This window comes from Cajanus cajan, chromosome 3, assembly GCF_000230855.2.
Source record: "Cajanus cajan strain Asha chromosome 3, NIPB_CcT2T_4, whole genome shotgun sequence".
NCBI classification, from domain to species: domain Eukaryota; kingdom Viridiplantae; phylum Streptophyta; class Magnoliopsida; order Fabales; family Fabaceae; genus Cajanus; species Cajanus cajan.
The window spans coordinates 46,396,795-46,468,883 of NC_138519.1; the positions used below are offsets into that span (position 1 = coordinate 46,396,795).

The following is a 72,089-nucleotide window of genomic DNA, read 5'->3' on the forward strand; positions in this document are numbered from 1 at the left end:
CCCATTTAGTGACAGATTAATTTTAACAAATAATAGTGAAAATTACTTCATTACCCCTCGCTTGTATGATAATATGTTTTATCTACTTGGCTTTAAATAACTGTTGTATGTTTAAATTTTCGCAATTGTTTGGAATACAAATTGCACACAAACCTTTGCACACAACAGTTCCCTCTATACCCGGGGGCATGAGTGGAAAGCCATAGGGAGTGGATGTTAGTACGGCCGGTTGTCGAATGGGTCTATAGGTGCCCGCAGACCGTTGTCGGAAAACATCACTCAAGGTGATAACCATGAACTTAAGTCCGACAGTGCGGTGGAATTTTCCATCGACTTACGACAAGAGGAATTGGGTCCCTATAATGGGGGCACCTTGGGGGCCTCAGACCGGTGAGAACAGTTAGAACCACCTTGAATATGCACTTTTCTGCAGGATACCCCTACCTCGTGATTCGCTCGTGACTGCTCATGGATGAGTGAATTGTTTGTGCATTGATTATGTGAAATTGTTTGAGCATACATTGCATTTCTTTAAACATACAACATTCCTTTTTTAAAAAAAAATAAAATAAATAGGAATAAGAATCTTCCATTGCATGGTGTTAACATCTACCTTCATCACATTCATATAGGTAGTTTCCCTTTTCACCCAAAAAAATACAAAAAAAAAAAAAAAAAAAAAACAAAATACCCAAAAAAAAAAAAAAAAAAAGGGGTTATTTATCCAAACCAAGCAATATCATGCATCATTTTAGGAATATCCCGAAAACATGATAATGCTTAGTTCAATAAACACAATGCATGCATATTCAACATCATCATCTCATATCATGCATTCTTATCAAAAGTCATGGAGGGATCTAGATTTGCATTTCATACATCCCTCCTAGTAATTCATTAATAAACATTAATAAAAAGAAAGGATTAATCGATGCGTATGTTCAAAGAATGGATCGCACGCCGTTCGTTATCAAGAGTAAGCCAACAACCGCGCCAAGCGAACACACGTCAACTCCGTTGTTGGTAATCAAGACGAACAAAGGGGAAGGTCCAACACCGTTAAGGATCATCGCTCCAAGGCCTTTTCCCTACGAATCGAATAAGGCTGTGCCATGGATATACGACATCCATTCTTCTGCCGACAGCGATATTTCCAACATCGCTGGACTTGGGGGCATGACTAGGAGTGGCAGGATCTACACTCCCAAAGATCTTCATGATAAAACCCCCAAGAATAAAGAAAAAGAAGAAAAGAAAACCGAGGAAAAAGAATCCGAGGAGGAGACAGACGAGCTGTTAAAGTTTATCCGACAGAGCGAGTACTCCATCGTGGATCAACTTCATAGGACGCCAGCAAAGATTACGCTGTTGTCGTTGATCCTAAGCTCCGAACCGCATCGGCAAGCTCTGTTGAAAGTCTTGAACGAGGCATATGTGTCGCACACTATCTCCCAAGACAAGTTTGAGGGGATTGTTAGTCACATCACGGCTAATGATCACCTCACTTTCACTGATGAAGAGATCCCCGCCGAGGGACCAAATCACAACAAGCCCTTGCACATCTCTGTAAAGTGCAAGGAATATCACATCGCAAAAGTCTTGGTGGATAATGGATCTTCCTTGAATGTGATGCCTAAAAGAACTCTCGATCAAGTGGCAATCAAGGGAGTCCAAATGCGCCCGAGCAACATGATCGTTCGAGCCTTCGACGGTTCTAAGAGAGGAGTGGTGGGAGAGATCAATCTTCCAATCCAAATTGGACCCACTATCTTTAATGTCGAATTCCAAGTGATGGACATTACTCCGGCATACAGCTGTCTCCTTGGCCGACCTTGGATTCATGATGCAAAAGCTGTACCCTCTACGCTCCACCAGAAAGTCAAGTTCATAATGGGTGACAAGCTGGTGACCGTGCAAGCTGAAGATGACATACTCATCAGCAAGCCATCCACCATACCTTACGTGGATGCAGCAGAGGAAGCTTTGGAAACCGCCTTCCAAGCATTGGAAATTGCCAATGTTGAAACGTTTCCCCGAGAAATGAAGAAGGTAGCTCATATGCTCACAAAGAACGGATACTTGCCAGGACAAGGATTAGGCAAGGACTCCCAAGGAATCCCGGAGCTACCCATTATCAAGGATAATCTGGGGAAACAAGGGTTAGGATACAACCCTGTTAAAGATCAAAGAACAAAGAGGAACCAAGATCCTTCTCGACGTTCTTTAAGCCAGATCTTTAGAAAGGCCGGTTCACAAGCATCAAGGCCGGTCGTCGTCATCAAATGTTCTTCTCCTTCTGATAGGGATGTATAGACCCGATGACTATTAAAGATTACTCCTCGGGGATAGCCCAACCCCCGAACCTCAATAGGGCACATGTTTCCGCTATGATTATGATAAAATCATTCTTCATTGCTTCTTTTCTTGCTTATAATAAAATTCTAAACCACATTATTTTTAACCCTGTTTGAATAAACATGAATGAGGTTAAAATCATCTTAATGATAATAAACCCACATCATTTTTATGTGGAGGTGTGTGTGACAACTTGGAGCACCTTCCCTTGGCCTCGACAAGTGCCATCATGGGTAAAAAGAAATCTTTCAAAATAAAAGAAGCTCGGCAGGAAACCCAAAAAGGGGACTGCGCAAAAATAAGAGCAAAAGACCCGCTAGGAATCCCACGAAAGGGTGACCTAGGCAAAAGTTAGGGTTACAAAAATAAACAAAAACAAAGGTCCGCTAAAACGCCACAAAAGGGTGTTTTAGGCAAAAATAAGGACAATCAAAAAACAAAAGAAATCCATGATGGTACCATGAACCAAATTCAAAAAGAAAGGTTCAAGGGAAGCTATCCAAGTTGTCGAATCACAACACGATTTTTTAACTTCATAAGTGTTTAATCAAACAAGCCTAAACACTTAAGCCTACCATTGGCCAAGCCATTCTTACAAAATTCATTTTTCAAAAAATAAAATAATCCCCTCTAAAACACAAACTTTTGAAAAATATACCCTTTCCTTCTTTTCTCTCTTGTCCCAACGATTTTTGAATAATCTAGTGGAAACATGGAGATATAGTGGTCAATAGGAGGGTTGACACATCTTCTAAAAAAGGGAAGGATCATTTGGTTGATGACACCAAATCTCAAACACAATATGCATCATTTCTCGGTTATAGAAGTCGGCAGCACACAGTCTGTCTTGAGGAATGTCAAGATCCAAACCCAAAAACGCATCGGTTAATTCTTTTGAAAAAAGAATCAAATAGAATTAGGTGCATCATACTGCATACATGCATACAGATGATAGGTGTACTGGAAGATCACTTATTTTCTGTTTATTGAAAAAAAAAAAAAAACAAAAAAAAACAAAAAAAAAAAAACAAAAAAAAAACAAAAAAAAAAAAAAAAAACAAAACAAAACAAAACAAAAAATATAAATTTCAGAAAAAACAATGCGCCCGTACCATGTTCAGTACACCCGTACTAAAATTGGGGTTATGAACAAATTTTCAATTCAATACGGGCATACTGAAATGGATACGGCCGTATTGGCCATAAAGAAATTTTCAAAGACCTCGTCATGAGGCAATTGCATAAAATAGAAAAAATAGAAAAAAATTGCTTGTGTATGACAGCAGCAAACAAAATGCAAAGATTCAGAAAATCAACAGCGTCATACAGAATAACTGAGCCTGGAGAGGCTTGCCGAAAGAATACTCTCAGAATAACTGAGCCTGGAGAGGCTTGCCGAAATAATACTCTCTCAGAATAATTGAGCCTGGAGAGGCTCGCCGAAATAATACTCTCTCATAATAACTGAGACATTTCTGTACAGAAAAAGCCGAAAAACAACAGAAAAGGCAAAAATACAGAAAAAGCCAAAAAATGACAAAAAAGGCAAAAATATAGAAAAAGCCAAAAAATGACAAAAAAGGCAAACATACAGAAAAAGTCAAAAGTCGACAAAAAAAGACAAAGATTTCACATCTTTCAGAATAATTGAGCCTGGAGAGGCTCGCCGAAATAATACTCTCAGAATAATTGAGCCTGGAGAGGCTTGCTGAAATAATACTCTTTCAGAATAATTGAGCCTGGAGAGGCTCGCAGAAATAATACTCCCCAGAGAAACCTCAACTCATGCTCTTGGATTCAAAATCCCCAGCAAGAGCTATCAAAGCAAGATCGACAAAATTCCCAATGGAAGTATGATCTCCCAAGCAGAATATCCAAGTCAAAGGACTTAAACTTCCTCAGTGAAGATAGCTCTCCAACTCAAGTGTTGAGTGAGGCTAAGCCTGCAGAGGCTTCCTAAATAATACTCTGGGATACATAAGATCCCTCATTCCCCAATCGCCTACTCAGAGGCATCCCTACAAAAGGAGAAAAATCAAAAAACATCAATAACCATTCCCCAAGCGGAATTTGGCACTCAGCCGAACACTGAACTCTAAATCCCCAGTCGCCTACTCAAGAGGCACCCCTTCAAAAGGAGAAAAAATCAAAAAGATCAATAACCATTCCCCAAGCGGAATGCGGCATCCAGCCAAGCACTGAACATCAAGCCGATACGCCTAACAGAAGAGGCTAATCAAAATCAAATTCCCTAGTGGATAACAGCCTCCACAGAGGCTACAAAATCAAAAAAATTGAAAAGAGTCACCCGAATAAGGATAACCGGGATACTCCACCAACGTCAAAGGACGTCAGCCAAACATAAGGCATCGCTCAACTCAAAGAGAGAGCATCTGTGTCCACACCCCAAGGATTCAGAAATTCCCCATGGGTACCAACAATGCAATGCAAGTTGGGGCACAGGAACCTATGAATGACTGCACATCCCCTAGACGGATCCCTGCGTTATCCAGCCCTCAGCGGCACAAAAATCAAAAACAATCGTCGAAGCAGCATCGTGGACTGTGGAGACAAAATCAACATCCAGAATCCCCAGCGGATAACAGCCTACACAGAGGCAGCAAAAATCAGAAAATCAAAAAGAGATACCCGAATAAGGACGACCGGGATACTCCACCAACGTCAAAGGACGTCAGCCAAACATAAGGCATCGCTCAACTCAAAGAGAGAGCATCTGTGTCCACACCCCAAGGATTCAGAAATTTCCCATGGGTACCAACAATGCAATGCAAGTTGGGGCACAGGAACCTATGAATGACTGCACATCCCCTAGACGGATCCCTGCGTTATCCAGCCCTCAGTGGCACAAAAATCAAAAACAAATCGTCGAAGCAGCATCGTGGACTGTGGAGACAAAACCATCACAGATCCCTGGAGAGGGTAAAACTCGCATTGCCAAAGTGATCAGAAGACACGGACGCAAACCCTGGAGAGGGCAAACTCAGTTGCCTAAGTCGTCAGAGACAACCGAAGCAAAGTCTGGAGAGACGGTACTCAAAGTCTGGAGAGACGGTACTCAAAGTCTGGAGAGACGGTACTCAAAGTCTGGAGAGACGGTACTCAAAGTCTGGAGAGACAGTACTCAAACAAAGTCTGGAGAGACGGTACTCAAACAAAGTCTGGAGAGACGGTACTCACCTGCCTCATGTTGAGAGGCAAAGTCTGGAGAGACGGTACTCACCTGCCACATGTTGAGTGGCAAAGTCTGGAGAGACGGTACTCACCTGCCACATGTTGAGTGGCAAAGTCTGGAGAGACGGTACTCACCTGCCACATGTTGAGTGGCAAAGTCTGGAGAGACGGTACTCACCTGCCTCATGTTGAGAGGCAAAGTCTGGAGAGACGGTACTCACCTGCCACATGTTGAGTGGCAAAGTCTGGAGAGACGGTACTCACCTGCCTCATGTTGAGAGGCAAAGTCTGGAGAGACGGTACTCAAACAAAGTCTGGAGAGACGGTACTCAAACAAAGTCTGGAGAGACGGTACTCACCTGCCACATGTTGAGAGGCAAAGTCTGGAGAGACGGTACTCACCTGCCTCATGTTGAGAGGCAAAGTCTGGAGAGACGGTACTCAATCATCGGTGATGTTAACACTGGTGTCTAGCTTCCGGCTCGGGCGTCGAGTGAGGCTAGGTCTGGAGAGACGGTACTCAACCATCAGCGTCATCAGAGGTGCGTTGGTGTCCAACTTCCGGCTCGGGCGGCGAGTGAGGTTGGGCCTGGAGAGGCAATACTTAATCATCAGTGTGATGTTAACACATTGGTGTCTAGCTTCCGGCTCGGGCGTCGAGTGAGGCTAGGTCTGGAGAGACGGTACTCAATCACCAGCGTCGCCAGAGGCACGTCAGTGTTCAACTTCCGGCTCGGGCGTCGAGTGAAGTTGACCCTGGAGAGGGTAAACTCAGCTACCGAGGATGTCAGAAGCGCCGAGGTATGCACTCACCTGGAGAGGCTACTCAACAATTTTCCACCGGAAGACATTACAAGTCAGAAGGTCGGCACATCACCCGGACAATTGGGTCAACTCCTTTACTTGTCAGCCGGTATACCAAAAGGCCGTCCGACTAAGTAAAGGGGGGGCAGCTGTAGACCCCTAAAATTGTCCGGGTCAGAAATAAGACTCGAAGACTCTCAAAGATCAAAGGAAAGTCAGCCAGAAGGACTCCCAGAAGACCATAGGATGACTATCTGTAGGTTTAGAGGTCTTAGAGTAGCAAAAAATAAGAAAGTGGGAGGTTTAGAGCTCAATACGGCCTCCTTGGAGTTCAGTACGGCCGTACTGCACATTTTGTACTACAATACGGCCGTACTGCAACCAATACGGCCCGTACTGCAACCAATACGGCCCGTACTGAAACCAATACGGCCGTATTGCATGTTTTGCACTACAATACGGGCTGTATTGAATCAATACGGCCGCATTGAAGTGTCGGCAAGTGTCGGTGCTTCAATACGGCCGTACTGAATTCAATACGGGCCGTATTGAAGTGCAAAAATGCAATACGGACCGTATTGAACCCAGGGGCCGTACTGAGCCCCATTCCTATAAATAGGAGGCCATTTGGACGTCCTACCACACTTCTACACACGGTTTTGACTCCCTCCTTGAGTATTCTGGGGTTTTTGAGCAGTGTTCTGCCCTAGAAATCTCTCTGGGAGTCGATCCGACGAAGTTCTGGAATTCCGAGCATTTAGCTTGGAGATTCGAACTTAGTAGAAGGGAAATCCTCCGGATTTCCATATTTAAAATTTTCTAGGAGGGAGCGAGCAGGCTTGTAGAGCGAGGGAACGCCAAAAAGCTTCCCAGTTTTACTTGAATATAAAAGCACGCTTCAAAGGTTTCTTCTTAAGTCCTTCCTTTTACTGCTTTCTGTGTGTATATTTAACTGTCATCATGTAGATAGTTAAGTTATACTTGTTTAGAATAAATAGGGGTAATTTAGTAATTTCGCACTATTATTTTTAGAAATAATCTGTCATAGGGAACCCGAAAGGGGCGCTGTGGGGTGCTAACACCTTCCCCACGCGTAACCGACTCCCTTACCCGACTCTGGTTGTCATGGCCGAAGTCGATTTTTGAATCGATTGCCTTAAACCTCTTTTTCTAATGTTTTGAGTAAAACATTGGTGGCGACTCCATGAACCCTTCTTTTTTATGAAAACCGCTAATCCATGGAGGGTCCCGCTTGGGAAAAACATGGATTGGTGAGCATTTTAATAAAATTGCTCGTTTGACAAGGTCTCAGTTCGAGAATAAGTCATTCTAGCAATCCATATTTTTAAAACAAATAAAAGAATCCAACCATCCTTCGCGAATGCCGAAAGCCCCGTTTCGGGCCGGTGGCGACAATTATGGGTCTCTTTTACTCATGTCAAGAGGTATTGGTGAACCTAGAATGCATGGTTTATGAGGATGCATGATAACTTATTGGTAATGATGCACATGCTCCTCACTTTTATTATATTTTCGCACATGGCCTTTCCTCTCATGTCATGGTTTTTTCATACATGGGGATTATTCTTTAGACCTTATCACGAGGTTATTTATTAATGCACAAACAATTGCACATAAGCATTTACACAAACAATTCACTCATCCACGAACAGTCACGAGCGAATCACGAGGTAGGGGTATCCTGCAGAAAAGTGCATATTCAAGGTGGTTCTAACTGTTCTCACCGGTCTGAGGCCCCCAAGGTGCCCCCATTATAGGGACCCAATTCCTCTCGTCGTAAGCCGATGGAAAGCTCCAACGCACTGTCGGACTCGAGTTCATGGTTATCACCTTGAGTGATGCTTTCCGACAACAGTCTACGGGCACCTATAGACCCATTCGACAACCGGCCGTACTAACATCCACTCCCTATGGCTTACCACTCATGCCCCCGGGTATAGAGGGAACTGTTGTGTGCAAAGGTTCGTGTGCAGTTTGTATTTCAAACAATTGCGGAAAATTAAACAAACAACAGTTATTAAAGCCAAATAAATAAAGCACGTTATCATACAAACAAGGGGTAATGAAGTAATTTTAACTATTATTTGTTAAAAATAATCTGTCACTAAATGGGACTGACTCTCGAAGCTTCCCCAGTGGAGTCGCCATCTGTCGCCACCGGCCCGGAACGGGCTTTCGGCATTCGCGAAGGATGGTTGGACTCTTTTATTTGTTTAAAAATATGGATTGCTAGAATGACTTATTCTCAAACTGAGACCTTGTCAAACGAGCAATTTTATTAAAAGGTTCACCAACCCATGTTAATCCCAAGCGGGACCCTCCATGGATTAGCGGTTTTCTAAAAAGGAAGGGTTCATGGAGTCGCCACCAATGTTTTACTCAAAACATTGGAAAAAGATGTTTAAGGCAATCGATTCAAAAATCGACTTCGGCCATGACAACCAGAGTCGGGTAAGGGAGTCGGTTACGCGTGGGGAAGGTGTTAGCACCCCACAGCGCCCCTTTCGGGTTCCCTATGACAGATTATTAAAAATAATAGTGCGAAATTACTAAATTACCCCTATTTATTCTAAACAATTATAAATTAACTATCTACATGATGACAGTTTAAATATGTACACACAGAAAGCGGTAAAAGAAGGGACTTTAAAGAGATAAACCTTTGAAGCGTGCTTTCTTATATATCTTGACAGAAATTGGGAAGCGTTTTGGCGTTCCCTCCCTCTACAAGACCGCTCGCTCCCTCCTATAAAATTTTAACTATGGAAATCCGGAGGATTTCCCTTCGACTAGGTTCGAGACTCAAGCAAATGGCTCGTGACTCAAGAACTTCGTCGGATCAACTCTCCGAGTGATTTCTAGGCAGAGCACTGCTCAAAAAAACCCAGAATACTCAAGAAGAGGGTTAAAACTCAGTCTGAAAGTCTAGAATGACGTCCAATTGACGTCATATTTATAGGGATGAGGCGCAATACGGCCTCTGGGGGTCAATACGGTCCGTATTGAAGTTTTGAACTACAATACGGCTGTATTGAATTCAATACGGCCGTATTGAAGTTCAAAAAACCTCAATACGGCCGTATTGAAGTTCAGTGCAGCCGTATTGAAGTTCAGTGCAGCCGTATTGAATTCAATGCAGCCGTATTGAAGTTCAGAAACTTCAATACGGCCGTATTGAGTTCAGTGCGGCCGTATTGTAGTTTAAAATGTTCAATACGGCCGTACTGAACTTTTGGGAGGCCGTATTGGGCTTCATTCCCTCCACTTTCTTATTTTTTGCTACTCTAAGACCTCTAAACCTACGAATAATCATCCTAGGGTCTTCCAGGGTCTTCCAGGAGTCCTTCCGGCTAACTTTCCTTTGGTCTTCGAGAGTCTTCGAGTCTTATTTCCGACCCGGACAATTTTAGGGGTCTACACCCCATACTTCTTGAGCAAAGCCTGCATGGATCTGTTACAAAAATGGGTGCCCTGATCACTAACAATAGCTCTGGGTACTCCAAACCTGCAAAATATGTTAGATCTGACAAAATCCACAACAACCCGAGCATCATTAGTTCTAGTGGCTTTGGCTTCCACCCATTTTGAAACATAATCAACAGCTAAGAGAATGTAAGAGAAACCAAAAGAAACAGGAAAGGGACCCATGAAATCAATACCCCAGACATCAAACACCTCACAAAATAGCATGGGTTGCTGAGGCATCTGCTATCTCCAAGAAAGGGCTCCTCCTGCTCTCTGACACTGGTCACAAGTGCTGCAAATCTTCCACGCATCCTTGAAGATGGTGGGCCAGTAAAAACCACAGTCAAGCACCTTGCGAGCTGTCCTCTGAATGCCAAGATGACCACCAGATGCAGAAGAATGATAGAACTGCAGGACGGAGTCAATCTCATGGTCCGGCAAGCATCTCCTGATTACCTGATCACTACAAAACTTCCACAAATAGGGGTCATCCCAAACATAATGTTTAGCATCACTCTTAAGTTTATCAATCTGAGCTCTAGATGCTAAAGGAGGAAAAACAGAAGCAACTAAATAATTAACAATATTCGCAAACCAAGGGGTGGGGGAAGGAACAGAAACAGAAGAAATAATTAACAAATTTTCATCAGGAAAGTTATCCTGGATAGGCAAGACATTAGCATTATCCTCCGCTCTCTCAATCCTACTGAGATGGTCTACCACTAAGTTTTGTGCTCCGCTCCTGTAACGGATGTCCAAGTCAAACTCTTGAAGCCAGAGCATCCATCTGATCAGCCTAGGCTTTGAGTCAGCCTTCTTCAACAGGTACTTTAGAGCTGCATGATCTGTAAAAACAACGACACGAGAACCAAGCAAATATGATCGAAATTTATCAAGTGCAAAAACAATAGTTAAAAGTTCCTTTTCCGTGGTTGTGTAATTTGCTTGAGCAGCATCTAATGTCCTGGAAGCATTGTATATCACCCTAGGTGATCTGTCAACCCTCTGTGCTAGGACAGCCCCTAGTGCATAATTTGAAGCATCACACATCAGCTCAAAGGGAACTGTCCAGTCTGGTGCCTGTATGATAGGAGTGGTGGTCAAGGCTGTCTTGAGGCAATCAAACGCTTCCTTGCACCTGTCATCAAAATCAAATTCAATATCCTTCTGAAGCAAGCTGGATAATGGAAGGGCTTTCTTGCTGAAGTCTTTAATGAAACGCCTGTAGAAACCTGCATGGCCAAGAAAAGATCGCACCTCTCGCACGCAAGAGGGGTAAGGCAATTGTGCAATGACAGATATCTTTGCAGGGTCAACCTGAATGCCCTTACTAGAAATGATATGCCCCAAAACTATACCCTGCTCAACCATGAAATGACATTTCTCAAAATTAAGAACAAGGTTAGTCTCAATGCATCTATTCAGAACTCTATCCAAACTATCCAAACATGCATCAAAAGAGGATCCATAAACAGTGAAATCATCCATAAACACCTCTATGCAATTTTCAAGAAAATCACTAAAAATGCTGAGCATGCACGCTGGAATGTGCCAGGGGCATTGCATAGGCCAAAAGGCATCCTCCTATAGGCAAAAGTACCAAAAGGGCAGGTGAATGTGGTCTTTTCCTGATCCTCAGGAGCGATATGAATCTGAAAATAGCCAGAGAACCCATCAAGAAAACAGTAATGAGATTTACCTGCCAGACGCTCAAGCATCTGATCAATGAAGGGCAGAGGAAAATGATCCTTCCTTGTTGCTTGGTTGAGCCTCCGGTAGTTAATACAGACCCTCCAACTGTTTTGCACTCTAGTGGGGATGAGCTCATCCCTCTCATTCTTAACAACAGTGAGGCCTGTCTTCTTGGGGACTACCTGGACCGGACTCACCCACTGACTGTCTGAAATGGGATAGATGATCCCAGCTTGTAGAAGCTTGGTCACCTCTTTCTTCACAACTTCCAAAATGACAGGGTTGAGTCGCCTCTGGGGCTGTCTCACTGGTTTAGCTCCATCCTCCAATAATATCCTATGCATGCATGTGGATGGACTAATGCCAGGAATGTCTGCCAGGGTCCAACCAATTGCTTTCTTATGCTTTTTTAGAACTTGCAACAATTTCTCCTCTTGAACAGCATCAAGGGAGGTGGAAATGATCACTGGCAGCTGTCGCCACCCGCCGAAACGGACCTTGGCATTCGCGACGATGGTCGGACTCTTTTTTTTTTAGTTTTGAAAAAGTGGTGGATTGCTAGAACGACTTATTCTCAAACTGAGACCTTGTCGAACTAACAATTTTATTAAAATGATTCACCAATCCATGTTAATCCCAAACGGGACCCTCCATGGATTAGTAGTTTTCGCAAAAGGTAGGGTTCTTGGAGTCGCCACCAACGTTTTACTCAAAACATTGGAAAAAGGGATAAGGCAATTGATTTCATAAATCAACCTTGGTCATTACAACCAGAGTCGGGTAAGGGAGTCGGTTACGTGCGGGGAAGGTGTTAGCACCCCCACAACGCCCCATTAGGGTTCCCTATGACGGATTATTTATTAAATAATAGCGTAAAATTACTAAATTACCCCTATTTATTATAAGCGATTATATTAAATATCTACATGATGACGAATTTAAATATGCAACAATCAGAAAGCGGTAAAAGAAGGGATTTTTAGAGAAGAAACCTCTTGAAGCGTGCTTGTAGACCCCTAAAATTGTCCGGGTCGGAAATAAAGCTTGAAGACTCTCGAAGACTGAAGGAAGATCAGCCAGAAGGACTCCTGGAAGGCCCTAGGAGGGTTCTCTGTAGGTCTAGAGGTCTTAGAATAGCTTAAAATAAGGGAGTGGAGGGAATGAAGCCCAATACGGCCGTACTGAACTTAATACGGCCGTATTGAAGCTTCAATACGGCCGTAGTGAACTCAATACGGCCGTATTGAAGTTTCTGAACTTCAATACGGCCGTACTGAAATCAATACGGCCGTATTGAAGCTTCAATACAGCCGCAGTGAACTCAATACGGCCGTATTGAAATTTCTGAGCTTCAATACGGCCGTATTGAACTCAATACGGCCGTATTGAAGTTCAAAAATTTCAATACGGCCGTATTGATTCTGTAGCCCGTATTGGGCCTGTTCCCTATAAATATGACGTCAATTGGACGTCATTCGACACTTGGACACACAGTTTTAACCCTCTTCTTGAGTATTCTGGGTTTTTTTGAGCAGTGCTCTGCCTAGAAATCACTCGGAGAGTTGATCCGACGAAGTTCTTGAGCCCCGAGCCATTTTGCTTGAGGATCGAACCTAGTCGAAGGGAAATCCTCCGGATTTCCATAGTTAAAATTTTATAGGAGGGAGCGAGCGGGCTTGTAGAGCGAGGGAATGCCAAAAAGCTTCCCAGTTTTACTCGAAATATATAAAAGCACGCTTCAAAGGTTTCTTCTTAAATCCTTCCTTTTACTGCTTTCTGTGTGCATATTAAAAATTGTCATCATGTAGATATCTAAAGTATAATCGCTTATAATAAATAGGGGTAATTTAGTAATTTTATATTGTTATTTTAGAAATAATCTGTCATAGGGAACCCGAAAGGGGCGCTGTGGGGTGCTAACACCTTCCCCACGCGTAACCGACTCCCTTACCCGACTCTGGTTGTAATGGCCGAAGTCGATTTTTGAATCGATTGCCTTATCCCTTTTTCCAATGTTTTGAGTAAAACATTGGTGGCGACTCCACGAACCCTTTTACTACGAAAACCACTAATCCATGGAGGGTCCCGCTTGGGATTAACATGGATTGGTGAGACTTTTAATAAATAAATTGGATAAGATCGGTAAGGTCTCAGTTTGAGAACAAGTCGTTCTAATAATCCAATACATTTTAAAAACTAAAATAAAAGCGAGCTCGACCGTCTTCGCGACCGCCGAGGCCCGTTTGGGCCGGTGGCGACAGATGGCGACTCCACTGGGGACGCCTCGAGAGTCAATCCCATTTAGTGACAGATTATTTTTAACAAATAAAAGTTAAAATTACTTCATTACCCCTTGCTTGTATGATAACATGATTTATTATATGGCTTTAAATAACTGTTGTATGTTTAAATTCCGCAATTGTTTGAAATACAAACTGTACACAAACCTTTGCACACAACAGTTCCCTCTATACCCGGGGGCATGAGTGATTAACCATAGGGAGTGGATGTTAGTACGGCCGGTTGTCGAATGGGTCTATAGGTGCCCGTAGACCGTTGTCGGAAAACATCACTCAAGGTGATAACCATGAACTTGAGTCCGACGGTGCGTTGGAGCTTTCCATCGACCTACGATGAGAGGAATTGGGTCCCTATAATGGGGGCACCTTGGGGGCCTTGGACTGGTGAGAACAGTTAGAACCACCTTGAATATGCACCATTTCTACAGGATACCCCTACCTCGTGATTCGCTCGTGACTGTTCGTGGATAGTGAATTGTGTGTGCATTTTTTATGTGACATTGTATGAGCATATATTTGCACCTTTTAAACATACAACATTCTTGTTTACAATAAAAAATAAGAATAAATAGAAATAAAGATTTTCTAGTACATGGTGTTAACATCTGCCTCCATTGCATTCATATAGGTAGTTTCCCTTTTCACCCAAAATATACAAAAATACAAAATACTCAAAAAGAAAAAATACGTATTTATCCAAACCAAGCAATATCATGCATCATCTTAGGAATATCCCGAAAACATGATAATGCTTAGTTGAATAAACACTATGCATGCATATTCATCGCCATCATCTCATATCATGCATTGTATTGTAGATTATGGAGAGGTCTAGGGAGGTGCAAAGGCCATTAAAGAAAGTGGACTTCCTATTATACCGTGCTGAGAGGTTGGATCACCTCTGTACCTTGATGTCAAGAGAGGCTCGCATCGAGTTTGAGAAATCTTATGGGCGAGTTCTCGATTTGATGAGGATTTGTGTGGATCCAGCTTTTCTGAGGGCATTGGTTCACTTTTGGAGTCCCGATCTGCACTGTTTTGAGTTCCCCCAGTTTGACCTGGTTCCTACTCTAGAGGAGTACGAGCTCATGTTACGGTGGCCTAAATCAGCTGGGGTCTACCTTTTTCAGGGGAACCATGTGGCCGTAGAGAGAGTAGCCACTCAGGTCAAACTACCACTACGATCAGCTGCCTTAGTAGGGAACGGCAGTATCAAGGGTTGGAAGCTTGCTATGATCGAAGACCACCTTTCTTCCTTGGCTGGTGAGGGAGATTGGTTAGCTTTCAACAAGACTCTTGCGTTAGCCGTGTTTGGGACGATCCTATTCCCCTTTCACGCTAACACAGTGGACCATGCTGCGATGGACGCTTTCTTTGCTTGGGACGTGCATATGAAGAGTCCCGTGCCCGCTATTCTTGCCGACACCTTGCTGTCTGTTCATCTATCTCAACAGAAGCAAGGGAAGATCATCCGATGCTGCACCTCCTTGTTATATGTGTGGGGCATCACACATTTCTACGCCTCTAGTCACATGGGGACTTTGCCCGATCCGTTGAGAAGCTTCTCAAAGATCCCCGTCTGCCGCCGATATGCTTCCGAGTGGAAGGATGAGATGGAACAGTGGAGTATCGAGCACTTCACGTGGGTTTGCCCTTGGTTCCGTCCGAGCCATGTATTGACAAGATGCGGCAGTTATTCGAGCATACCGTTGATGGGCCTCAGAGGTTGCATAACCTACTCACCTAAATTGGTTATGAGGCAACTAATGAGGACCCAAATCATTCCTACCATAGAGGAGCTGGGAGGGTTGTGTTTCTCTTTCGATCCCGAGCATCAGAGAGATATGCACGCTGTTATAAGAGCGTGGGAGAGACCAACCTATGAGGGAGATCTCGAGCTTGAAAAGCCTCGGGTGTCCGTTTCCATTGATTACGAGAAATGGAGGAATGAGAGGGGGGTGTCACAACCATCCACCTCTTGTGCAACCACGACTACAAGGAGGGTGTTGCAAGAACAGGTCGACGCCTTGACCAAGAAACTGGAAATCATGGGAGCTCAGATGAGAGTTCTTGAAGAGAAAAACGAAGAATCCAGTTTCACCATTGATGGTCTTCAAAGGCAATGCAAGAAGAAGGACCATGAGATAGAGCGGCTCAAGGATGAGTGTGCTAACCTCAACGAGGAGACTACTCGGGCATCCAAAATGCCAAAGGTTGAACCGAGTAGTCAACTCCAAGAAGTCAATGTGAAGATAGCACGCCTTGAAGCCGAGCATGCAAAGCAGGCACAGTTGATCAAGGACATGCAAGATGATTTGTTTCTGACTCGATCCGACGCACAGCAATGGCGGGAAGTCGCTCAACGACAAGCCGCAAACCTTTCCGATTTCCGCAGAAAGGAAAGGGAAGGATTGGCACAAATGGCCAAACTCCAAGAGGAGAAGGATCGAGCCGAAGACGAGCTTAATGAGCTACAGGCCATGATCAACTACTATACTCAGAAAGCGAAGGAGGCTCAGAAAATCAGTGACGATATGAGCCAAGCGGTCCATACGCAGATTGAAGCAATGGGTCGTCATGTCGAGGAAGCCGAAGATGAATGGCAAAGAAATATGAACCCGCCTGTGGGTTTTTACCGGCTTTTCTCTTATTGTAAAAAATTGCTTCAAAGCATTGTATAAAAGTTGTACACTTTCTTTAATGAATAAAATCGTATTTTTGAGATTTATTGCCTTTGCATCTCATTAGTCATTCATTTTGCATTTATCTCTCCTGGTAATTAATAATAAAGATTAATAAAAAGAAAGAATTAATCGATGCGTATGTTCAGAATGGATCGCACGCCATTTGTGATAAAATGCAAACCAACAACTGCGCAAAGCGAACACACGACGACGCCGATGTTGGTAATCAAGACAGAAAAAGGGGAAGGTCCCACGCCGTTAAGGATTGTCGCTCCAAGACCTTTCCCTTACGAATCGAATAAGGCTGTGCCATGGATATACGATATCCATACTTCTGCCGACAGTGATATCTCCAATATCGCTGGACTTGGGGGCATGACTAGGAGTGGCAGGATCTACACTCCCGAAGATCTTCATGATAAAGCTCCCAAGAATAATGAAAAAGGAAAAGATAAAACCGAGGAAAAAGAATCCGAGGAGGAGACTGATGAGCTGTTAAAATTCATCAGACAGAGCGAGTACTCCATTGTGGATCAACTTCACAAGACACCAGCGAAGATCACTTTGTTGTCGTTGATCCTAAGCTCCGAACCGCATCGGCAAGCTCTGTTGAAAGTCTTGAACGAGGCGTATGTATCACACACCATATCCCAAGACAAATTTGAGGGGATTGTTAGTCACATCACGGCTAGTGATCACCTCACCTTCACAGATGAAGAGATCCCCACCGAGGGACCGCACCATAACAAGCCCTTGCACATCTCTGTAAAGTGCAAGGAGTATCACATCGCGAAGGTCTTGGTGGATAATGGATCTTCCTTGAACGTGATGCCAAAAAGAACGTTCGATCAAATGGCAATCAAGGGAGTCCAAATGCGCCCAAGAAACATGATCGTTCGAGCTTTCGACGGCTCTAAAAGAGAAGTGGTGGGAGAAGTCAGTCTTCCAATCCAAATCGGACCCACTATCTTTAACGTCGAATTTCAAATAATGGACATTACTCCTGCATACAGCTGTCTCCTCGGCCGACCTTGGATTCATGATGCGAAAGCTGTACCCTCTACGCTCCACCAGAAAGTCAAGTTCATCGTGGGTGACAAACTGGTGACCGTGCAAGCTGAAGATGACATACTCATCAGTAAGCCATCCAACATACCTTATGTGGATGCAGCAGAGGAAGCTTTGGAAACCGCCTTCCAAGCATTGGAAATCGCCAATGTTGAGATATTTCCCCGAGAAATGAAGAAGGTAGCCCATATGCTCACTAAGAACGGATACTTGCCAGGACAAGGATTAGGCAAGGACTCCCAAGGAATCCCGGAGCTACCCATTATCAAGGACAATCCGGGGAAACAAGGGTTAGGATACAACCCTGTTAAAGATCAAAGAACGAAGAGGAATCAAGATCCTTCTCGACGTTCTTTAAGCCAGATCTTTAGGAAGGCTGGTTCACAAACGTCAAGGCCAGTTGTCGTCATCAAGTGTCCTTTTCCTTCTAATAGGGATGTGTAAATTCAGTGACTATTAGAGATCACTCCTCGGGGACAGCCCGACCCCCGAGCCTCGATAGGGCACATGTTTCCACTATGATTATAATAAAATCATTCATTATTACTTCTTATTGCTTCTTTTCTCGCTTGCAATAAAATTCTAGACCGCGTTATTTAACCCTGTTTGAATAAACATAAATGAGGTTAAAATCGTCTTAATAATCAATAAACCCGCATCATTTTTATGTGGAAATGTGCATGACAGCTTGGAGCACCTTTCCTTGGCCTCAATAAGTGCCGTCATGGATAAAAAGAAATCCATTCAGGACAAAAATCCTAAAAAACAAAAAGCTCGGCAGGAAACCCAAAAAGGGGGCTGCGCAAAAATAAGAGCAAAAGATCCGCTAGGAATCCCACAAAAGGGTGACCTAGGCAAAAATTAGGGTTACAAAATAATGAACAAAAACAAAAGCCCGCTAAAACTCCACAAATGGGTGTTTTAGGCAAAAGTTAGGGCAATCGAAAAACAAAATAAGTCCATGATGGTACCATCAATTGAATTCAACAAGGGGCTCAAGAAAAGCTATCCAAGTTGTCAAAGCACAATCATTAATAACAAAGATGTGCTTAACCTCATAAGTGTTTAATCGAACAAACCTAAACACTTAAGCCTACCATTGGCCAGCCATTCTTACAAAATCCATTTTTCAAAAAATAAAATAATCCCCTCTAAAACACAAACTTTTGAAAATATATCATTTCCTTCTTTTCTCTCTTGTCCCAACGATTTTTGAATAATCTAGTGGAAACATGGAGATATAGTGGTCAATAGGAGGGTTGACACATCTTCTAAAGAAAGGGAAGAATCATTTGGTTGATGACACCAAAATCAAATACGCATCATTCCTCGGTAACAGAAATCGGCAGAGCACAGTCCGTCTGGAGGAATGGCAAAATCCAAACAGAAAAATGCATCGGTTAATTCTTTTGAAAAGAGAATCAAATAGAATTAGGTGCATCATACCGCATACATGCATACAGATGATAGGTGTACTGGAAGATCACTTATTCTCTGTTTATTGAAAAAAAACAAAAAAATATATATATATAAACTTCAGAAAAACAATACGCCCGTATCATGTTCAGTATGCCCGTACCAAAATTAGGGTTATGAACAAATTTTCAATTCAATACGGGCATACTGAAATGAATAACGGCCGTATTGGCAATAACAGAAATCCTCCCTCACATCAATGACAAAATTCCTCCAAGAAGAAGAGGATAGGGGGAGCCATTCATTTTTTCCAAAAATAAAATAATTAAACTTGCATTTTGTGCATCGCGCACATTAATTGCACATTCAAAGACCTCATCATGAGGCAACCACATAAAATAGAAAAAATAGAAAAATTGCTTGTGTATGACAGCAGCAAGCAAAATGCAAAGATTCAGAAAATCAACAGCATCATACAGAATAACTGAGCCTGGAGAGGCTTGCCGAAAGAATACTCTCAGAATAACTGAGCCTGGAGAGGCTTGCCGAAAGAATACTCTCAGAATAACTGAGCCTGGAGAGGCTTGCCGAAACAATACTCTCTCAAAATAACTGAGCCTGGAGAGGCTCGCCGAAATAATACTTCCTCAGAATAATTAAGCCTGGAGAGGCTTGCCGAAATAATACTCTCTCAGAATAACTGAGCCTGGAGAGGCTTGCTGAAATAATACTCTCTCAGAATAACTGAGCCTGAAGAGGCTTGCCAAAATAATACTCCTCAGAGACATTTCTGTATAGAAAAAGTCGAAATTAACAAAAAAGGCAAAAACACAGAAAAAGCCAAAATCAACAAAAAGGCAAAATATAGAAAATCCAACAAAATTATACAGAATAACTGAGCCTGGAGAGGCTTGCCAAAATAATACTCTCCAAAAGACATCTCAGCTTGCATTCTTGGGCTGAACAAAAAAAACAATTCATCATACAGAATAATTGAGCCTGGAGAGGCTTGCTGAAATAATACTCTCATCAGAATAACTGAGCCTGGAGAGGCTTACTGAAATAATACTCTCTCAGAAATAACTGAGCCTGGAGAGGCTTGCCGAAACAATACTCATTCAGAATAACTGAGCCTGGAGAGGCTCGCCAAAATAATACTCCACATCAAAGAATAATTGAGCCTGGAGAGGCTCGCAGAAATAATACTCCCCAGAGAAACCTCAACTCAAGCTCACGGAACGAATCCCCAGCGAGAGCTATCAAAGCAAGATCGACGACATTCCCAATGGAAGCACGATCACCCAAGCAGTATATCTAGTCAAAGGACTTAAAACTTCCTCAGTGGAAGATAGCTCTCTGACTCAAGCGCTGAGTGAGGCTAAGCCTGCAGAGGCTTCCTAAATAATACTCTGGGATACATAAGATCCCACATTCCCCAGTCGCCTACTCAGAGGCATCCCTGCAAAAGGAGAAAAATCAAAAAAAACATCAATAACCATTCCCCAAGCGGAATTTGGCACTCAGCCGAACACTGAACTTCAAATCCCCAGTCGCCTACTCAAGAGGCACCCCTTCAAAAAGAGAAAAAATCAAAAAGATCAATAACCATTCCCCAAGAGGAATTCGGCATTCAGCCAATCATCAAACATCAAGATAATTCGCCTATTCAGAGGCACTCTTTCAAAAAAGAGAAAAAATCGAAAAGATCAATAATCATTCCCCAAGCGGAATCCGGCTCTCAGCCTATCATTGAACATCAAGATGATCTGCCTAACAGAAGAGGCCAATCACAACCAATGACAAAATCCCCTGGCGGATAACAGCCTACACAGAGGCAACAAAATCGAAAAATTAAAAAGAGTTACCCGAATAAGGATAACCGGGATACTCCACCAACGTCCAAAGGACGTCAGCCAATCATAAGGCACTGCTCATCTCAGAAAGAGCATCTTCGTGTCTACACCCCAAGGAAACAGAAATTCCTCAATGGGCGCCAACTACTCAATGGAAAGTTGGGACACAAGAACCTATGAGTAACTGCACATCCCCTAGACGGATCCCTGCGTTATCCAGCCCTCAGTGGCACAAAAATCAAAAACAATCGTCGAAGCAGCATCGTGGACTGTGGAGACAAAATCAACATCCAGAATCCCCAGCGGATAACAGCCTACACAGAGGCAGCAAAAATCAGAAAATCAAAAAGAGATACCCGAATAAGGATAAACCGGGATACTCCACCAACGTCAAAGGACGTCAGCCAAACATAAGGCATCGCTCAACTCAGAGAGAAAGAGCATCTGTGTCTACACCCCAAGGAGTCAGAAATTCCCCATGGGTACCAACAATGCAATGCAAGTTGGGGCACAGGAACCTGTGAATGACTGCACATCCCCTAGACGGATCCCTGCGTTATCCAGCCCTCAGCGGCACAAAATCAGAAAAAAACTGTCGAAGCAGCATAGCGGACTGTGGAGACAAAAATCATCTCAAATCCCTGGAGAGGGTAAACTCGCATTGCCGAAGTGATCAGAAGACACGGACGCAGTCCCTGGAGAGGGTAAACTCGCATTGCCGAAGTGATCAGAAGACACGGACGCAGTCCCTGGAGAGGGCAAACTCAGCTGCCGATGTTAAGACGCAGTCCCTGGAGAGGGTAAACTCACCTGCCGATGTTAAGACGCAGACCCTGGAGAGGGCAAACTCAACTGCCAAATGTTAAGCGGCAGAGCCTGGAGAGGCGGGTACTCAATCATCAGGGTGATGTTAACACACTGGTGTCTAGCTTCCGGCTCGGGCGTCGAGTGAGGCTAGGTCTGGAGAGACGGTACTCAACCATCAGCGTCATCAGAGGTGCGTTGGTGTCCAACTTCCGGCTCGGGCGGCGAGTGAGGTTGGGCCTGGAGAGGCAATACTTAATCATCAGTGTGATGTTAACACATTGGTGTCTAGCTTCCGGCTCGGGCGTCGAGTGAGGCTAGGTCTGGAGAGACGGTACTCAACCATCAGCGTCATCAGAGGTGCGTTGGTGTCCAACTTCCGGCTCGGGCGGCGAGTGAGGTTGGGCCTGGAGAGGCAATACTTAATCATCAGTGTGATTTTAACACATTGGTGTCTAGCTTCCGGCTCGGGCGTCGAGTGAGACTAGGTCTGGAGAGACGGTACTCAACCATCAGCGTCATCAGAGGTGCGTTGGTGTCCAACTTCCGGCTCGGGCGGCGAGTGAGGTTGGGCTTGGAGAGGCAATACTTAATCATCAGTGTGATGTTAACACATTGGTGTCTAGCTTCCGGCTCGGGCGTCGAGTGAGGCTAGGTCTGGAGAGACGGTACTCAATCACCAGCGTCGCCAGAGGCACGTCGGTGTTCAACTTCTGGCTCGGGCGTCGAGTGAAGTTGACCCTGGAGAGGGTAAACTCAGCTACCGAGGATGTCAGAAGCGCCGAGGTATGCACCCACCTGGAGAGGCTACTCAACAATTTTCCACCGGAAGACATTACAAGTCAGAAGGTCGGCACATCACCCGGACAATTGGGTCAACTCCTTTACTTGTCAGCCGGTACACCAAAAGGCCGTCCGACTAAGTAAAGGGGGGGCAGCTGTAGACCCCTAAAATTGTCCGGGTCGGAAATAAAGCTTGAAGACTCTCGAAGACTGAAGGAAGATCAGCCAGAAGGACTCCTGGAAGGCCCTAGGAGGGTTCTCTGTAGGTCTAGAGGTCTTAGAATAGCTTAAAATAAGGGAGTGGAGGGAATGAAGCCCAATACGGCCGTACTGAACTTAATACGGCCGTATTGAAGCTTCAATACGGCCGCAGTGAACTCAATACGGCCGTATTGAAGTTTCTGAACTTCAATACAGCCGTACTGAAATCAATACGGCCGTATTGAAGCTTCAATACAGCCGTAGTGAACTCAATACGGCCGTATTGAAATTTCTGAGCTTCAATACGGCCGTATTGAACTCAATACGGCCGTATTGAAGTTCAAAAATTTCAATACGGCCGTATTGATTCTGTAGCCCGTATTGGGCCTGTTCCCTATAAATATGACGTCAATTGGACATCATTCGACACTTGGACACACAGTTTTAACCCTCTTCTTGAGTATTCTGGGTTTTTTTTGAGCAGTGCTCTGCCTAGAAATCACTCGGAGAGTTGATCCGACGAAGTTCTTGAGCCCCGAGCCATTTTGCTTGAGGATCGAACCTAGTCGAAGGGAAATCCTCCGGATTTCCATAGTTAAAATTTTATAGGAGGGAGCGAGCGGGCTTGTAGAGCGAGGGAATGCCAAAAAGCTTCCCAGTTTTACTCGAAATATATAAAAGCACGCTTCAAAGGTTTCTTCTTAAATCCTTCCTTTTTCTGCTTTCTGTGTGCATATTAAAAATTGTCATCATGTAGATATCTAAAGTATAATCGCTTATAATAAATAGGGGTAATTTAGTAATTTTATATTGTTATTTTAGAAATAATCTGTCATAGGGAACCCGAAAGGGGCGCTGTGGGGTGCTAACACCTTCCCCACGCGTAACCGACTCCCTTACCCGACTCTGGTTGTAATGGCCGAAGTCGATTTTTGAATCGATTGCCTTATCCCTTTTTCCAATGTTTTGAGTAAAACATTGGTGGCGACTCCACGAACCCTTTTACTACGAAAACCACTAATCCATGGAGGGTCCCGCTTGGGATTAACATGGATTGGTGAGACTTTTAATAAATAAATTGGATAAGATCGGTAAGGTCTCAGTTTGAGAACAAGTCGTTCTAATAATCCAATACATTTTAAAAACTAAAATAAAAGCGAGCTCGACCGTCTTCGCGACCGCCGAGGCCCGTTTGGGCCGGTGGCGACAGTGCTTTTTATATATCAATGAAGTTTAGGAGGCTTTTTGGCGCTCCCTCCCTCTACAAGCTCGCTCGCTCCTTCCTAAAAAATAATTTTTACTATGGAAATCCAAAAGATTTCCCTTCGACTAAGTTCGAGACTCAAGCAAATGGCTCGTGACTCAAGAACTTCGTCGGATTGACTCTCAGAGCGATTTCTAGGGCAGAACACTGCTCAAAAACCCCAGAATACTCAAGGAGAGAGTCAAAACTGTGTGTGAAAGTGTCAAATGACGTCCAAATGACGTCCTATTTATAGGGATGAGGCGCAGTACGGCCCCTGGGATCAATACGGCCCGTATTGAGTTTTTGTACTTCAATACGGCCGTATTGAATTTAGTACGGCCGTATTGAAATACAGAAACTTCAATACGGCCGTATTGGTTTCAGTACGGCCGTATTGTAGTACAAAATGTGCAGTACGGCCGTACTGAACTCCAAGGAGGCCGTATTGAGCTCCAAACCTCCCACTTTCTTATTTTTGGCTACTCTAAGACCTCTAAACCTACAGATAGTCATCCTATGGTCTTCTGGGAGTCCTTCTGGCTGACTTTCCTTTGATCTTTGAGAGTCTTCGAGTCTTATTTCCGACCCGGACAATTTTAGGGGTCTACAGCTGCCCCCCCTTTACTTAGTCAAACGGCCTTTTGGTGTACCGTTTGATAAGTAAAGGAGTTGACCCAATTGTCCGGGGAATAAGCCATCCTTCCGACTTGTAGTGTCTTCAGGTGGGAAAATTGTTGAGTAGCCTCTCCAGGTTGAGTTTGCCCTCTCCAGGGTGAGTATTAGTCGTCGCCTCTCCAGGCTCATGCATACCTCCGTGTTCTTGACAACCTCGGGGTAGCTGAGTACCGCCTCTCCAGGCTATACCAACGTGTTCTTGACAACCTCGTGGTAGTTGCATACCTCCGTGTTCTTGACAACCTCGGGGTAGCCGAGTACCGCCTCTCCAGGCTATACCAACGTGTTCTTGACAACCTCGTGGTAGTTGCATACCTTCGTGTTCTTGACAACCTCGGGGTAGCCGAGTACCCGCCTCTCCAGGCTATACCAACGTGTTCTTGACAACCTCGTGGTAGTTGCATACCTCCGTGTTCTTGACAACCTCGGGGTAGCCGAGTACCCGCCTCTCCAGGCTATACCAACGTGTTCTTGACAACCTCGTGGTAGTTGCATACCTCCGTGTTCTTGACAACCTCGGGGTAGCGTGAGTTTTCCCTCTCCAGGGATTTGTGATGATTTTGTCTCCACAGTCCACGATGCTGCTTCGACGATTGTTTTTGATTTTTGTGCCACTGAGGGCTGGATAACGCAGGGATCCGTCTAGGGGATGTGCAGTTACTCATAGGTTCTTGTGTCCCAACTTTCCATTGCGTAGTTGGTGCCCATTGAGGAATTTCTATTTCCTTGGGTTGTAGACACGAAGATGCTCTTTCTGAGATGAGCGGTGCCTTATGATTTGGCTGACGTCCTTTCGACGTTGGTGGAGTACCCCGGTTATCCTTATTCGGGTGACTCTTTTTGATTTTCTGGTTTTATTGCCTCTGCGTAGGCTGTTATCCACTAGGGGATTCTGTCGTTTTGTTGTGATTAGCCTCTTCTGTTAGGCAGATCACCTTGACGCTTGATGTTTGGCTGAGAGCCGGATTCCACTTGGGGAATGATTATTTGTCTTTTGTGATTTTTCTTGAAGGGGTGCCTCTGAGTAGGCGAGTGGGGATTTAAAGTTTATATATCCCAGAGTATTATTTAAAAAAAGCCTCTTCAGGCTTAGCTTCACTCATCGCTTGAGTTGGAAAGCTATCCTCCACTGAGGAGGTCATAGTCCTTTCGACTCGGATATTCTGTTTAGACGATCAAACCCTCCTTGGGGAATCTTGCTGAACTTGGTTTGATAGCTTTCACTGGGGAATTTGGCCCGTGAGTGGAAGCTGAGATATCTCTGGGGAGTATTATTTCGGCGAGCCTCTCCAGGCTCAATTATTCTGTACAATTTGTTGAGTATTATTTCGGCGAGCCTCTCCAGGCTCAGTTATTCTGTGGGAGTATTGTTTCGGCAAGCCTCTCCAGGCTCAATTATTCTGTACGAGTATTATTTTGGCAAGCCTCTCCAGGCTCAATTATTCTGTGGGAGTATTATTTCGGCAAGCCTCTCCAGGCTCAGTTATTCTGAGAGAGTATTATTTCGGCAAGCCTCTCCAGGCTCAGTTATTCTGAGAGAGTATTATTTCGGCAAGCCTCTCCAGGCTCAGTTATTCTGTACGATGCGATTGATTTTCTAAATCTTTTGCCTTTTTTGTCGTTTTTGGGCTTTTCCTGTATTTTTGCCTTTTTTGTCGTTTTTTGGCTTTTTCTGTATTTTTGCCTTTTTTGTCATTTTTTGGCTTTTTCTGTATTTTTGCCTTTTTGTCGTTTTTTGGCCTTTTCTGTTGACTGTTGTCATACACAAGCAATTTTTCTATTTTTCTATTTTATGCAATTGCCTCATGATAAGGTCTTTGAATGTGCAACTAATGTGTGTGTGATGCACAAATGCAAGTTTGATTATTTTATTAATGCTTTTTTTTTTTTTTAAATGAATGGCTCTCCCTATCCTCCTTTTCTTGGAGGAATTTCTGTCGTCGACGTGAGGGAATATCTTTGTGAGCCTTTTTCACAGGAGATTACGGATTTTATAGGAACCCCTCCAATTTTCTTTATTGACTGATTATTAAAGGAATTTCGTACAATTTTTATGAAATACCAATTTTAGAGGCATAATCACATGGTCAAGAGAGAAGAGAAAATGAATAGATATTTTATTGATATTCACAAGTGTTTTTACAGAAAGATATACAGAAGGAATTTCTGAAGAATGGCTGGCCAGGGTAGGCTATATACATTGGCCTTAACAATTATATCTGTAATTGTTGCTCTTTACATTCCCCTAGTTGCTTCGGGTGAGATGCCTGAGCCAGGAGTGTAGATGCTGCAAGACGCTTGCTTCTAGAAGATAATCACTTGATCCGCCTTTCGGTTTTCGATTCAAGTGATCGTTGCTTGCTTTGTTTTTGCATCTAATTCTTTTGCCCCTAATTTTTGTCTAGGACGTATCCTAGCGGGGATAAATTCGCCTTTGTTTTGCCTAGTACCCTTGTACTGGCGGGCTTTTTATTTTGCCCTAACTTTTGCCTAGGACGCCCTTTTTGGGTTTTCGTCCTAGCGGGCCTATGCAAGCAACGTCTTCAAGCATAGTACTTCTTTACCACGTCAGTGTTGACTAGGTATCGAAGTTCTTCTCCATCCATGTCTGTGAGGATCAATGCTCCTCCTGAGAAGGCTCGTTTTACCACGTATGGTCCTCCGTGATTTGGGGCACACTTTCCGATTTTGTCCTTTTGAGTTGGTAGCAATTTCTTCATTACCAACTCTCCCTCATGGTAGACTCGAGGGTGGACTTTCTTGTCAAAAGCCTTTTTGATCTTCCTCTGATAGGCTTGACCATGGCATATGGCGTTCAGCCGTTTCTTTTTGATAAGGTTCAACTGGTCGTATCGGCTTTGAACCCATTCTACCTCGGAAAGTTTTGTTTCCATGATTACCCTTAGAGAAGGTATCTCGACTTCGACGGGTAGAACTGCCTCCATCCCATAAACGAGGGAGAATGGAGTAGCTCCTGTAGATGTACGTACTGGAGTCCTATAGCCATGAGGAGCGAAGGGTAACATCTCGTGCCAGTCTTTAAATGAGACAACCATCTTTTGCACTATTTTCTTGATGTTCTTATTGGTTGCCTCGACTGCCCCATTCATCTTTGGCCGATATGGGGAAGAGTTATGGTGTTGGATCTTGAATTCTTGGCACAGTTCTTCCACCATTTTGTTGTTCAGATTAGATCCATTATCAGTGATGATTTATTTCTCCATGCTTCCACTAGATTATTCTAAAATCATTTGGGACAAGAGAGAAAAGAAGGGAAAGATAGTTTTATTCTGAAGTTTGTGTTTTAGAGGGGATTTATTTTTCAAAAATGGTTTTTGTAAGAATGGTTGGCCAAGGTAGGCTTATGTGTTTAGGCTTGTTTGATTAAACACTTATGAAGTTAAGAAAATCTTTGTTTATTGACGTTGTGACTTGACAACTTAGATAGCTTCCCTTGAACCTTTCTTGAATTCGGCTCGGGGTACCATCATGGATTTCTTTTGTTTTTTGATTGTCCTTATTTTTGCCTAAAACACCCTTTTGTGGCGTTTTAGCGGACTTTTGTTTTTATTCATTTTTGCAACCCTAACTTTTGCCTAGGTCACCCTTTTGTGGGATTCCTAGCGGGTCTTTTGCTCTTATTTTTGCGCAGCCCCCTTTTTGGGTTTCCTGCCGAGCTTCTTTTATTATAAAGGATTTCTTTTTATCCATGATGGCACTTGTCGAGGCCAAGGGAAGGTGCTCCAAGTTGTCACACACACTTCCACATAAAAATGATGTGGGTTTATTATTATTAAGATGATTTTAACCTCATTCATGTTTATTCAAACAGGGTTAAAAATAATGTGGTTTAGAATTTTATTATAAGCAAGAAAAGAAGCAAAAAGAATGATTTCATTATAATCATAGCGGAAACATGTGTCCTTATTTCATCACTGATATGGGTCCCAATGTTGACCTCTTTTATCTCTCAGCCCTGCCCCAAATTCACAGTCTCCAATTTCTCTTGATACGGTTGGAGTAGACGAGCTTCTTGATCTAGCGGTCTTTGCAGATCCAGAGAGATGGCCTCCTCATCACTGTCCAACTCAACCCATTCATCCTCAACTTTCGGATCCCGGTCAGAGCGAACAATTACAGACATAATTATTTTATTGGTTCTGTTTAGGTTTAGAATTATTAATGTTAATGAGGAAAGAGAGAAAAGAACAAAAGAGAGAATGATATGTGAAAAATGCCTCTTTATTGATATGTATTAAAACTGTACAAAAACCCTTATTTACATGAAAAGGTTCTCATGATCTCGGGTACTGATCATGAGTCCCTAAAAGAGAAATATGAAGGGGCCCTATCGTGGCTTGTTCTTCTCTCTATTCCTGCTTTGGCCGAGGATTCTTGCTCACGTCGGGCGCTGTTGAATCAAAAGTGATCCACCCAGCATCGATAAGGTTTTGGACCTTATATTTGAGAGCTCTACAGTTCTCCGTTGAATGCCCTGGTGCCCCCGAACGGTATAGACATTTATCTTGTGGATTGTACCAATCGGGGTAGGGTGGATCCATTTTCTTTGGTGGAACATAAGCTAGAAGACGTGCTTCCACTAGCTTCGGCAGGAGGTCGCTATATGTGGTCGGAAGTTTATCAAACTTCTTCACAGGGTTGTATTGCGACTTTCCTGACTTCGAAGTGGAAGAAGATGAAGAAATATTTACGGCATTGACTCCTCTCTCCTTCTTCTTCCTAAAGATCTTCTTAGCTTTAAATGATTGGGAAGGTTTAGCTAGCTTCCCACTTTTCAGCTCTTGTTCCACTCTTCCTCCAACATGATGGGACTCATGGTCACTGTGCTCAGCCCCGTGTATGTTGTGGTGACGCATGAGTTCCATCATTTGCGCCTGTAGACCCCTAAAATTGTCCGGGTCGGAAATAAAGCTTGAAGACTCTCGAAGACAGAAGGAAGATCAGCCAGAAGGACTCCTGGAAGGCCCTAGGAGGGTTCTCTGTAGGTCTAGAGGTCTTAGAATAGCTTAAAATAAGGAAGTGGAGGGAATGAAGCCCAATACGGCCGTACTAAACTTAATACGGCCGTATTGAAGCTTCAATATGGCCGCAGTGAACTCAATACGGCGTATTGAAGTTTCTGAACTTCAATACGGCCGTACTGAAATCAATACGGCCGTATTGAAGCTTCAATACAGCCGCAGTGAACTCAATACGGCTGTATTGAAATTTTTGAGCTTCAATACGGCCGTATTGAACTTCAATACGACCGTATTGAAGTTCAAAAATTTCAATACGGCCGTATTGGTTCTGTAGCCCGTATTGGGCCTGTTCCCTATAAATATGACGTCAATTGGACATCATTTCACACTTTTGAACATAGTTTCAACCCTCTCCTTGAGTATTCTGGGGTTTTTGAGTAGTGTTCTGCCCTAGAAATCACTCGGAGAGTTGATCCGACGAAGTTCTTGAGCCCCGAGCCATTTTGCTTGAGGATCGAACCTAGTCGAAGGGAAATCCTCCGGATTTCCATAGTTAAATTTTTATAGGAGGGAGCGAGCGGGCTTGTAGAGCGAGGGAACGCCAAAAAGCTTCCCAGTTTTGCGAAATATATAAAAGCACGCTTCAAGAGGTTTCTCTTCTTAAATCCTTCCTTTTACTGCTTTCTGTGTGCATATTAAACTGTCATCATGTAGATAGTTAATTTATAATTGCTTAGAATAAATAGGGGTAATTTAGTAATTTTACACTGTTATTTTAGAAATAATCTGTCATAGGGAACCCGAAAGGGGCGCTGTGGGGTGCTAACACCTTCCCCACGCGTAACCGACTCCCTTACCCAACTCTGGTTGTAATGGCCGAAGTTGATTTATAAAATCAATTGCCTTATCCCTTTTTCCAATGTTTTGAGTAAAACATTGGTGGCGACTCCACGAACCCTTTTACTACGAAAACCACTAATCCATGGAGGGTCCCGCTTGGGATTAACATGGATTGGTGAGACATTTAATAAATAAATTGGATAAGATCGACAAGGTCTCAGTTTGAGAACAAGTCATTCTAATAATCCAATACATTTTCAAAACTAAAATAAAAGCGAGCTCGACCGTCTTCGCGACCGCCGAGGCCCGTTTGGGCCGGTGGCGACAGATGGCGACTCCACTGGGGAAGCTTCGAGAGTCAGTCTCATTTAGTGACAGATTATTTTTAACAAATAATAGTTAAAAATTACTTTATTACCCCTCACTTGTATGATAACATGTTTATCTATTTGGCTTTAATAACTGTTGTATTTTTAAATTTACGCAATTGTTTGAAATAAAAACTGCACACAAACCTTTGCACACAACAGTTCCCTCTATACCCGGGGGCATGAGTGATTAACCATAGGGAGTGGATGTTAGTACGGCCGGTTGTCGAATGGGTCTATAGGTGCCCGTAGACCGTTGTCAGAAAACATCACTCAAGGTGATAACCATGAACTTGAGTCCGACGGTGCGTTGGAGCTTTCCATCGACCTACGATGAGAGGAATTGGGTCCCTATAATGGGGGCACCTTGGGGGCCTCAGACCGGTGAGAACAGTTAGATCCACCTTGAATATGCACTTTTCTGCAGGATACCCCTACCTCGTGATTCGCTCGTGACTGTTCGTGGATGAGTGAATTGTTTGTGTAAATGCTTATGTGCAATTGTTTGTGCATTAATAAATAACCTCGTGATAAGGTCTAAAGAATAATCCCCATGCATGAAAATGTCATGACATGAGAGAAAAAACCAATGTGTGAAAATATAATAAAAGTAAGGAGCATAGGCATCATTATCAATAATACCTCATGCATCCTCATCATCATTTATAGGTTCACTAATACCCTCTCGATGTGAGTGAAAGAGACCCGTGACTATTGAGATTCTCCGTTGTGGAGAGATAATAGCCTAGGGAGGGTGATAAACTTTCATCTTAAAAAGGCAGCGCCTCAAAGATGAAAGATTATCAAGCTCACATCAAGAGTGTATTCATATCATAAATAAGCTAATTAGAATAAACATTCATTTTAGAAAGTGGCTGGTCATCTCTCTGTCCTCACACGCGCAAAGAAAATCAAGAAAATGGAAGCGCTAGAGGAACAAAACAAGAAGCTCACGACCGAGCTTTCACAGCTCAAAGAGCAGATGGCGCAAATGTTGGAACTCATGCGTCACCATAACATTCATGGATCTCATCACAGTGACCATGGGTCCCATCATGAGGGAGAGGAGGAAGAGCATGAAGAAGATCCTCCACATGCCATACCTATTGGGGCTGGAATCATGATTAAAGAGCCCGAAGTTTCAAAAGAACAATTCCACGCCCTAGAGGATCGGCTAAGGGCTATGGAGGGGCATGATTTTGACATCAAAGATGCCGCCGACATGTGCTTAGTGAGGGACATTCAATTCCCTCCTAAATTTAAAGTGCCGGATTTCCCAAAGTACGTGGGATCGACTTGCCCCAAAAGTCATCTCACCATGTACTGCCGCAAGATGGCTGCATATGCCACAAATGAAAAGCTCTTGATCCACTGCTTTCAAGAGAGCTTGGCTGAAAATGCACTCAACTGGTATATACAGCTAGATGGAAATCTAGTACACACATGGAGGCAGTTGGCCGACGCCTTTCTCAAGCGCTACAAATACAACATCGACCTAACACCCGATAGGTTAGATCTTCAAGCCTTGAGCAAGAATAATGATGAATCTTTCAAGGCGTACGCCCAACGTTGGAGGGAGTTGGCGGCACAGATAGAGCCCCCGCTGTCAGATAAGGAGACGGTGTCCATATTCATCAACTCGTTGACTGGTCCCTATTACGATAAAATGATAGGGAACACAACGACACTCTTCTCGGACATCATCACTATTGGGGAGAGAGTGGAACAATGACTTAAAAGTGGGAAGCTGGCTAAGCCTTCCCAATCATTCGAAGCTAAGAAGACCTTCGGGAAGAAGAAAGAGGGAGGAGTCAACGCTGTAACCATTTCTCCATCTTCTTCCACTTCGAAGTCGGGAAAGTCGCAATACAAGCCTGTGAGGAAGTTTGATAAACTTCCGACCACATATAGCGACCTCCTGCCGAAGCTAGTGGAGGCGCAACTTCTAGCTTATGTCCCACCGAGGAAATTTGATCCACCATACCCTGATTGGTACAAACCACAAGACAATTGTCTATACCATTCGGGGGCATCGGGGCATTCAACGGAGGACTGTAAAGTTCTTAAATATAAGGTCCAAGACCTTATTGATGCTGGGTGGGTCACTTTCGATTCGACAGCACCCGACGTGAGCAAGAATCCTCTACCAAAGCAGGAGTAGAGAATGGCAAGCCACGATAGGGCCCCTTCATATTTTTCTTTTCTTTTAGGGACTCATGATCAGTACCCGAGATCATGAGAACCTTTTCATGTAAATAAGGGTTTTACAGTTTTTTTTAAAATATCAATAAAGAGGCATTTTTCACATTACTCTCTTTTTTGTTCTTTTCTCTCTTTCCCCATTAACATTAATAAATTCTAAACCTAAACAGAACAAATAAAATAATTATGTCTGTAATTGTTCGCTCTGACCGGGATCCAAAAGTGAATGGGTTGAGTTGGAGAGTGATGAGGAAACCATCTCTCCGGATCTGCAAAGACTGCTAAAACGAGAAGCTCGCTTACTCCAACTCGTCAAGAGAAATTGGAGACTGTGAATTTGGGGCATGGCCGAGAGATAAAAGAGGTCAACAATAGGACTCATACCAGTGATGAAATAAGGACACATGTTTCCGCTATGATTATAATAAAATCATTCTTCATTGCTTCTTTTCTTGCTTATAATAAAATTCTAAACCACATCATTTTTAACCCTGTTTGAATAAACATGAATGAGGTTAAAATCATCTTAATAATAATAAACCCACATCATTTTCATGTGGAGGTGTGTGTGACGACTTGGAGCACCTTCCCTTGGCCTCGACAAGTGCCATCATGGATAAAAAGAAATCCTTTAAAATAAAAAAGGCTCGGCAGGAAACCCAAAAAGGGGACTGCGCAAAAATAAGAGCAAAAGACCCGCTAGGAATCCCATGAAAGGGTGACCTAGGCAAAAGTTAGGGTTGCAAAAATAAACAAAAACAAAAGTCCGCTAAAACGCCACAAAAGGGTGTTTTAGGCAAAAATAAGGACAATCAAAAAACAAAAGAAATCCATGATGGTACCATGAACCGAATTCAAAAAGAAAGGTTCAAGAGAAGCTATCCAAGTTGTCAAAATCACAACGTCAATAAACAAAGATTTTCTTAACTTCATAAGTGTTTAATCAAACAAGCCTAAACACATAAGCCCACCTTGGCCAAACATTCTTACAAAATCCATTTTTCAAAAATAAAATAATCCCCTCTAAAACACAAACTTTTGAAAATATATCCTTTCCTTCTTTTCTCTCTTGTCCCAAAAGATTTTGGAATAATCTAGTGGAAGCATGGAGAAATAAATCATCACTGATAATGGATCTAATCTGAACAACCAAATGGTGGAAGAACTGTGCCAAGAATTCAAAGATCCAACACAACTCTTCCCCATATCGGCCAAAGATGAACGGGGCAGTCGAGGCAACCAATAAGAGCATCAAGAAAATAGTGCAAAAGATGGTTGTCTCATTTAAAGACTGGCATGAGATGTTACCCTTCGCTCTTCATGGCTATAGGACTTCAGTACGCACGTCTGCAGGAGCTACTCCATTCTCCCTCATCTATGAGATGGAGGCAGTTTTACTCGTCGAAGTCGAGATACCTTCTCTAAGGGTAATCGTGAAAACAAAACTTTCCAAGGCAGAATGGGTTCAAAGCCGATACGACCAGTTGAACCTTATCAAAGAGAAACGGCTGAACGCCATATGCCATGGTCAAGCCTATCAGAGGAAGATCAAAAAGGCTTTTGACAAAAAAAAGTCCACCCTCAAGTCTACCATGAGGGAGAGTTGGTAATAAAGAAATTGCCATCAGCTCAAAAGGACAAAATCGGAAAGTGGGCCCCAAATCACGAAGAACCGTACGTGGTAAAGCGAGCTTTCTCAGGAGGAGCATTGATCCTCACAAACATGGATGGAGAAGAACTTCGATACCTAGTCAACACTGACGTGGTAAAGAAGTACTATGCTTGAAGACGTTGCTTGCATAGGCCCGCTAGGACGAAAACCCAAAAAGGGCGTCCTAGGCAAAAGTTAGGGCAAAATAAAAAGCCCGCCAGTACAAGGGTACTAGGCAAAACAAAGGCAAAAATTATCCCCGCTAGGATACGTCCTAGGCAAAAGTTAGGGGCAAAAGAATAAGATGTAAAAACAAAGCAAGCAACGATCGCTTGAATCGAAAACCGAAAGGCGGTTCAAGTGATTATCTTCTAGAAGCAAGCGTCTTGCAGCATCTACACTCCTGGCTCAGGCCGAAGCAATTAGGGGAACGTAAAGAGCAACAATTATAGATATAATTGTTAAGCCCAATGTATATAGCCTACCCTGGCCAGCCATTCTTCAGAAATTTCCTTCTGTATATCTTTCTGTAAAAAAAAAACACTTGTGAATATCAAATAAAATATCCATTTGTTTCTTTTCTCTCTTGACCATGTGATTATGCCTCTAAATTGATGTTTCAAAAATTGTACGAAACTCTTTTAATAATCGGTCAAATAAAGAAAATTGGAGGGGTTCCTATAAAATCATAAATCTCCTGCATAAAGGCTCACAAAAATACTCCCTCGCGTCAATGACAGAAAGTCCTCCAAGAAGAAGAGGATAGGGAGAGCCACTCACTTTTCTAAATAAATGAACAAAAATAAAAAATTGTATTGCATGCATCACACATATTAATTGCACATTTAAAGACCTTATCATGAGGCAATTGCATAAAATAGAAAAAATAGAAAAATTGCTTGTGTATGACAGCAGCAAACAAAATGCAAAGATTCAGAAAATCAACAGCGTCATACAGAATAACTGAGCCTGGAGAGGCTTGCCGAAAGAATACTCTCAGAATAACTGAGCCTGGAGAGGCTTGCCGAAACAATACTCCCACAGAATAACTGAGCCTGGAGAGGCTTGTCGAAATAATACTCTCTCAAAATAACTGAGCCTGGAGAGGCTTGCTGAAATAATACTCTTTCAGAATAACTGAGCCTGGAGAGGCTCGCCGAAATAATACTCTCAAAATAACTGAGCCTGGAGAGGCTCGCCGAAATAATACTCTCTCAGAATAACTGAGACATTTCTGTACAGAAAAAGCCGAAAAACAACAAAAAAGGCAAAAATACAGAAAAAGCCAAAAATGACAAAAAAGGCAAAAATACAGAAAAAGTCAAAAGTCGACAAAAAAAGACAAAGATTTCACATCTTTCAGAATAACTGAGCCTGGAGAGGCTCGCCGAAATAATACTCTCAGAATAATTGAGCCTGGAGAGGCTTGCAGAAATAATACTTCCTCAGAATAACTTGAGCCTGGAGAGGCTCGCAGAAATAATACTCCCCAGAGAAACCTCAACTCAAGCTCACGGAACGAATCCCCAGCGAGAGCTATCAAAGCAAGATCGACGACATTCCCAATGGAAGCACGATCACCCAAGCAGAATATCCAAGTCAAAGGACTTAAACTTCCTCAGTGAAGATAGCTCTCCAACTCAAGTGTTGAGTGAGGCTAAGCCTGCAGAGGCTTCCTAAATAATACTCTGGGATACATAAGATCCCTCATTCCCCAATCGCCTACTCAAAGGCATCCCTGCAAAAAGAGAAAAATCAAAAATATCAATAAGTATTCCCCAAGCGGAATCTGGCACTCAGCCGAACACTGAACTTCAAATCCCCAGTCGCCTACACAAGAGGCACTCCTTCAAAAAGGAAAACCCAAAAAAAAAAAAAAAAAAAAAAAAAAATCAATAACAATTCCCCAAGCGGAATTTGGCTTTTTAGCCAATCATTGAACGTCAAGCTGATACGCCTAACAGAAGAGGCTAATCAAAATCAACGACAGAATCCCCAGCGGATAACAGCCTACACAGAGGCGACAAAAATCAGAAAACCCAAAAGAGATACCCGAATAAAGATAACCGGGATACTCCACCAACGTCAAAGGACGTCAGCCAAACATAAGGCATCGCTCAATTCAAGAAGAGCATCTGTGTCTACACCCCAAGGAAACAGAAATTCCTCAATGGGTACCAACAATGCAATGCAAGTTGGGGCACAGGAACCTATGAATGACTGCACATCCCCTAGACGGATCCCTGCGTTATCCAGCCCTCAGCGGCACAAAATCAAAAAAAACCGTCGAAGCAGCATCGTGGACTATGGAGACAAAATCATCTCAAAGCCTGGAGAGGCAATACTCAGCTACCTAGTTGTCGAGAGCACCGAGGTATGCACCAGCCTGGAGAGGCAATACTCAGCTGCCCAGTTGTCGAGAGCACCGAGGTATGCACCAGCCTGGAGAGGCAATACTCAGCTACCCAGTTGTCGAGAGCACCGAGGTATGCACAAGCCTGAGAGGCAATACTCAGATACCCAGTTGTCGAGAGCACCGAGGTATACACAAGCCTGAGAGGCAATACTCTGCTACCCAGTTGTCGAGAGCACCGAGGTATGCACAAGCCTGAGAGGCAATACTCTGCTACCCAGTTGTCGAGAGCACCGAGGTATGCACAAGCCTGGAGAGGCAGTACTCAGCTACCCAGTTGTCGAGAGCACCGAGGTATGCATGAGCCTGGAGAGGCGACGACTAATACTCAACCTGGAGAGGCTACTCAACAATTTTCCCACCTGAAGACACTACAAGTCGGAAGGATGGCTTATTCCCCGGACAATTGGGTCAACTCCTTTACTTGTCAGCCGGTACACCAAAAAACCGTTTGACTAAGTAAAGGGGGGGCAGCTGTAGACCCCTAAAATTGTCCGGGTCGAAAATAAAGCTTGAAGACTCTCGAAGACTGAAGGAAGATCAGCCAGAAGGACTCCTGGAAGGCCCTAGGAGGGTTCTCTGTAGGTCTAGAGGTCTTAGAATAGCTTAAAATAAGGAAGTGGAGGGAATGAAGCCCAATACGGCCGTACTAAACTTAATACGGCTGTATTGAAGCTTCAATATGGCCGCAGTGAACTCAATACGGCGTATTGAATTTTCTGAACTTCAATACGGCCGTACTGAAATCAATACGGCCGTATTGAAGCTTCAATACAGCCGCAGTGAACTCAATACGGCCGTATTGAAATTTTTGAGCTTCAATACGGCCGTATTGAACTTCAATACGACCGTATTGAAGTTCAAAAATTTCAATACGGCCGTATTGGTTCTGTAGCCCGTATTGGGCCTGTTCCCTATAAATATGACGTCAATTGGACGTCATTTCACACTTTTGAACATAGTTTCAACCCTCTCCTTGAGTATTCTGGGGTTTTTGAGCAGTGTTCTGCCCTAGAAATCACTCGGAGAGTTGATCCGACGAATTTCTTGAGCCCCGAGCCATTTTGCTTGAGGATCGAACCTAGTCGAAGGGAAATCCTCCGGATTTCCATAGTTAAATTTTTATAGGAGGGAGCGAGCGGGCTTGTAGAGCGAGGGAACGCCAAAAAGCTTCCCAGTTTTGCGAAATATATAAAAGCACGCTTCAAGAGGTTTCTCTTCTTAAATCCTTCCTTTTACTGCTTTCTGTGTGCATATTAAACTGTCATCATGTAGATAGTTAATTTATAATTGCTTAGAATAAATAGGGGTAATTTAGTAATTTTACACTGTTATTTTAGAAATAATCTGTCATAGGGAACCCAAAAGGGGCGCTGTGGGGTGCTAACACCTTCCCCACGCGTAACCGACTCCCTTACCCAACTCTGGTTGTAATGGCCGAAGTTGATTTATAAAATCAATTGCCTTATCCCTTTTTCCAATGTTTTGAGTAAAACATTGGTGGCGACTCCACGAACCCTTTTACTACGAAAACCACTAATCCATGGAGGGTCCCGCTTGGGATTAACATGGATTGGTGAGACATTTAATAAATAAATTGGATAAGATCGACAAGGTCTCAGTTTGAGAACAAGTCATTCTAATAATCCAATACATTTTCAAAACTAAAATAAAAGCGAGCTCGACCGTCTTCGCGACCGCCGAGGCCCGTTTGGGCCGGTGGCGACAGCGCCATTTGCTCCTTGAGCTGTGAGAGCTCAGCTGTAAGCTTCTTATTTTGCTCCTCCAGCGCTTCCATCTTCTTGATTTTCTGCGCGCGTGTGAGGACAGAGAGATGACCAGCCACTTTCTAAAATGAATGCTTAATTAGTTTATTTTATGGAATGAATACGCTCTTGACATGAGCTTGATAACCCTCCATTTTTAAGGCGCTGCCTTTTTAAAACGGAGTGTTACCACCCTCCTTGACTTATGATCCCTCCCCAACGGAGAATCTCGATAATTATGGGTCTCTTTTACTCATGTCAAGAGGTATTGGTGAACCTAGAATGCATGGTTTATGAGGATGCATGATATCTTATTGGTAATGATGCACATGCTCCTTACTTTTATTATATTTTCACACATGGTCTTTCCTCTCATGTCATGGTATTTTCATGCATGAGGATTATTCTTAGACCTTATCACGAGGTTTATTTTTAGTGCACAAACAATATCACATAAACCTATACACAAACAATTCACTCATCCACGAACAGTCACGAGCGAATCACGAGGTAGGGGTATCCTGCAGAAAAGTGCATATTCAAGGTGGTTCTAACTGTTCTCACCGGTCTGAGGCCCCCAAGGTGCCCCCATTATAGGGACCCAATTCCTCTCGTCGTAAGTCGATGGAAAGTTCCAACGCACTGTCGGACTCGAGTTCATGGTTATCACCTTGAGTGATGTTTTCCGACAACGGTCTACGGGCACCTATAGACCCATTCGACAACCGGCCGTACTAACATCCACTCCCTATGGCTTTCCACTCATGCCCCCGGGTATAGAGGGAACTGTTGTGTGCAAAGGTTTGTGTGCAGTTTTTATTTCAAACAATTGCGAGAATTTAAACATACAACAGTTATTAAAGCCAAATAAATAAAGCATGTTATCATACAAGCAAAGGGTAATGAAGTAATTATAAACTATTATTTTAAAAATAATCCATCACTAAATGGGACTGACTCTCGAAATTCCCCAGTGGAGTCGCCATCTGTCGCCACCCGCCGAAACGGACCTTGGCATTCGCGACGATGGTCGGACTCTTTTTTTTTTAGTTTTGAAAAAGTGGTGGATTGTTAGAACGACTTATTCTCAAACTGAGACCTTGTCGAACTAACAATTTTATTAAAATGATTCACCAATCCATGTTAATCCCAAACGGGACCCTCCATGGATTAGTAGTTTTCGCAAAAGGTAGGGTTCTTGGAGTCGCCACCAACGTTTTACTCAAAACATTGGAAAAAGGGATAAGGCAATTGATTTCATAAATCAACCTTGGTCATTACAACCAGAGTCGGGTAAGGGAGTCGGTTACGTGCGGGGAAGGTGTTAGCACCCCCACAACGCCCCATTAGGGTTCCCTATGACGGATTATTTATTAAATAATAGCGTAAAATTACTAAATTACCCCTATTTATTATAAGCGATTATATTAAATATCTACATGATGACGAATTTAAATATGCAACAATCAGAAAGCGGTAAAAGAAGGGATTTTTAGAGAAGAAACCTCTTGAAGCGTGCTTTTTATATATCAATGAAGTTTAGGAGGCTTTTTGGCGCTCCCTCCCTCTACAAGCTCGCTCGCTCCTTCCTAAAAAATAATTTTTACTATGGAAATCCAAAAGATTTCCCTTCGACTAAGTTCGAGACTCAAGCAAATGGCTCGTGACTCAAGAACTTCGTCGGATTGACTCTCAGAGCGATTTCTAGGGCAGAACACTGCTCAAAAACCCCAGAATACTCAAGGAGAGAGTCAAAACTGTGTGTGAAAGTGTCAAATGACGTCCAAATGACGTCCTATATATAGGGATGAGGCGCAGTACGGCCCCTGGGATCAATACGGCCCGTATTGAGTTTTTGTACTTCAATACGGTCGTATTGAATTCAGTACGGCCGTATTGAAATACAGAAACTTCAATACGGCCGTATTGGTTTCAGTACGGCCGTATTGTAGTACAAAATGTGCAATACGGCCGTACTGAACTCCAAGGAGGCCGTATTGAGCTCCAAACCTCCCACTTTCTTATTTTTGGCTACTCTAAGACCTCTAAACCTACAGATAGTCATCCTATGGTCTTCTGGGAGTCCTTCTGGCTGACTTTCCTTTGATCTTTGAGAGTCTTCGAGTCTTATTTCCGACCCGGACAATTTTAGGGGTCTACAGCAGCTTCTCATGATCCTCCAAGTAAGCATACTTGAGGTTCTCTGGAAGAGGCTTCAACTCTGGTGTGGGTGCTGGCTGAACATCAGAAGGAACCAAAGAAGGGAGAAGTGGCTTCGCAGCCTGTACCTCAACCTACAAGTCAGATTCTTTTGTACTTCCTGCAACATGGTTAGTGCATTCTGACTGTATAAAATCAAGAGCAAGAGGTACAGCACCCAAAGTGTAAAATTCAGATGCCTCATAATCAGTTTCACATTTAGATTGATATTCAGATTCAGACTCAGACTCAATGCATGGAAGACAGCTATGCAAATCAAGTGAAAATGAATGCTTCTTAGCATGAGAAGAATCAAAATCATGAATATGCTCATCAACTAGATCATCAATCAATTCAGCACGAAAAACAGAATGAGCTTCAGAAGGAAATTCCATGGCATCCAAAATATTAAAATGAACAACAATATCACCAAATTCCATAGACAAGGTGCCAGCATAAACATCAATCTTGGCCCGGGCTGTTTTCAAAAATGGTCTACCCAAAATGATTGGGGCAAAACCATGGGAGAATCCCTCCTCCATATCAAGAACATAGAAATCAGCGGGAAAAATTAGTTCACCAACCCGAACCAAGACATCCTCTATAAAACCTGTGGGGTGAGCAACACTCCTATTGGCCAACTGAATGACCACACCCGTAGGTTGCAAAGTGCCAAGAGACAAAGAATTAAAAATAGACAGAGGCATGACATTAATTGAAGCTCCTAAATCAAGCATGGCATTTTCGAATTTATTGTTACCAATAATGCAAGGTACACAAAATGTACCTGGGTCCTTACACTTCTCAGGAATATGTGGAACAGATTTACCTATGAGTGCTGAGACGTTTCTTCCCATGCTGATTCGTTCATTGCCCTTTAGCTTCCTCTTGTGGGTGCATAAGTCTTTCAGGAACTTAGCATATCTGGGAATTTCCTTGATGGCATCCAGCAAAGGTATGTTCACCTCCACCTTCCTGAAAGTCTCCAAGATCTTCTTATCAACCTCTTCCATCTTTTTGCTTGGAATTGATTTTGGTGGAAATGGAAGAGGGATAGGAGGCTGATGTAGATCATCACTGCGTGCACTGGAAGAAGGTCCACCTGCATGAAAATTTTTGCTACTACTTGTATGGCCCTCTTTCTCAACTGTAGGCTCAGGTGAGGGTACAACAGCTGTAGGTGGTGCTGGTATGTCAATTTGTTTGCCAGACCTCAAGGTGATGGCACTCACATTTTTCGGATTCTGCACAGTCTGTGAAGGTAGCTTGTCTGAATTTTGGGACTGTGCCTGATTGAGCTGAGTTGCCATCTGACCCATCTGATTTGTCAAACTCTGTATGGAAGCCCTGGTCTCTTGTTGGAACTGCATGTTTTGAAGAGTCATCTGCCTCACTAACTCCTCCAATGAAGGTTCAGAAGTAGAAGGTTGAGGAGCTGGTGGGGCTACAGGTGCAGGAGGAGGTCTCTGTTGAGGAGGCTGATATGTAGAACTTGAGGGATTATTCTGAAAAGGTGGTGGATTTTGCTGCTGTTGAGGGTTTCCCCACCTCATGTTAGGATGATTCCTCCAACCAGGATTGTATTTATTGGAAGACAGATCATAATTATGTTGTTGCTGGTGTGGAGGTCTGTTGTTGTAAATGTTGGCAGCATATGCTTGTGGGGCATCAGGACCTGTAGCAGAAGATTCTTGCAAGGAGGGACAAGCATCTGTTGGATGACCAATTGAAGTGCAGATGCCACATACTCTTGCTGGTGGTGGAGCTGATTTTTGATTTGCAGCCAGTTGTGAAACCAAGGTGGTGAGAGCATCAATCTTACTCTCCAGCTTCTTGTGTTCAGTGGAATCTGGGGCTACCACATCATGCACACCCCTCACAACTATGGCATCACTCCTCATATTGAATTGTTGTGAGTTGGACGCCATTTTTTCAATCAGCCCTCTAGCAGAAGCAGGTGTCATATCTCCTAAGGCTCCTCCACTAGCTGCATCAATCATGCTTCTATCCATCATGTTCAACCCCTCATAGAAATATTGCAATAATAACTGCTAAGAAATTTGATGGTGAGGGCAGCTAGCACACAGCCTCTTGAATCTTTCCCAGTACTCGTATAAGCTCTCCCCCATGAGTTGCCTAATTCCAGATATGTCTTTCCGGATTGCAGTGGTCCTGGATGCAGGGAAGAATTTTTCCAGGAACACTGATGGAGGAGGCCCATGGGCTAAGGGCCCAACTACTAGAGCAATGGCAAGAAGGATGCATGAAGAGTGGGCCCAAGCCCAAGGAAAGCCCACCACTTTATTTTGTTGGGCTTTGTATCAAGCCCATTAGATTAGGGTTAGTATAGGAGTGGGCCTTAGTGCCATGTATTTCTTTTGGGCCTTGTATTTTCGGCCTAGTAGTATAGGAGTTTCATTTGAAGGTCATTTGAATTTAGGTTAATTAGAGTTACATGTGAAATTACATTAGCATTTAATTAGAAGCACATTTGGTGTGCATTTCGGCCATGTGCAACACATGCACATGGTGTGATCCGAAATGCAACTCAAATGGCTTCCTAATTACATGCCAAATGTGTGCACATGGGGGGGTGACCGGTTGGCACCAAAATTTGAATTTTAGAATTCAAATTTTGGCGCCTAGAGTTAAGATAACCATACCATGGTTTTACTTAACTCTAGGTAAACTCAACTTAAACCCTTAACCTAATTTAGCCTATAAGTTCCTTATGACCGAGTTATGTAGCTACTTTGGATATTATTGAATGAGCATTTCTCTCAAAGAAATCTCTTCTCCGAAGTCACCTAAGCTTCTAGTCTCTACCCTCCTTGAGAGCTTCTCCTTGTAGAGCTAGGACACCTTATCTTCTTAGGACTTAGCTTGAATGCAAGCCTAGGTCACCTTGCTCCTTTGAGGCGTCTCAAATCCTTGAAGAATCATCTAAGGAATCCGAGAAGGAGTGAAGAATCCATGTGCATCCAAGTGGAAGCACATCAAGTGGTATCAGAGCTTCGGTCTTCAAGAGATAAGTTCATCTTCTTGAATTTTGATCCGTGGTTCCAACTTGTTCTTGTGTTCATCTTGAGTTCATCTTGTTCAATTTTTGAGTTCATGTCACTATTGAGTTGATTCCTTCCTAGATCTAGTTTTTTGTTTCAAAATTTGATGGATCTAGTTTGTATTGCTTGAATGATTCATATGCGCCTATGTTATATGCTTTCATGAATCATGCCAATTTCTTCTTGTTCTTAATAGGAAAATTCTGCCTATGTTCGTTTTTGCTTTTGTTGAGTCATAATTGAAATTTTATTCGGTCAATTGTATGTTGAGTCTTTTATTTTGAAATCCATGTCTAGTAGGATTGTGTAGTTCTTTGATGTTCATCATTCCTAGCTTTGCTTGAGTAGTCCGTTTGAATTTTTGTTTGAGTAAATTTGGATTCATTTTATGGATTTGGCCGAGATCTATTATTTTTGGTAAAAGCTTATCATTTTGGTTTTTGTTTGAGTTCATAAACTACTACTAGATCATTAGTAGTTTTCTTAGAAATTTGTAGGTTTCCAAAAATTTTATAATGTCTTGAAAATTTCTTGAATCCGTGAGGTTTGATTTTGTATAAGTTGGAGTGTGCTGAAATTTGTGTTTGGAAATTCAAATTTGAATTTGAGTTGGAGCCTAAAAACCGTGCATGTGCTATTCTAAACTACAAGCATGAAAAGCATGTCACATGTCACTTGAATTTGCACTTAATTTCACTTGTATTTGGCAACTATTCTAAACCGTTTTTAGTGCTACTATTAAGTGTGACCGAGAATCATTTGTGACAAAATTTTGTGAGCAGCAAAAGGCAACTCCTATTTGATAAAAAAAAAATTAGAAGAAAGATCAAAAGAAATTCAAAACAACATTAAAAAAAAAATGCTAAACCTAATTTGAAAAGGAAAAAGCCATTTAAGGAGTTAGTTTCTCAATTTGTTTCTTCTCGGTTGCTAGTTGAATTTGATTCATAAAAAGAAATTTTCAACTCATCTATTTTGAGTGTTTGGTTTTGTGCATCTACTCTAGAACTATTCCTAGGTCAATTCCTTCTAGTTCTAGTCAACTACTTCATTTGTGTCATATAAGCTTGTCATTACGTAATCTACTCTTGTCTTCTTTTTCTTCCATATTTTCTTTTGCTGTTCTTATCTTGTGCTAATCAAAGAGTGACCTAAGCTTGACCTAGCCTATCTTCTTAGAAGCTAGTTCTACAAGGGTCATCAAAAGAAGCCTAAGGAACGGAGGAGGAAGGAAGATAGAAGTGGCTTGCGGATTTTGACTTCTTAAACACAAACCATAAACACCTTTTGGCTAGAAATTTGGTGGAGGCTGGACTGGAAAACCGTGAAGCATCTTGGAGTTTAATTTCATTTGTATTTGAATTTAAAAAAAAAATGTATAAGCATTAGTGACCGATTTTAGTGACCGATTTTACCTTACTAATTTGAATTTTGTTGTAAAATTTGGTCACTAATCCATCACTAATTCTTTGTGGCTGTTTTTAATACTTCATTTCAGCCACTTGTTCTTTGTTGTTTATACTTTGTATTTGGCCTTTACAAGGAGTGTCTTGGGAGTGTCTTTGGTACACAACCATCTCTCCTTAAGTTTACAATTTTCGTTAGTACTTGGTGGGAGTGGTCCTTGATTGATCTTTGGTATCTCTCAAGCTCTCACCTTAGGACACGTTTAGGTAGTTTAATTTTTGTTGCTTAATCCTTGTTTTACTTGCTTTTATACGTCTAGCTTATCATAGTTCACAAAAACATCAAAAATCATTTTCATTGAAAGAATTTGGTAGAGATTAACTACAAAGGGGATTAGTAATTTTTACTTGAAGAGGCTTGGTTTTTAAGTGGCTCCTAGTAGCTCACCTCCCTCCAAAGTTCAATTTGTATACATAATCCTCTAAGTACTTAGTCTTAACCTTGCATAAAAACAATTGATTTTAAAAAATCATTTCTCAAAAAGCCACTTTCTCCTATAATGGAAGAGTTTTCTACTCCTCAAAGTGATAGTAATTCAAGTGAATACAATGACTTGTCAAAAGTAACACATGAATTAAGATCACTTAAGCTTTGGAAGAAGCAAGAAGCCAAGCAAAAACTTAAAGAAAAACTTGAAAGAGAGGCTCAACTTGCTACTTTAGAGGAAGAGATTCGATTATTAAAGGAGAAAGAAGAAAAATTACACCACAAGCACCGAAGTAGACATAGCTTCCACCATAGTTCTACTCTAGGAGAGTCAATGAATGATGATAGCCTTGCTTTAGGAGATCATTATCAACCACCTCCTAGAAGAGTGCATAGGACCCCCAAGCTAAGGGAATCTAGGGCAGATCTCCCTTATTTTCATGGAAAAGATGATGTTGAGGGGTACCTAGATTGGGAAATGAAGGTGGAACAAATTTTCACTTGTCATCAAGTGAATGAAGAAAGAAAAGTCTCCTTAGCCACCCTAAGTTTTCAAGGTCACGCCATGTATTGGTGGACTTCTTTAGTGAGAGATAGGCGTCTCCATAATGACCCTCCAATTCAATATTGGAATGAATTAAGGAGTGCCTTGAGGAGGAGACATATTCCCTCTTACTATACTAGGGATCTTATCAATAAGCTCCAAAGACTCCATCAAAAAAATATGACTGTGGAAGAGTATAGACAAACGATGGAGTTATACTTAATGAGGGCTGGCATTAGGGAAGAGGAAAACATTACCATTGCTCGGTTTTTAAGTGGATTAACTTTTGAAATAAGAGATAAAGTGGAGCTTCTCCCTTATAGGGATTTAAATGATTTGGTTCAACTTTGCATCAAGGTTGAACAGCAAAATTTGAGAAAAGGATTTAAAAGCTCATACTCATCATCTTATTCTAAGGTTGACTACAAGAGGGAAGACAAGAAAAATGATTTTGAAAAGAAAAACACTTTTCCCTCCAAAAACCTAGACAAGGGCAAAGAAAAGGCAAAAGAGAAAAACACAAACACTTCACACACTAGCACTAAGACTAGTGACATAAAATGCTTTAAGTGTCTTGGGAGAGGCCATATTGCTTCTCAATGCCCTACTAAGAAGGTTATGATTTTAAGGGGCCAAGACATTTATAGTAGCCAAGATGAAGCTACTACTTCTTCATCTTCAAGTGAGGATGAAGAAGAAGCAAGTGAAGGAGAAACATGTGAGGTCACTTATCCTTATAATGGGGAACTTCTTATGATGAGAAGGGTCCTCAATAACCAACCTAGTGATACACAATCCCAAAGAGAGAACATCTTTCATACAAGATGTAACATTTCAAACAAGGCTTGTTCTCTCATAGTGGATAGTGGGTCTTGGTGCAATTGTTGTAGCACTAGGATGGTTGAAAAGTTGGGTTTGACTACCACACCCCACCCAAAACCTTATCAACTTCATTGGCTTAATGATGATGGGGATATGGTGGTCAACCAACAAGTGGAAGTAGAGTTTTCTATAGGGAACTATCAAGATAAAGTTAAATGTGATGTAGTTCCTATGGAGGCTTGTCATATTTTATTAGGTAGGCCATGGCAATTTGATAAACAAACTCATCATGATGGCCTAACTAATAAAATAACTTTCACACATAAGGGTAAAAAGTTTGTGCTTCATCCTTTATCACCTTCCCAAGTGATAGAAGATCAAGTACAAATGAAGGCCAAACGTGAGCAAGAAAAAGGAAAACAAAAAAAAGTTGAAAAAAAAAAACTTCTAAAAATTGATGAAAAAGAGGATTCTAGAGAGATTAATGTTCCCTCTCTAGAGATAGTTCAAGAAGAGAGTTTTCAATCAAAACCTTTACACAAAACTTCTCTCTTTCTTGAATCATCATCTCATATCCTCATGTGTAGAGGAACATTAACTTGCACTGCCACATCTTCTTTGGAAACTACTCTACCTCTTGAGGTGAAAAATCTTTTAGATGAATTTGATGATATATTTCCCAAAGAAGGTCCAGTTGGACTTCCACCTTTTAGGGGAATAGAGCATCAAATAGATCTTGTGCTTGGGGCTAGTCTTCCAAATAGACCAGCTTATAGGACTAATCCACAAGAAACCAAAGAGATAGAGAAGCAAGTACAAGAGTTGTTGGAGAAGGGCTGGATTCAAAAGAGTCTAAGTCCTTGTGCTGTACCTGTCATTTTGGTGCCAAAAAAAGATGGAAAATGGAGGATGTGTTGTGACTGTCGAGCCATCAACAACATCACCATAAAATATAGGCACCCAATTCCTAGGCTTGATGACATGCTTGACGAATTGCATGGGTCATCCATATTTTCCAAGGTAGATCTTAAGAGTGGATATCACCAAATTAGAATCAAAGAAGGTGATGAGTGGAAAACCGCTTTTAAGACTAAGTTTGGATTATATGAATGGTTAGTAATGCCTTTTGGGCTTACTAATGCACCTAGCACATTCATGAGGTTGATGAATCATGCCCTTAGGGATTGCATTGGTAAGTTTGTAGTTGTTTATTTTGATGATATTTTAATCTATAGCCAAAGTCTAAGTGATCATGTGGATCACCTAAGACAAGTTTTTCTTGTTCTTAGAGACAATTAATTGTTTGCCAATGTAGACAAGTGCACTTTTTGTGTAGATAATGTTATCTTTTTAGGTTTTGTGGTGAGTAAAAAGGGGGTTCATGTGGACCCCGAGAAAATCAAAGCCATCCAAGAATGGCCTATTCCTACTAATGTAAGTGAAGTTAGGAGCTTCCATGGATTGGCAAGCTTTTATAGGAGATTTGTTCCTAACTTCTCTACATTAGCTTCACCTCTCAATGAGTTGGTGAAGAAGGATGTGGTCTTTGAATGGACGGAAAAACATAATTTAGCTTTCCAAGATCTAAAGCATAAGCTCACTCAAGCACCTGTTCTAGCTCTGCCTGATTTTTCTAAAACTTTTGAGCTAGAATGTGATGCTTCAGGACTTGGCATAGGAGCTGTGTTGTTACAAGGTGGCCACCCAATAGCTTATTTCAGTGAAAAACTTCATGGGGCTACCTTGAACTACCCTACCTATGACAAGGAGTTATATGCTTTAAGTGATCATGAATCACTTAAATATTTGAAGGGACAACATAAATTAAATAAAAGGCATGCAAAATGGGTTGAGTATTTAGAACAGTTCCCTTATGTCATCAAATACAAAAAGGGCTCTACTAATGTAGTAGCTGATGCTTTGTCCAGAAGACATGTTTTATTGAACACCTTAGGTTCTCAAATACTAGGGTTTGATGACATCAAGGAGTTGTATGAGAAAGACCTTGATTTTGCTAACTTTTATTCTTTATGTATTCAAAAACCTTACCAAGGTTACTATATTTCTGAGGGGTTTCTTTTTAAAGAAAATAAACTTTGTATTCCCCAAGGATCTATTAGAAAACTTTTGGTTAGGGAGAGCCATGAAGGTGGGCTCATGGGGCATTTTGGAATTGACAAAACTCTTTCACTTTTGAGAGAGAAATTCTTTTGGCCTCATATGAAGAGAGATGTCCAACGGTTTTGTAGTAGTTGCATTGCTTGTTTACAAGCAAAGTCTACCACTAAACCTCATGGGCTATACACACCCTTGCCTATATCCTCTTCTCCTTGGGTCGACATTTCCATGGATTTTATCCTTGGTTTGCCTCGAACCCAAAGAGGAAAGGATTCCATATTTGTGGTTGTGGACCGTTTTAGCAAAATGGCACACTTTATTCCATGCCACAAAGTGGATGATGCAAGTAACATTGCTAAGTTATTCTTTCAAGAGATTGTGAGACTACATGGGTTACCCAAAACTATAGTCTCTGATAGAGATGTTAAGTTCTTAAGCCATTTTTGGAAAACTCTTTGGGCAAGGCTTGGAACTAAACTTCTATTTTCTACCACATGTCATCCTCAAACTGATGGACAGACTGAGGTAGTCAATAGGTCTCTAGGGACTATGTTGAGGGCAATCCTCAAGGGCAACAAAAAGTCATGGGATGACTACCTCCCTCATGTGGAGTTTGCCTATAATAGAGTGGTTCATAAGACCACCAACATGTCTCCTTTTGAGATTGTCTATGGCTTTAATCCTCTTACTCCTTTGGATTTATTACCTCTCCCTGATGTGGCTTCTTTTATCCATAAAGAAGGTACATCTCGGGCTGAATTTGTTAAGAAATTACATGAGAGGGTTAGAGATCATATTCAATCCCAAACTGAAAAATACCAAAAATATAATAATAAGGGTAGGAAGGAAGTTATCTTCAAGGAAGGTGACTGGGTTTGGCTACACCTTAGGAAGGATAGATTTCCTTCCAAAAGAAAGTCCAAGCTAAGTCCTAGAGGAGATGGACCCTTCCAAATCCTTAGGAAAATCAATAATAATGCCTATGTCCTAGATCTCCCTTTTGAGTATGGTGTTAGTTCTAGTTTCAATGTTTCTGATCTCTCTTTGTTTACAGGACTAGCTACCCTAGAGGAGGATGCTCTGGATTTGAGGTCAAATCCTCTTCAAGAGGGAGGGGATGATGGAGGAGGCCCATGGGCTAAGGGCCCAACTACTAGAGCAATGGCAAGAAGGATGCATGAAGAGTGGGCCCAAGCCCAAGGAAAGCCCACCACTTTATTTTGTTGGGCTTTGTATCAAGCCCATTAGATTAGGGTTAGTATAGGAGTGGGCCTTAGTGCCATGTATTTCTTTTGGGCCTTGTATTTTCGGCCTAGTAGTATAGGAGTTTCATTTGAAGGTCATTTGAATTTAGGTTAATTAGAGTTACATGTGAAATTACATTAGCATTTAATTAGAAAGACATTTGGTGTGCATTTCGGCCATGTGCAACACATGCACATGGTGTGATCCGAAATGCAACTCAAATGGCTTCCTAATTACATGCCAAATGTGTGCACATGGGGGGGTGACCGGTTGGCACCAAAATGTGAATTTTAGAATTCAAATTTTGGCGCCTAGAGTTAAGATAACCATACCATGGTTTTACTTAACTCTAGGTAAACCCAACTTAAACCCTTAACCTAATTTAGCCTATAAGTTCCTTATGACCGAGTTATGTAGCTACTTTGGATATTATTGAATGAGCATTTCTCTCAAAGAAATCTCTTCTCCGAAGTCACCTAAGCTTCTAGTCTCTACCCTCCTTGAGAGCTTCTCCTTGTAGAGCTAAGACACCTTATCTTCTTAGGACTTAGCTTGAATGCAAGCCTAGGTAACCTTGCTCCTTTGAGGCGTCTCAAATCCTTGAAGAATCATCTAAGGAATCCGAGAAGGAGTGAAGAATCCATGTGCATCCAAGTGGAAGCACATCAAACACTCTCTTCAAATCATTCCAACCTGTTATTGAACCAGGAGCCAGATAATACAACCAGTCCTTAGCAAGATCCTCCAATGAAAAAGGGAATGCCTTCAGGTAGATGTGATCTTCAGGGACATCAGGTGGCCTCATGGTGGAACAAACTATGTGGAACTCCTTGAGATGCTTGTGTGGATCCTCACCTGCACGACCATGAAACTTAGGCAACAAATGGATCAGTCCAGTTTTAAGCACAAAAGGAACATCTTCCTCAGGATATTGAATGCACAGACTCTCATATGTGAAATCAGGTGCAGCCATCTCCCTAAGTGTTCTCTCTTGAGGTCCATTATGTTCACCCATGTTTTCAGGTTGACTTGAATGAAGTTCAGTTACAACACTTACACTATCACTAACACTATGACTATCACTATCACTATGACTATCACTATCACTATCTAAAGATGGAACTATATGCGCTCTAACTAATCTATGGAATGTTCTATCAATTTCAGGATCAAATGGATGCAAATAACCAGGGTTGCTCCTAGTCATGCACTACATGCAACACATGCATCAGGACACGTGAGCAGTAGGGGTAAAAAGGGAATTTCCATGAAAACTCAGAAAATATAAAAACTAATGCACCAACATCAACCTAAAATCATAAGACACCACCACAAAAAAGTTGAGAACAAAATTCAAAACCTAACTATTTTTTTAAAATTATAAAAGTTTGGACAAATAGTGAAATAAAACTTCAAAAATAAAAAAGAAATAGTAAATGACGTTTTTTTGAAGATCTGGTTGGGGCCACCCAGCTTAGCTGTGTGGGTTGGATAGATCTTTTTTTTCTACACAAAATGAAAAAAAAAAGTTTGCCTAATTCCGATAACCAGAGCAAAAGTTATGGCCCTTTGAAGTTTTGCTGAAAAAGTTTTTTTAAAAAATTGTATCTCCAAATTTTGACCAAACTATGTGCCCTAGCTATTTTTTACACAAAATATAGGTTGAAAGAAGTTCCCACAAAAAAAATCAGACAAAAATAACAAGTCTAGCTATCAAAAACAAAAATCACAATTAATTGGAAAATTTGGCACTATTCAGCACTATTCATGTGCACCAAATTGGACCAGATTTTGCACACTTGCACACCATTTTCCCACACCGAACAGAGGAGTAGTAGGCAGCCAAAACAGAGCATGCCCAGCCGAAACAGAACACGCACCAAAACTGACCAGAAAACGCACCAAAAAACAGGGGAAAATGCACCAGATTTTTAGCCAACATGCACCAGATTTTGAGCCAAAATGCACCAGATTTTGAGCCACATGCACCACGAAATGCACCAAAATTGAAACTCAACACACACAACAATGATTCAGCACACCAAATGGAATCAATATAATTGGTTAACAATGGGCTATCAAATGCAATAAAGATCAACTATGCCAAACACATCACAGCAAATACACCAAAACCAAATTCGAGTTACTGTTCCATTGGTTACTGTTCATCAAACTTAACAACATGAATTGAATTCTTCAGCTGGCTCACAAATAACATGCAATGACACACAAACGCAAGCACCAACTGATACACAAAGTTCATACAAAATTGAAACAGAAACTGATACACTAACACTGATACACTGATACACTAATACACTACACACATAACATATCAGAGCTCTAAAACACAAAACACACAACAGAACAAATAACACACAAACACACAGCCTATAACAGCAACCGAAGATCCCCGACAACGGCGCCAAATTTGATCGGAGCCGTATCCGGTCAAATAAATACAATTAAATGTAGTACTAGGAAGTGACTCCTAGGTCGTCTCCCAAGGATCGTCGTTTACTGTTAAAGGCTTAAACACACAGTAGGGGGGTTTGCTTTCAGGTTTTCAGTTCGTAACACAATAAAACGAAATAAAACAGCAAGTAAAAATGGATTGGCTCCTTGTTCGGATTGTAACTCTTTTATCCCTGGTTCTCAAACATTACTCTATTAACCATTTAATCCTTGTTCCATCCGAGTTAACCAACTAAGCGAAGATTAACTCAAGATTTCCCTACACGAATTAAGCAAACGTATACAACATCAACCTCTTCACAGATTAAGCAACTGTGGCTTGGAGCACAGCCCATTAAGCATGGACAGAGAGGTTAAATGGAGAAGAACAAGCAGAACAGAGACATACAAACATACCCAACCTCAAAGAGAGATTACAATCCACAACAAGAACCCAACCCAGGGTTTTTTTAGCCTTCCATATTAAAATGAAAATAGAAAACGAAAATGCAAGGCAGAGAAGGAAACGAAAATGACAATCTGTATTTCAAATGTAAAGGTTCAATTCAGATACAAAATGCATATAAGAGGAGAAGAAGAGAGTAAAACGAAAATGGCAGCTCCAGGAGAACAAAACGTGAAGCTAGGCTACAAGAAAGCAAAACGTCTGCCCAAAAAAATATGAAGGAGGCACTGTTCACGTGGTCACATCAGACCCCTCCTCTAGTGGCTGCCAAGTCAGTCCTAGCCTAAACCTAAAATGACTTAAAATGAGATTGGGCCCCAAAACAATTACATGTCTGACCCAATAACAATAAAATAGCCTAAAAACTAAAAATGAATGTTGAGGTGGAAAATGGTGCAGCATGACATGGCAGATGGCGTGGAAGATGACAAGGCAGCTCCTCTTGAAGTCCAAAAATTAATTCCAGGCTCAATTAATTATTAAACTGCCCTGAAAATAAAAATATGGAATAATTAGATCCAGAAAATTCAAATTAGTTAAAATGTGAATTACCGGTCCAATTAAAGCCCAAATGGAAAACAGTGCATATAATCAACAATTAAGCGCAAATCAGAGATTAAAATAAGTACAGAAAGTTAAGAAAATAGGGGAAAATATTGACTCATCACCGGGCATGCCCCGAGTTCGTGATTCATACACAAAGAAGTAGAGGGAGGTTGCCCCTTAGAGAGGCGTAGGTTATCTGACTGTAAGGCTAGTCCGACACTTACTTGGATGTGGCAATTGAGAAGTTCTCATGGCTCTTTGGCTTCTTCTCTCATGAAAGTGTTGTCAACCCATATCCTGAGCCTTTCCTAAGAAGTAGGAATATGTAGAAGCGATGATAGAGCTTTCTATGGAGTCTTGCCTTTCAAGAGGAACATCCAAGCTGTCTCTCGATTTTCAGCTTGAACAAACATTACTCTTTTTTTTTTCTTTTTTCTTTTTTTTACTAGAATTCCCTTTGCGGGTTTTCATTCTAGCAGCTTCTTAATAAGCAATGCTTCTCTCTTATTGAAATCATCTTTCAAGAAAGCTCTATTCACTTTGCTTGGTGTTTGAGGGATTCGCTCTCCTCGGGTTCTCTTTATTAACTTGCAACTCGTTAGGAGTGTGGATCCATCCATTCCTAGTCACTTTTCCATTCCACTTGGATTTCACGGTTGCACGACATGACTTTATGCTCTTAGGGCAAGAATTGACGTCTTAAAGATTGTGGAGTTCTTTACCCTCAACTCTTTATGCATGGCTTGCTTCCATTACTTCCGATTAACGCACATAGGTCAATTTTCCTTTTTATTCTTATTTATTCTTTTACAAGGAGGAATATGTTCTAAATGAATGCAATGCAGAATGTAGAGAAAGTTAAGAATAATAAATGTCAGTCTCATTGATTTGTTTATTTGTGAGTACTCAAATAGATTTCGACAGTATTAAGCGAGAATCTATATTAGATTCTAAAAAGACTTATTTCAACAAACATATCAAAGCAAGGGCCCAACCAAAGTATTTTTTTTTTTTTAAATTGCTTTGGACTTTTCTTTATGGCGCAGATACTATCGTATATTAGAGCATTCACTTTCCTTAACTTTCTATACATACGACAACCTAATCCTCCTTAGCTAATAAAATAAAATGGATGAAATTAATGAGCTAATCTAGAATGCATGTCAATTTTTTTTCGCCTAATCTTTATCATGTTTCTATTATCTAAAAGAGAATGATGCATGGTAAAGATGATACTACCTATATTGATTTTTATTGCTTTTTTTACAAAAAGGAAACTACCTATATGATGTTAATGGAATGCTGACCTAAGAATGTACAAAGGGGTATAAAATTTTATTATTATTTTTTTATTTTTATCATCTTTATTGTTTGCTTATTATAAAATTTCAATCCATCTTATTAGAATAAAATAATACAAACAAATGCACACACATATGCTCAATCAACGTACACCCACGAACGATCATGATCAAATCCTTGGTCTGTGATCCCTGTCAAGAAAAGTGTGTTGTATTGGACGGTTCTAATCTCACTAGTCTTTAAGTCTCCCAAGGTGCCCCCATTATAGGGACTCAGTATCTCTGTCGCTGTCACCTGACAAACTCTAAGGTTTGTCACAGTATTTTGGGCTAGAGTAACCGGTTATCACCTTGAGTGTGATTTCCGACAAGGCTCGCAGGCTCCAAGGCCAAACTTGGGCCGGTCGTACGTCAACCACTCCCTATGTTTAATATCCTCATGCCCCCGGGTCTATGGGGAACTGTTGTGTGCAAAGGTTTGTGTACAATTTTATTTCAAACAAGTGTGCAATTTAAATAAGCAAACAAACAGATATTAAGGCCAAACAAATAAAACAAATAAAGTAAAGGGGAAAAATATTTAAATTATTATTTTTATTTTATTAACTTCATCAATTAAATGGGCCTGACCCTCTTTAAACTTCCCTAGTGGAGTCGCCATCTGTCGCAACCTGAAAATTTTCAATCTTGCGACGTATGGTTTAGACATCCTTTTAAAAGTCTCATTAATTAAGGAATGCCCGGACACCAGACTAATCCTTAATTAATGGTTTTTGAAAATAGGTTCATGGAGTCGCCACCAATATTTTACTCAAAACATTGGAAAAAGAAAAGGTTTTTTAAGGATCCAACTATGGCCTTGATAACCAGAATTGGGTTCGGGGGTCGGTTACGTGTAGGGAAGGTATTAAGCACCCCTACAGCGCCCTTAATTGGTACCCTATGATGAAGTTAACATTATAAGAATTAATAAATTAAATATTGAATCCCCTTTATTAATATTTATTTACATGCTTAAAATATAAATCATGCTTAAAATATAAATTAAGCGATTAACCCTAAAATATCTACATTATGACGTTTATTATAACAAAAAAAGAGATAAAGATAAGAAATAAAAGGAAGAGAAGAAGATTAGCTGAAATACCTCTTGAACAAGCTTTATTAAATCTTCAAATATGGAAAAGGTGTTTTGTGGCGACCTTTCACACTACAGTATGTCTCACAAATCTCAAGAAATACAATAGGAGGTGATGGAATCATGCCTAGGAAGGCAAGAGGTGACATATTGAAGGAGCCAAGAGGAGTTGGCTAGACATGAAGGTTTGGGCCAGTCAGGGCCCAATGGGCCTGATGGGCCTGGGAAGGCCCAAGTTGAACTTTTCATGGGCCATATTTTGTTATAGCTATTTTCATATGTTTTGTATACATCATGTTAGTATAGGTATCATATATTTTGGTCTTGTATTTTGGACCACATAGAGTAGCATTTTAGGTTTTAGGCTTGTTGGGCCTAGTTTTGGGCTTCATGGGCTTTTGGGCTTTTGGTACCCAATATTGGGCTCATTTTCATTCTTGTAATTTTTCCTTTCCATTGTAATTGTTTGACCAATGTAATTAGGTCATTAGAATAGGAAAATACAAGGAATACTAAAGTATGCTAATTAGGTTAAACTAGGTTTAATTTGGAAGCCATTTAAGTTACATTTGAGTCACATGTTTTGCACCATTGGTGGCTGAACATGTGACACTCAAATTAACCCTAAATGACTCTCAAATCAGACCTAAATGCACCTTGGTACCTAAATTTTCGGACTTACACATGTGCACCAAAGTTTGAATTCAAATTTCAAATTTGAATTCAAACTTTAGGCGCCAATTTGTGTAGCTTTGGTTTAGGTGCCTATGTGCTTCATTTCCGTGCATACTTAAGTCCTCCCTTCACATTTTTGTATTCACTTTTGAGAATAATGAAATTTGAGAGCTTATTCAGCCAAATTTCGTTCAAGAGTCACCATGAGAGAAAGCTTCACCTTAGGAACCCTTCTAGGATTTCCTCCTCTTTGAAGTGAGCTTTCCCTTGCACCTTAAGCTTGGATGCTTCCATCCAAGGCTTAAGCCTTATTCCAACCGAGAATCATCCTTCTTCAAGTGTTCTTAGCTGCAGATTCAAGTCTCCTTTGAAGAGATCCAAGCCTAGGCAAATCCAAGGAGAAGAACATCCTTCACTTCTCCTAGTATTTCCATCATTTTTGGTATCAAGAGCAAGGTCTTCAAGGAGATAAGTTCTTCATCTTGTTTTGGTCCGATTGTTTTTGTGTTCTTTGTGTTCTAAGTGTCTTGTTTGAGTTTCTTTTCGGATCTACATGCTTTTTATCATATTTTGTTCCATAGATCCATTGGTTGATTGTTCTTGAATTTCTTCCTCAATCAACTTGTTTAGGACCTATTAGCTTGTGCTTGTTTTTTATTTTAATTTTGAGTCTCTCCATTCCTAATATGTGTCCGTGATTGGACTGCATACATTGCATTTAGATTTTGGTTTTTAATCCATGTTTCGTCTTAGTATGTTTGTGTAGTCTTTATATGTCTTAAAATTCCTTGAATAGCATGTTGACCTAAATTTCTTTGTGTCTTGTTCATCAATTTGTTGCTCTCGGTTTGCTTATTGTTCTTGCCTCCTATATGTGCTTTTTCTTTTACCTTATTGTGTTCATAACTTGCTATTAGTTCTAGTAAGTTTCTTTAGAGTTAGGTTTCCATTGTGTCTTAAGTTTTCAAATCACATTTCCATTGAAAAATCTTATAAAAATTTTTGTGACTCAAAATTTCAAGTGCTTAATCTTGCTTCTAGTGCACTATCTTTTGGATTCAAATTTTAAAAAGTAAATAGGCTGAAAACAGAGACAAAAACAGAGCCTAAATCAAAAGAAAAGTACAAAGATTCAAAGAAGAAAAGTGTACAAAAGAATCCAAGACAAAACCTAAAAACTAGTGCACTAGTTTCCTTGTTTTCATTTGATTTTTTGTCTAACTTGTAGTCACGGTTTCTATAGCTTGGAATCTTAGAAAAATTTGAAACAAAAGGCAAATATACTCTCTGGACTCTTAACTTGAATATAGAAAAAGAAAGAATTAAAAAAAAATTAGAGAAAGCATTTTAAAGTGAAAAAGCCGAGAGGTGTACATTGGTGAAAAATCACTTGATTCCTTGTTATTGTTTTGACTACTACTTGTGTTATACTTATCCAATTGCTTTCAAATTTTTTTTGTTTTGTTCATCTACTCTAGTACCTATCTAGGAACATTCCTAACTGAGTGCTAGCTTTATTTGGAGTCTTATTTTCCAGTTTTACTTGTTGAACCTCTTTGAGTCTTGTCATATATACATATTACTCTTAACTTTTGGTATAAGCTTTTCAAATTGTGCTTCTATTGCTTGTCTAGTTTTCTTTCAATAATTTCCCTGTGCTGGAAGTGGCCTCAAATCCTTGCTCAAGGATCAAGCATTGCTCAACAAAGAGTAGGAAAAGTTTGGACACTAAGACCTAAAAATTTGACCTAAATTAGTGACCAAAACTTCTCCTAAACTTCCTTCACTTGAGTGACCATTCCTTTCACCTTGTGAGGCAGCCACCATTAAACTCTTTTGTTGTGATTCTTTGCAGGTCCAGGAGCATCAAATTTGAAGGATTAGTGGCGGATTAAGACACTTAAACAAGTGTTAGAAAAGTTGAACACAAAAACCGTCACTAATTGGTCACCAAAACCGCCATTTATTGCTTTCTAGGCTAGTTTAAATTTTGCAATCTCACTTGTATTTTAAAATCAATTTGTAAAGCTTGGAGGGAGTATTAAGAAGCTGGTCAGGTATATCTAACTCCTTGTTAGCATTCTCACGTGTAGTACTAGTGGAAGTGGCTTGAAAATTTCATATGTTTCAAGCTTCCACCTAGGGCAAACCGACTAGTTGATTTATCCTTGCTTCCTTCAAGTGTTTGAACTTTAATTGTGTTTACTTAGTTGCTTAAATTCGTTTAGACTTGTGTAGATTTACTTGCTCACGTTTAGTTTAGTCTCAAAAAACAAACAAATTGTGAAAAAGCATTCAAAATTTTTGTGAAAAGTTTTGGGGAATTGGAGATACCACAAAGGAGTTTAGTGATTTCCACTTGAAAAGGCTTGGTTATTAAGTGGCTCTTTGTAGCTCACCTCCCTTGATAGTGCAACTTGTACACTTAGACTTCCAAGTGTTATTTTCATTCCTAGAAAATACCAAAAACATTTTATAACTTTTTGCATAGCATATACAAAAAAATTCTTTTGTTTAATCATGAGAAAATATTTCTCAAGTGGTAGTGAATTAAGCTCTCCAAAAGGTTTTTCACATTCTACTCAAAGGCTTAAATCACTAACACCTTGGACAAAGCAAGAAGCTTTAAAAAAAGAAAAAGAAAAACTTGAAAAAAAAGCACAAATTGCAATTTTAGAGGAAGAAATTCACATTATTAAACAAAAGAGAGAAAAACTTTTAGCAAAAGAAAAATTGAGAAAAACAAGAGAAAAAGAAAGAAAAAAGGCATTGCTCTTAGGGAAGAGTAAGGAGGAAAATAATTCCTCTAAAGGACTTGTGAGTGAAGAGAGTTGTTCTACCACTAAAAATCATTTACAAAATACTCTCTTCATAAATAAAGACCTTAACTCTTACCCTAATCTTACCACTAGTCATGAAGTAGAGATTCAAGAACAAATCATTCTAAAGAAAAATGAATCTCAACTTCAAGATGTAGTGAAGAAGGAGTGGACTACATTTAGTTCCACTTCTTGTGCTACTTCCTTGGAGGTGCCCAAGGAAGATAGCCTTCCTCTCTTTAGGAATCCTTCTACCATAGTTGTTCTAATAAAGCACCCAAATTTTGGAATCTATTGTTTGAAAGATACATCTTGTCATATTTCATATTCTATTTTTGATCTTATGGGAAGTTCATCCTTATTTGAACTTAATTTGCACCCTTCCCTACAAGACAAAAATAGTTTATATGAGTTTTCAAGATTTTCCAAGACATTTTATCTACCAAACAATATGATTCAAAATTGTTTAGGACGTTTTCTAGTATTCTTTTCTTTATATTTTAGGAAAAGCCTAGGCTACCATTTAGGGTATTTTAGGCAAGATATTGTAGTGTTTAAAAATCATTCTTTTCATTGTCTTAGTCATAGTGTTATTACATTCTTAGGTTTTACTTATAGGTTATGCTTAGGAGAGGAGCCTATTTCTACTTTTAGGGAGTCTAATTTTGATAGTTTATTTTTTCTTAGGCTAGATATAAGGACTCCTCTTAGGATCCATAATCCATTTTCTCATCATAAACATGTCACCTCTTATACATGGTTTGTTGTGTATGTAGGTGATGTTTCTTATTCCATGCATCCTCGTGATTTGAGGAAAAATCCTTTTCAAGAGGGAGGGGATGATGGAATCATGCCTAGGAAGGCAAGAGGTGACATATTGAAGGAGCCAAGAGGAGTTGGCTAGACATGAAGGTTTGGGCCAGTCAGGGCCCAATGGGCCTGATGGGCCTGAGAAGGCCCAAGTTGAACTTTTCATGGGCCATATTTTGTTATAGCTATTTTCATATGTTTTGTATACATCATGTTAGTATAGGTATCATATATTTTGGTCTTGTATTTTGGACCACATAGAGTAGCATTTTAGGTTTTAGGCTTGTTGGGCCTAGTTTTGGGCTTCATGGGCTTTTGGGCTTTTGGTACCCAATATTGGGCTCATTTTCATTCTTGTAATTTTTCCTTTCCATTGTAATTGTTTGACCAATGTAATTAGGTCATTAGAATAGGAAAATACAAGGAATACTAAAGTATGCTAATTAGGTTAAACTAGGTTTAATTTGGAAGCCATTTAAGTTACATTTGAGTCACATGTTTTGCACCATTGGTGGCTGAACATGTGACACTCAAATTAACCCTAAATGACTCTCAAATCAGACCTAAATGCACCTTGGTACCTAAATTTTCGGACTTACACATGTGCACCAAAGTTTGAATTCAAATTTCAAATTTGAATTCAAACTTTAGGCGCCAATTTGTGTAGCTTTGGTTTAGGTGCCTATGTGCTTCATTTCCGTGCATACTTAAGTCCTCCCTTCACATTTTTGTATTCACTTTTGAGAATAATGAAATTTGAGAGCTTATTCAGCCAAATTTCGTTCAAGAGTCACCATGAGAGAAAGCTTCACCTTAGGAACCCTTCTAGGATTTCCTCCTCTTTGAAGTGAGCTTTCCCTTGCACCTTAAGCTTGGATGCTTCCATCCAAGGCTTAAGCCTTATTCCAACCGAGAATCATCCTTCTTCAAGTGTTCTTAGCTGCAGATTCAAGTCTCCTTTGAAGAGATCCAAGCCTAGGCAAATCCAAGGAGAAGAACATCCTTCACTTCTCCTAGTATTTCCATCAGGAGGGAGAGAGAATATAGAGATGCGACACAAATCTCAAAAAATATAATAGAAGGGAGAGAGATAGAGAATTTTCGTGCTCAAAGGAGTCTTATTCGAAATTTCTCTGGCCTCCCTAAGAACTGTGCCCGAGGCTTCAATTTATAGGAATCAGAATGGGCCAGAACGGCCTGTTCCAGATTCGGAACGGCCCGTTCTGGCCCAACAGTTATGTGTAAATATCGTACCCTGGAACGGCCCGTTCTGAAAACAGAACGGCCCGTTCCAGAGTAGAAAGTAACACAAATTTTCCTTTTCCAGAACGGCCCGTTCCAGATTTGCCTTGTTTGGAACGGCCCGTTCTGGTATTGGAACGCCCCGTTCCACCCAAAATGTTTAGCTGATTTCAGTTATGTTGGAACGTCCCGTTCTTATATTGGAACGGCCCGTTCCGGGTTCAGAACTTCCTGTTCCGATTTTGGAATGGCCCGTTCTGAGTTTTGGAACGGCCCGTTCCAATTTTGGAACGGCCCGTTCCGGGCTACTGAAACCACCTTATTTGGCCTTTAGGCCTTCTGATGTCTTGTCTTGTTGTTTGCCTACTTCGGAAGCCCCTTCCCTTCGTAATGGAGGTCCATTTCTTTGTTTGTGTGCCCCCCGGACAGAATTGGGTGTCTACACCTAGAAACCTTTTTTTCTTTTTCTGGTCTCATAGTTGTGAGGTTTTGTCCTTATCTGAAAAAGTAATGTACTTTTTCTGACACATGCATGCTTTTAGTTCTACGTTTGATTTTCTCCTTTCCTTTTTTCTTCTTACAATTCAGATGGCTTCGTGTGTTCTCCTGTGAGTGTGGACGATATTCAAATTATCCTTTGAAGCTTGATTCCTCAGGTGATTGCATGACAATCTTCATCTGCGTCTGATGGTTTATATATGTAGCTCAAACTTCGACCTTTGCCTGAGCATTTGTTGTTAACATATTGACTTTTTCTTTCGTCTAGCCAACCTTGTATATGGTCAGACTTTCCATTTCTTATGGAGTTTCTTTAAGGTTGTTAACCATCTTCCGTCTGAGTCTTTATGTTTCGCCTTAGATTGTGCTTGACGCGCTATCTGTAACCCCCTTTTCAGATTACATATGCTAATTATAACTAATTATTTATGGTTAATAATATTTATATTATTATAATGTGTAGAAAAGATACTTAAACAAATGAATTAAATTTATTCAAGTAAAGTTTTATTCAATAAAAGTCACTAGATATTACAAACCATTTTATAACAACTTAGTAAAATAAAACCCCTCATCCTATGCTCTGGATTTTTGCATCTGGCCTTCTAACTGCACATCCAAATTTTCTGTATTATGAGATCTCCAATATCTGGGTTTAAAAATATTTATGGGGTTAGACATTTAATTTCATTCACATCTCACACAAACAAATCAGACAAGTGCATAATAAGTTCATACAATTATCAGTACACATAACAAATTGATAAGATTTTTCATTAATAATAGTCCAAATAGCAATATGATTATGAGAATGAGATGCATATTTTGACTGAAAATACACTTTTAAAAATCGTTTTGACTCATTACTCCATGGAGATTTTCCCTTTTGAGTGTTTAGTGAAGCTAGAGCTTAACATCACTCTGTCCAGTGATTCAGCAATGCCTCACTAAACGCGAACAAGTAGACAGTAGTCAAAGTGTTAGTGCACCCGACAAGCTACCACAACACAAAATCAATAAAGACTAGCCATCTATGGGATTGCCCATGCCCAAACACTCCCTAGACCAAAGGTCTATCCCCCAGACCAGAGGTCCCGTCTTACCCATTCTGCTCAAACCCCATTTACTATCTTCTGACATTGGTAGCATAAAACAAATACCTCAGTCAGACTTTCACAACCATATCAAGATCTCTCTCACTTTATCCTTTACTTTATCCATCTCGTACTGCCAACTATCCTTGACAGTACCCACTATCACAATTCTCAATCAATCTCTTGCCACCAATGTCTCGGATAGTAAACATAAAGAAAATAATTCATGTAAAAAGTATCATTTCAAAATTACAAAACTTGTTCTTTTTCTATCAAATATCCTTGGTACAAAATTTATTTCTCAAATATTTATTGTTTTTGAAATTCTTTTCTTTTCCCCCCAAAAATCTTTTGACTCAAAAATGACATTGTGCAATATGCAATATGCAATGTGCAATGTGCATCACTATTAATCTATCACTTCAAGAATTATTCTCAATCAAACTCTTCAAATACAATTCAAACAATTTCAATAGAAACGTTCAATCATAAACAATCAACCACTTCAAGATTCAACCTTAAAGCATCAAATTTATCAAAAAGTACAATAGAAAACCATATCAACTAACCTAAGTTTCCATGCATCAAAACTTATAAGTAAAAATTAATATTTATTCTACAACTATATAGACATGAATAAAATTAAACATCTAACCCATACCTATTTCTCCAAGCTTGCTAGTTTTTTCCTAATTTCCTTTATTTCTTCTTCTCTTACTTCTTTTTCTTCCTCTTATCTTCTTCCTTTCTTCCCCTTTTCTTGAAATTTTAGTTGTTTACTCCTTCTTTTATCCTTGGTTGTGGAAAAGATAGAGTGTTTTTGGGTGTTTCTTTGGCATTGGTTTATGTCTAGTTGTTAAGGGTTGTTGGTGAGCTTTTTGGTGTGTGGTTTCTCCTATTTATACTAGTCTCCACCTCCATTCTCCAATCTTCTAGATTTGTAGATATTTCTTGATATTTCCTAAGATATTTTAATAGCATAGTGATTAGGTGTCCATTTTGTAGATATTTATAGGACTTTCTAGAATTTTCTTGAATTATTTAAGTATCTTAATGATTAAGTTTCCAATTTACTTAATGGTATGGTGATGAGATATCCACTTTCTAGAATTTTGTAGAGTTATTTAGTTATCTTAATGATTAAGTTTTCAATTCATTTTAATCACATGGTGATTATGTGTCCCTTTTTTTGGTAGAAATTTATAGAACATCCTAAAATTTTGTAGAATTATTTAAATATCTTAATGGTTAAGTATATAATCTATTCTAGATTTCTATTATGTAGAATTTTATAGAACTTTCTTCAATTATTTGAATATCTTAATAGTTAAGCTTCCAACCCATTTAATTATTTGGTAATTAAATATCTACTTTGGAGAATTTTGTAGAACTTTCTAGAACATTGTAGAATTATTAAAGTATCTTACAAATTAATTATAATTTTGAGAAACTAATATCATCATTAGAATCTTGACCATTAAAAATATAAACTTTTGTCTCTTGATCATCTCCTAATTATGTTAATTAATATTAATTAAATAAATTAGGATTTGCTTATGTGTCATAATTTAATTGGTTGAGATTTGTATTTTAATTTCACCTAACTATACATTTTTATTAATAATTCTAAGCATACTATATCGATGATAAAATTATTATATCCTTTTGAACATTTTTCCACAATTTTCTAGCTTAAGGTTTTAGCAGAATAATTTTTTCTTGTTAAATCCTTAGGGAATTTCTATAAATTTTAATTTTAGATATTTTCTCTCTTAACAGTATTTATTCTTAATTTACACTCAATAAATTATTATTTAAGTTACAGATTACTTAAATTTTCTTAAATTGAGTTTCTCATATTTTACAGCTTGCTCTCAACGCTGTTTGAGAATTAGTCAAATTAGATAATAAAATACATGTTATTGAATTAGAAAATCTGGTTAAATAATGCTACATAAATTTCATTCACAGAAACTTACGTAATATTTAATATATATAATAATTTGCAGAAACTTATAGATAAATAGTTACGAAATTTAGGATGTTACACTATCGTCTTGTTCTTGTTCGATGCTTGTGCTGGCTTCCTGTCTGTCGTCTTGCATATGTTTGTCCTTCATTTTTCCTTTACTCATGTTCTTCTGAAACACTAATACACTTGTTAGATATAACAACGTGTATTATATTTGTCTCACTCAAAACCTCATTGGGAGTTTCTTCGTCTGCCTTAACATATAAAACACTAGTGCCACTTCGTCTGTTGATTTCTAGTATTTTGTTTGTCATAACTTATACTACTTCACTACAAAAGTGCGAGTTTTCGATATACACTATTCAACCCCCCTTCTAGTGTGTATCTTTTTCTCCAACATAAAAGACTTCCATTAGACAAAAATGGTCTTGGTTTTGATTCTGGTCTAAAGACATCTCCAAAGAGGCCTAAGTCTACCTACTATGCTAGTTGAAAAGGAGTAAAACCTCTAAGCAAATGGAAGGGATGGACTAAGGAAAATAGGACTAACATAAGAGGGCCCAAGAAAATATGGGTACCAAAATCTCAAATTATTCCCATTGCAAATCTCCTTGGTGGGAAGAAGGAAGAATTCAAGTTGGTACCTAGACAATGGCTGCTCATGACACATGATGGGAGAAAGGTCTATGTTCCTAGACCTCCAACCACATGAAGGACCTGTATCTTTTGGAAGTGACAAAGGAAAAATAAAGGGTATAAGTAAGATAGGTAATGCATCTATACCCATTGTACATGATGTTCTATATGTTGAAGGCCTTAAGGATAATCTACTTAGCATAAGTCAATTTTGTGATAGTGTTTATACTATAGTCTTTGACAAAGACTCATGTATAGTCAAACAAAATGATGGATTTGTGTTCTTTGCAGCTTAGAGGAAGAACAATCTCTATGAGATTGATAGTTTGATCAAATAGAATGTTACATGTAAATGTCCATAGAAGATGAAAGATGAATTTGGTATTAAAAACTTGGACATGTTCATATGAAACATATTTTGAAGATAAGCAAGAAATGTTTAGTAAGGGGATTGCTTGAGATATCTTGGAAAATCTATCTTCTCTATGATGCGTGTTAGAAAAGGAAACAAATTAAATCCTATTTTAAATCTAAAAAGGTTGTTTCCACTTATAGACCATTAGAACTGTTGCATATGGATCAGTTTAGTCTAACTAGGACACTGAGTCTAGGAAGCAAAAAGTATGGATTTGACATTGTAGATGACTATTCTAGATATACGTGGGTATTGTTCCTAGGCCACAAACACGAGTCCTTTAGGGTCTATGAAATATTTGGAAAGCGTGTTCAAAATGAAAAAGGTTTTTGCATATTTGCTATTAGAATTAATCATGGAACAAAATTTCAAAATTCTGACTTCAAAACCTTTTGTAAAAACCAAGGTATCTTCCATAACTTTTCTTCACCAAGAACTGCTTAACAAAATGAGGTAGTTGAAAGGAAGAATAAAACCTTGTAGGAGATGGTTAGAACTCTCCTTTGCAAAAAAAATTTACCGAAACATTTCTATGTAGAGGCCATGAACATTGCGTCTTACATTCAAAACAAAATATTAATAAGACCCATGCTAAACCACTTTTTTTTATGAATTGTGGAGAAGAATAAAACCCAACATATCATACCTTCATCCATGTGGATGTTAGTGTTTTATTTTTGAACACTAAGGATCAACTATGAATGTTTAACTCCAAAATGGACAAAGGGATCTTCCTTGGATACTCTGAAACATTAAAGGCATATAAGATGTTTAACTCTAGAACTTCTATAGTGGAAGAGTTAATCCATGTGAAGTTCGATGATGAACAAATGATCGAAAACTATCAGATCTAGAGGATGATTTTGTAGATTTATCGATTGAAGATCATCAGATGACAGAGACAAATATTGTGACTCAAACGCTGGAACCTCTAGAAAGCAAAATGAATCAGCTAGATGAAGCTCCAAGACTTAGAGGCATTATAAATTTGCTCATCATCGTCCAAAGGATCAAATCTTGGGTGATAAGCTGAAGGAGTAAAGAATTGTTCTACTTTTCGGGACCTTGCCTCTTATGCATTAGTTTCCGAGATTGAATCAAAGTGCATAGACGAAGCCTTGACAGATAATGAATGGATCATTTCCATGGAGGAAGAACTTCATCAGCTTGAGAGGAACAATGTTTGGACCCTTGTGTCAAAGCCAGACCATTAGAGTGTCATAGGAACTCAATGGGTCTTTAGAAACAAACTAAATGAGGAAGGTAACATGGTAAGAAACAAAGCTAGATTAGTAGCCCAAGGTTACAATCAACAAGAAGGTATTTACTTTACTAAAACTTTTGCCCCTATTTCCAGACTAGAAGATATAAAAATTATGTTGACTTTTGCAGCTCACAAAAAAATAATTTTTTTTTTCAAATGGACTTAAAGTGTGCATTTTTAAATGGTCTTCTTGTAGACACCAGTTTCTACCCGGGTTGAGAATGCAAAGACAGGAAGCTTCTAAAGTGAGAGAAGTAACCCCCGAAGGAGCTTGAAGACTCTGGGACATGTCAAGATGGAGCAGGAGGCCTTCATAAGGCATTCCAAGGGCCAAAAAACCAAGAGTCATGCATAGAAGCACAAGAACGACCATTTTGGTCATGAAAACAACTATTCCCATGGAGAACCAAAATGACCATTCTTAGGAAGAAAATGGTCGTTCCAAATCAAAATTTCAGTGTAAAAATTGGGCTGAGAATGGTCGTTCCAAAGAGAGAACGACCGTTCTGCACCCTTGAGCCCTATTTAAGCATTAATTAGCCTCATTTGAGGACACATTGGATTCTCTCTTCCCCCTTGACTCTTTTCAGAAGCACTCTGAGTAAATAAACTCATTGAGAGCCTGATCAAAAGATCTTTGGTCCCTTTAACAGAGATTTTGGAGTTTCTTAGTCTAAATTCTGAGAGAAAGTGAGGTTCTTGTAGAGTGAGGAGGTTTCCAAAAAGCACCTTCAACCTTCGTTTATAAAGCTTGCTTGGAGGTTACAATTTCTCTCTTTCTCTATTTATTGCTTTAATTTATTAGTTTAGTTAAAATAGGCATCATGTAGATAATTCATTACAATATATGTGTAATTATGGGGTAAAAATATTAATCTTTGCTTTATTTTTTTAATAAATATGTCATAGGGTACTAATTTTAAGTGTTGTAGGGTGCTTAACACCTTCCCCACACATAAACAACCCCGTACTCAACTTTGATTGAAAAGCCTTTTTTTTTCCTATTGTTTTGAGCAAAATGTCGGTAACAACTCTAAAAACCTTTTTCAAAACCATTGACGGAGGTTTAGTCCGATTTTTGGGCATTCCAATGTTGATGAGAGTTTTAACAATGGAGGTCAAACAAGCCATTTATTTTTAGGTCAGATTCCGAAACTTATTGAATAGGAGGTTTATGTTAAAAACCTCCTAGTTTTGAACATCCAGAATTCAAAGACCATGTGTTCAAACTACAAAAAGCTCTTTACGGACTAAAGAAAACTGCTAGAGCTTGGTACGATAGGCTAAGAAGCCTTCTACTTGGAAATGGTTTTGTGAGAGGTAAAGTTGGCAATACTTTGTTCAGAAAAGAGTTTGTAACATATTTTATAGTAGTGCAAATCTATGTTAATGATATTATCTTTGGTGCTACTAATGAATCTATATGTGAGGGTTTTTCTAAGTTGATGTAGACGAAGTTTGAAATAAGAATGATGGGGAATTGAAGTTCTTCTTAGGACTTCAGATTAAATAGGCAGAGGAAAGACATCTATATTCATAAGCAAAAATACACCAAGGAATTTCTTAAGAAGTTTTTTTTATTTTATTTTATTTCTTATTTTTTACACTAATATGAGCATTAATAAGAGGCCTAACTTTGAATTAAAAAGGTTTACAAGTGGTGGAAAAAAGGTATAGGAAGTGTAAGTGTACTAGATAGGTTTCTAGGTTACTAGTAGCTAGTTTTACTTATAATTTACTCTCTTTTTTGTACAATTTCTCTAATTTTTGTTTCACACTTCCTAAGCTGATTGTATATCTCAAATAAATCACAAAAGACTCAAGGAATTGATGACCTTAAATTTCTAAGTAAGAGTTAGCAAGTGAAGTTCACAAAATATGACATTAGAACATGCTAGATCTAATAACATGCATAGGAGTCATTCAATGAGCACTTCTAAGAGTATTAATATGTGCAGCCAACAATGTTTACGAAACAAAACATAGACAATGTTTATAGGTTTCAAAAGAAAAGGGTACACAAGAGAAGTAATGACAAGTAATGGACTAAACAAGACAACTAGACAAAACTAGAAGGGTTAAGAAATGGAAAATGCACTTAACTACTTGTTTTGCTTTGGAGAATTTTTTTGACTGAACATATCAATGCAAAAAACAAGATATCAGCAATCCGAAAACATTAAAAATGCAGTAAAAAGATTAACTTAAAGGCACACAACAAGATTGATCCATATAGATTAATGTATGAATAAAAAAAGTTCAAGACAAAATGAATTGTTCTATAGATTTATGGTTGTGACACAAGAATAATTCTAATCCATACAAATCAATATATAATGAAGAACAACACATTCTAACCGAACCAAAACACTAAACAACATGATTTGACCAAACAAAATATGAAAGGAAGCTTAAGGAAATGCTTTACCAAGAAGACCTTGCTCTTGATATGATGGAAATGGCTTGTAGGAGTGATTGTTGTTCTCCTCCAAGCTTCATCTCCTTTGTCCAATCATCTCTTGAGGTTGAACTTTGAATACGGAAGCAAGGAACCAAGCTTAGAAAGCTTGAGAAGCAACTCCAATGGCGCGAACTTCTTCTTGAAGGAGAAGAAGATGAGAGGAACCAAGGCACAAAGGAAGGATTCCTTTGTGAAGGTTCTTAAGGAGAGAACTTTCTCCACGGTTTTGAGACCTTTGAGAGGGATAGAAATTCTTAAAATTCAATCTCATATATGCCTAAAGTGATTACAATTCTTAAGGAAAAGAATATATAGAAGAAGGTAGCTTGTGGAGCAAGCTAAGCTTAACCATGGTTCAAGAGAACCATGGTTGGCTTAACTTGACCATCCACAATGGTGTTGGGAGGCTTGTGGAGCAAGCTTCTAACTTAGAAGCTTGGGAAGAAAGCTAAGTTAGAAGCTTATAGCACAAGCTTCCCAAAGGTGCAAGGTTTGCTAGAAAATTCGCCAATGCAAGCTTATGGAGCAAGCTACGCTAACCATGGTTCAAGAGAACCAAGGTTAGCTTAGCTTGACCGTCCACCTTGGTTTGGAAGGCTTGTGGAGCAAGCTTCTAACTTAGAATCTTGGGAAGCAAGCTAAGTTAGAATCTTGTAGCACAAGCTTCCCAAAGAAGCCAAATGAACAAGTCAATCCGGCCAAGGTTGGAGGTGGGCGGCCAATGGACTTTGTTCCATATTAATCCAATCTAAATAAATTGGAATTGGTTTAGTTAGGTTCACCAAATGATGGTGAGGCCTAGCTAAATCAATTCCTTGGAAAATATGGAGCAAAACAAGCCCAATATGTAAAATTTGGCCTAGGCCCAACTCTGGCTCATTTACTAATTAGACCTACACACCTTGCTAATTGTCACTCCACTTTTACTACTGAAAAAGTAAAAATGAATGACCTTTAATACAAGGTTAAATGGAGTAAAAGTCTCCAAAGAACCTACTCTAAATTCATAATACAATAGTCTATAAAAAAAATAAAGTGCCTCACAAATACAAAGGCAAAATAAACCTTACAAGTAACTACTATATTTACAAACATATGAAAGGTCTTCAAAATCATCTCATTCCTCTTGGTTCCTTTAATATATTACCTTTTGGTCTCCTTAGCCTTGGCATGCTTCCATCATGATACCAAATGATGGAAAACCTTATGAGGAACTAGATTATTGTAGCTTCTCCTTCAAGTTTCTTCCTAGATCTTTTCCTTCTTCACACTCCCCAAGCTTCTTCAAGGTCTCTAATGGAGGAAGAAACCTTTGGATTCACCTTCAATGGTGAAAGACTCTCTTCAATTGGTGCCACCTAAAGGAAGAAGATAAACCACTTCAAATCTCACCACACTTTTAGGCAGAGGAGAAAAGAATTGGAAGTAAATCAAAGAGAGATTTAAGCTTTTGAGAGAGAATTCTAAGAGAATATTTAGGCCAACTCAATCAAATGCTAAAAAATTAAGTACAAATGGTTCCAAACACCTATATATATAGAGCTTAGGTAGCTTGGAGAAGAAGCTAGACATCTAGGAGACAAAGAGATACTTAGATCTAGATCCACCAATCACAAACAAGCCATAGGAGACAT

General features: G+C 40.3%; 1 protein-coding gene across 1 annotated transcript; it reads right to left on the reverse strand.

Annotated features, from left to right (window-relative positions):
• Positions 1-10,080: 10,080 nt before the first annotated feature.
• Positions 10,081-42,992, reverse strand: LOC109793790 (uncharacterized). Its single transcript, XM_083071881.1, has 7 exons — positions 42,083-42,992; positions 41,768-41,986; positions 41,154-41,317; positions 40,942-41,075; positions 11,628-11,865; positions 11,438-11,489; positions 10,081-11,069 (listed from the first exon to the last, which is right to left on the reverse strand). The coding sequence occupies exons 1-7, from the start codon at positions 42,990-42,992 to the stop codon at positions 10,081-10,083; spliced, it is 2,706 nt and encodes a 901-aa protein (XP_082928007.1).
• Positions 42,993-72,089: the final 29,097 nt, after the last annotated feature.

Coding starts and splice junctions, on each gene's coding strand:
- LOC109793790 (XM_083071881.1), bottom strand. CDS start 42,992: ATGGATAGAAGCATGATTGATGCAGCTAGTGGAGGAGCCTTAGGAGAT. Junction 41,076..41,153: donor AATTTTACACTTTGGGTGCT/GTACCTCTTGCT, acceptor TCTGACTTGTAG/GTTGAGGTACAGGCTGCGAA. Junction 11,866..40,941: donor GAGGATCATGAGAAGCTGCT/GTAGACCCCTAA, acceptor ATGCATGCATAG/GATATTATTGGAGGATGGAG.